This window comes from Borostomias antarcticus (assembly GCF_949987555.1).
Source record: "Borostomias antarcticus genome assembly, chromosome: 12".
Taxonomy (NCBI): Eukaryota; Metazoa; Chordata; class Actinopteri; order Stomiiformes; family Stomiidae; genus Borostomias; species Borostomias antarcticus.
The window spans coordinates 12037951-12109881 of record NC_140245.1 but is presented as its reverse complement, the minus strand read 5'-3'; the positions used below and the strand labels follow the sequence as shown (position 1 = coordinate 12109881).

Here is a 71931-nt window from a genome sequence, read left to right as displayed (position 1 = left end):
TTCTTTGGTAAACGCTATCACACGCTTCCTCTTCATATCTGCCATGTCGCTCAATATGTGCAGTTACCCTTGTTTTTTTATAGGCCACATGTGCCAACACTGGTGCCTGATAGATTCAATTAGTCATCGTATCCGCGCGAATTCTAAAGTGGGAATGCTACTGCCACAGGGGCAATTTATATGGGCATTATACCTTTGTTTGTATGATAACTAAATCAGTGGTCATTTTGCTATCATCATTGCTTATCATCATTAAAGTATTTTTTCCTGGCCTTTCAAGACATCCTCGACGGGGCTTATATATCCCAATCCGATCCATGCTCTTTCTTGGATATTTTATTTGATGTAATGTAATTTGATGTATGAATTGGGACTATCACGAGGTCTCGCTTTGACTCTTAAATACATTAGCAGATGAGCTTTCGGAGGATTAGCTTCCTTTTTGGTAATATTTAGACTGAAATAAAAGAATTAAGACAGCACGTATTATATTGGCACGTCATTTCTGTGACTTTACGAATGGCCATCGATGTGTGCGGCATCGATTCATTCTTTTTTCAGCACCGCGCCCAGGGACAGCTCCTCTAACGATGTATCTTGGGATGGACCTAACGATGTATCTTCAGGCGCCCACTAAGGGATAGTCTGGGAAACACTCGTGGCGAAAACTGTCCCTTCGTCAAGGTATACCTTGAGAAGCGTCGTAGCGCGGAGAAGTTCGGCAAATCTGGGAAACGCGGCCAAGGTCTAATGCTGAAGTCTTCATTCATACCTCTTGGAGCAAGGGCGTTCAGTGTATAAATCCAAAATAGTTCTCGTCTTAGTAGTGTCTCTATATCTCCTCCTCTAAGAGGGCATTTAACCGCTTCTATACCGATGTATCTAAGAGTGCACACATTGTGTCTAGCCTTTGTAAAATGAGCAGCTACAGGACTAGATGGATCTTGGTTGCGAATGGCACTTCTATGTTCTGTGATTCTGGTTTTAAGTGCTCTTGTTGTCTTTCCTATGTAGACAAGACCACATGGGCATCTCAGCATATATATTACGTTTTGTGTTTTACAGGAAATGAGGCCTTTGATGTTGTACACCTTTCCTGACTGCGGGTGGCTGAATGTGTGTGTTTTGTGTGTGAAGTTGCACAGGATACAGTTGCCGCATCTATAATTCCCATTAGGGATCTGACTTAAAAAGTGTGTCTGGGCAATAGGAGGCATATCAGCTCTCACAAGCATGTTGCGTAGATTAGGTGGTCTTTTGTAGACTAGAGTGGGAGGCTTATCAAACCCACATCCCTTTAAAGAGGGGTCTGTGTTTTTTTATTATCTTCTCAATCTCGCTCCCTATAAGAGAGTATTGAACACAGCAAGTGATTCTGGGGTCTGACTGTTTTGGTTCCTTTCTCTGCAGACATTCAGTCCGGGACATATTATTAAAACGTGTAGCTGCCCCCATGATCCAGTCCTCCTTGTAGCCTCTGTCCCTAAAACGAACTTTGAGATCTGCCGATTGTTTGTGAAAGTCATCATTGGAACTACAAATCCGTCGGATACGGTTAAACTGAGAAATAGGAAGATTCTTCTTCAGAAATGTTGGGTGGTACGATTCCCCATGTAGTTTCTGTCTGTGCTTTTACGGTATAGATCAGTTTTTACAAAATGTCCCTATCTCTTAATCAGAATGTCCAAAAAGTTCATTTTTTCAGTGTCCACAGTGATAGAAAATTTAAGATGTTCGTTACTGTGGTTCATGAGTTCATGGAATTCTTTCAGTTGTTTCTCTGTCCCCGTCCAAACAAAGAAAATATCGTCCATATACCGTCTCCAGTGGGATATGTATTTAATGTAGGGATTGGTCTGCTGGTTACTTTCTTTGATACATATGCTTTTTTAGTCCGGCACTTGCCTTATTAATTATTTTGGGATGTGCGCGACCCACTTCTGATTTGACCATACACCATACTGTCATGTCCACCACTAGCGTTTTGCCCATTTTGGGGCCAGAATTAAATAACTATTTGACAAGGTTAGTCAACACACTATCCCAAAGCTCATTACAATGTTTGTTTGTACTGTATGTGTGTGTGTATGTGTGTGTGTGTGTGTGTGTCTGTGTGTGTGTGTGTGTGTCAGGTGCTGGACTACATGTGTGTGAGGACTCTGCTGTCCAACACTAAGACCTTGAGGCAGATCCTGGAGGAGGCCGTGTCTCTGCTGAAGATGTTCTGGAGGGCGGCCCTGCCCAGCGCCCAACACAGCTCCCAACGCTCCACACAGCACCTCAAAAAGGTAGGATACACCTGAACCTCTACCTGTACTGATGAGGATTTTAGCCTAATTATAAACGGGGATTTCTGGTGAGGTCTGGACCTTCAAATTGTGTTAAAAAAAACAAGGCTATAACTTCTTTCCAAAAATCTTTTATATAGTCTTCAAACAGCCTACAGATCACCAGTGATCATCCAAAGATCATCCAAAGTCAAAGTCTAGCCAGGTGCACCAGGAAAGGCAGAAAGCGTTCGACAATCCTTTGTCCGATTCTCGAATTTATACTTTATAACTAGAAAGTACATTTCCTGGAGAAAATGTGAGGTGGGCTAGCTGCTGTAGCTTTATGTAACAGCTACTGCTAGAACTACTATGGACCGGGCAATCTCCATGCACCCACTGGCGAAGACCGTGCGTCTCTAACCCACTCAGGGGCTGAATTGTGAGGTCCGTGGCGTGGACAGTGGCGTGGTGATGAGACTCCGCCCCCTCAGGTCAGAGCTGGTCGGGGACAGTGTACCCCTCTCCGGGCCACCTACCCGCCCGCACCAGTGAAGACCATGTGTCTCTAGCCCACTCAGGGGTTGAGTTGTGGGGCCCGTGGTGTGGATAGTGGCGTGGTAGTGAAACTCTGCCCCTTTTGGTCATAGCCAGTCAGGGACGTAGTACTCCTCTCCTGGCTACCCACCGGCCCCCAACAGTGAAGATCATGTGTCTCTATTCCACTTTGGCTCAGTTCTGTGCTACCACATTAGTTATAAAAGGATGCCTGTACCTTTAAGAGAGGCTGCACATGCACACAAATTCAAAAAAAGCAACAGCTGCCACCACTCTAATCCCAACTGACACTATGAACCTAGACATGATCTGCTTCAGGGAGCTCTATCGCGAAAACTATAAATGTTATAGCTTATATATTGACACCCTAGGAATCCTGAGAACGTGCAGAACATTTGTATGTATAATATGTCCGTATAGCTTAAGCACTGTAGGCATGGCGACAAGTTAAAAAAAGGGTAAAAATGCAAAATTAGCAGCTCAAAAGTTAGAGTGCGGTGCCATACGTTTCAATGGGGAGCACAGTTGCCGAACACATCGTCACACAGCGAAAACTATAAGTCGAACAGCTTAGATACTTCCATTGTACGAATCAGCACAGTTGTGTGAACATGTTGATATATAATATGTGTGTGAGCTGTCAAAACTGTAGGAGTGCCAGCAGTTTACAAAATGTGTGAATATTTTCAAAGCAACTACTGCCACCACTCTAAAAACATAAAGTTTCTCAACATTCCAAAAGCAGTTTCAAGCAGTTTCAATGGGACAAAAAATAGTTTTAAAAGTTAGATTTCTAAAAAACTATAAAAAAAATATCAAAATCTTTTGATTTTCTTTTGCAAGCTAGCCCACCTAATTACCATGTTGCACCATTTACTAGCCTATCATCTATTCTATACAAAATACTGCAGTTAAATCTATCCAATCATAATTTGTCCCGTAGCCAAATTATCATATGTTTAAGAAGAGGAGGAGACAGAAAGTTATTCTACACTGTGAAAAACACATTCCTTAAGGGGCCCCCTAAACATCTGTTCCCAATTAAGTACTGGTCATTTCTCTGTGTGGCCTTGTGCTGTAATTCAGTACTCCAGCACAAGTCTCCTTATACTTTGTATGTCTCATTTTTTATTGCATAAAACATATATCCCATTCATAACTTTTATCAATCTTCTTCAGTACCTCTACCTGTGCTTGTAGCTCTACCTGTACCTCTTCCTCTATCTCTACCTGTACCTCTACCTGTACCTCTACATCTACCTGTACCTGTACCTGTACCTGTACCTGTACCTCTACCTCTACCTCTACCTCTACTTGTACCTGTACCTCTACCTGTACCTCTACCTGTACATCTACATGTACCTCTACCTCTATCTGTACATCTACCTGTACCTCTACCTGTATCTGTACCTGTACCCATACCTCTGTCTGTATCTGTACATCTACCTCTACCTGTATCTGTACCTCTACCTGTACCTCTACCTGTACCTCTACCTGTATCTGTACCTGTACCCATACCTCTATCTGTATCTGTACATCTACCTCTACCTGTATCTGTACCTCTACCTGTACCTGTACCTCTACCTGTATCTGTACCTGTACCTGTACCTGTACCTGTACCTGTACCTATACCTGTACCTCTACCTGTACCTCTACCTGTACCTCCACCTGTACCTGTAGCTGTACCTGTACCTCTACCTCTACCTGTACTTGTACCCATACCTGTATCTGTCCCTGTACCTCTACCTCTACCTGTACCTGTACATGTACCTGTACCTGTACCTGTATCTATATTTGTACCCGTACCTTTATCTGTACCTCTACCTCTACCCATACCTGTATCTGTAACTGTACCTCTACCTGTACATGTATCTGTACATGTATCTGTACATGTATCTGTACTGTAGATGTAGCTGTACCTGTAGTTAGTATGTGAATTTGAACTGGTCGGAGTGATTTCACATTTAATCTTTGCGTATATGTGCGTGCGTCTTTGTCTGTGTGTGTGTGTGTGTGTGTGTGTGTGTGTGTGTGTGTGTGTGTGTGTGTGTGTGTGTGTGTGTGCAGGAGCGGTGCATGCAGGAGGAGATCGTGTCTCTGAGGCAGCGGGTGACAGAGCAGGAGGAGGTTCTCCAGGGAACCATCCAGAGGCTGAGGAGCACCAGCCGCACCAAGGAGAATATGGAGCACTTCATCATCAACCAGCGTGAGTGTGTGTGTGTGTGTGTGTGTGTGTGTGTGTGTGTGTGTGTGTGTGTGTGTGTGTGTGTGTGTGTGCGTGCGTGTGTGTGAGAGAGAGACAGCCTACTTGTTTTTGCGCTACGCTAGCACTGGTTAAACTCTTGCTTGCATGCTTGTTTAGAAATGATTGCACTTCTGATTCCTGGTGACTAATGTCTCGGTGTGTGTGGTAATGTATGCGCATGTGTATGTGCTTACTGCAGGGGTCATCAACTACATTTGTCCAAGGGCCAGAATTTTTCTCAGCAGCCACTGTGAGGGCCAAACTTTCAAATCATATACTTAAAAAAATATATTGTTTCATATTTTCAATTTCTTGTCTAACTAATTACTTATTTTCAATAACTTGCCCAGCACTGGTGTGAACAGACTCCTCAGACCTATACTGCACACCAGTGCTTAATGTGTAAATCAGGTGGTACTGGAACACTGCCTGTATGTGTGTATGTGCACGCGAACTCCGCAAAGCACCAATCATGCCCACAACAATGGGACTTATTTCGCCCACTTGCTTAGCTGTGATCATTATGCCAGAATGACAGCAAAAAGCATTTAACTACTGGCCATACTACCTATTAATTACCTACTACCTAAATTCCCCCATCTCACCAACTCCGTAGCCTCCTCTCGTCCTCATCTCCACCTCTCTCTCCGATTCCAAGTTCTCCTCGTAATTACTCTTCTCGTTATATAGCAATCTTTTTCTTTTAATCATGCTGGCAATTGCTTTTGCTACCTGCTGTCACCACCCTGTTCCGCCGAAATGACTTTGGCCCACTTTAGTGCTTAGGGTTCCAGCTGGTTTGTCATTGACATGGTCTGATTAGAAGCTGCTGTGAACCCGTTCCGTTCTATGCATTCTTGAAACTCTTGAAAGCAACATTTAGCCTGCCATCATTGGGCCTCATTCACCAACGAAGTAAAGAAGTTCTTAAGAAGCATTACTTCTTAAACTGTACTTACGCTGTTTCTAAGCAAATTCTGGCATTCACCAATGGTTTCTCATCTGGGATTTGTTCTCAGCTAAGAACAGAATATACGAACACTGAATAGCAGTCGCAAGTAGGCCATTTGAGTGCGGAAATGTAGACTATGCAAAATTGGTGATTGTGGTCAGCTCAATTCTACAGTTGGATGATATATGATTGAAATACACAATTATATTTGCATAATTCCCAATAACGTGTCCTAGTCATAATCACAATTTTGTAATAAACGTGTGCGTCAGAATATCTGATATGTCATCGTTTAAATCATTTTGCTACGAATTGCTTGTTATTTGTGTTGATCAGTCTTAGAGATGTCGAGAAAATATTTTGATTGTGTTACTAATTAGTGATTTTGGTGTAAATTAATGAGTGTTGTGTTTTGTTTTAATTCTTTGACCGTTCTGCAAAAGCACCATGAGATTTCGTGGTATCATAGGCCTACATATAATACCAACAAATCCATGACCATTTCATCAATTGGTGATTGCGGTCACCTCAATTCTACAGTTGGATGCGAAGTGCGCTAGACGGAGAGTCTGCTGCGGAGAGGGGGTGGTAGTCCGTGTCCCTGGTGTCTGTATACATATCGCCAGCGGCGGGCACACCCAACAGTGCTGTTGTCCTTATTATGGCACCAATGCGCTGGTCGAACTCAGACAACGGTGGGCACGCCGGTCCCCCAATATGAAAACACAGCAGAAATGAAAAGAATGATGTCATAAATGATCACAGCCTATCCTAAATCCACTAAGCTTAAACAACACTTGGCATCACACCACATCAAAAGAGAATGCTGGATGGCAACCTTACGGTATAGTGTGTTGGAAAGCGAGGTGTCCGGAGGTGTTGTCGGCTCGAAGAAGGGAAGAGGCACGTGGCTGATGGTCAGTCGGTTTGATGCAGGGTATAGCGCATCTGCACTCCCGTTGAAACAGTGATGGTAGACTGTTGTGCGAACGTTGAAGTTCATGGAGGTTAGAATTCAATTTCAGCACTGCTCGGTGTACAGCAACTAAAATGGTTCAGAGTTTCAAAGTTGCAAATGTCTCATTCAAAACCTCTGCTCTCGCCAGAGGTGGATCATTTGAGGAGTTTGTGGAAATTCCTAAGACCCTGGCATCGACCACACAGAGGTCTTAGCTAGCAGTTCATGAATTCCATGGATACAGATTGATTTTCATCAATCAGGCACAAGCTTGGATCCTCGGGTTACGTGTTACTTGGAGAAAACAGACCCTGAGAGAGTTGAGAGAACTTGAGAGTCTGTCTGGTCCCTACCTAAAAAGGGCCAGAAATTGCACCAATTGGTCACAGAGTGACCCCCACTCCCGTCATAAAAGTGGAGCCAAGATTCTCTTAGGAGTCTGGAATCATCAAATATCCCTGTTATGGTTTCAACATATTACATTTCTCCAACATGCATAATCAACTGATTCATGATTTTAGCTTCAGATTGATACTAAACATTGTTAGGTTGACTTAGCAGCATATAACCAGTTATTTACAACACACAGTAACACTTGGTTACAAATACAATGCATCAATGTCCATATTTTATTTCCAGGGCTTATTCTCGTGGTGGTTGCATCACATAGTTGGGAGAAAGTAATTTCACTTCATTAAAGACACAAGAAAGTGAATGTCATTCCTTTGTCTCACTGTGTGAGTCTGCTGTTGAGAGATCTTCCTTGGAATGTGTGGCCTGGGTTTATTATCGCAGGGGGGGAAGGTAGGAGGACCATGGCCAGGAGGGAAAGAGTTAATGTTTTGCCAAATCCCATTTCACAGAACTAGTCCTAAAAGGGTTTTGTCAGATTTACTGTGAGTTTGACGGGAAACAGTCTAAACACAATGTGTTCCTCCCTACATGACCTCCTGTTGATTAGTCACTGGGTAGGGGAGGGCAGGATGTCTCTGGTTTGCCAGATCTTTATCAGGCATCTCCAACATTCCAGTCAGTGAGATGGTCTCACAATATGGTCTGTCATGTCCATAATCTGCTACATGGTGTTGCTTCAATATTGGAAGATTATTTTATTAGATATTCAAAATACTTCTGAGGGCTGGATGGGAAGTTTTGGGGGGCCGGATTTGATGATCCAGTTGATGATCTCTGGCTTACTGCATCTTGTGCTTAGCTAGCACTTTGCTTTTTTGTTGCAGTATCAAGGACCCGTGATGTGCTGAAGAGAGCCAGGACTAACCTGGAGGTAAGCAGCGAACATCCACACTGAACATTATAATGCAGAGGCTATTGCAGGTTATCTTACCGTCTACATGCCCGCTGTGTGTATTTCCCCTGGAACACCTCTGTATATCTCTGGGTTGTTGTTGTAAGATCACTATTGTGCAAGTCATAGTGTTGGTATCGCTGGTGTTGTCACTGTACTGACCCCCCCGTCCTGTCTGTCCTACCTGTTATTCATCCTCCTTTCCTCCTCTTCCTCCTCCCTCTCCAGAAGAACGAGCTGAGGCTCTCCTCGCTAAGCTCCTCCTCTTCCTCCCCCTATGCTGGTAAAAGTTTGACCTGACGTGCCTTGGTTATGATTTAGAAGTTGCCCCTGTTCACATGCTTCATATTGAGATGATGTATTTGTTTATTTTTGCTGACATACAGATAGAGTTAAGACTCGTGGGCAAGGGCAGCTTTTAACTCGGGTGTGACTCTGTCAGCTTGTGGCACACTGTGGTATCACAGCCTAACCATCCATCACACCGTGGTATCACAGTCTAACCATCCATCACACCGCAGTCACAACACTACCATCCATTTGGCTCTGGGGGTCCAGAGATAGCTGTGTTAAATATAGCTGTTTAATATAGCTGTGTTTAGTGTGCCCCGCCGGCTCCCAACCCAGAATTCTGCAGCTGAACGCCGAAGGGCTCACCCCCTGTAAAATCAATATCATCGAGCACCTGGCCTGCACCACCAAGGCCCTCGTCATCCTCCTTCAAGAGACCCACTGCGTAACAGCAGATAAGCTAGTTCTTCCAAATTGTGTTCTAGCTTGGTCTACCCTAAGCAGGAAGCATGGCCTCGCTACGTTCGTCCATCAAAGGTTGAACTGGACTCTCGTCGACCAATCCCTGACTGGCTCGGAGATTGAGTGGTTGTGCATGGACGTTGGCGGCTTTAAAATTGTCAATGTCTACAAGCCTCCGCCCTCGCGAATCACACCAGTGCATCTCCCAGTCTTCTCCCACCCCTGCCTCTATGCTGGCGACTTCAACTACCAGCACGAGGATTGGGGGTACAGCACCAATACATCCGACGGAGAAAACCTGGCTGCTTGGGCAGCTAACAACAGCCTGGCCCTGTTGTACGATCCCAAGGGTGCAGCCAGCTTTGGCTCAGGTCGCTGGAAAACTGGGACGAATCCTGACTTGGCATTCGCGAGCGTTGGCGTTGACAACCGGCTCCCTGATAGACGTGTGTTAGGAAAGTTCCCGCGGTCCCAACATCGACCATCGCTGATTACCATGCCTAAACTCATGGACCCCATCCCGAGCGAGCCAGTGAAGCCATGGAACTTCCGAAAGGCCAACTGAAAATGCTACCGCCTCCATAGCCATAGCCATAGATTCACGAGGTGGCTTCCACCACCTAACACCAACAACGTGTACGAGGCATGGTGAATTCACACTGGAGGAGTTCGCTGTTGCCCTCCAGCATGTAAAGCCAGGGAAGGCTCCGGGGGCTGATTCTATCTGCCCGGAGTTTATAATCCATGCCGCGCCTGCCTTGAAGTCCTGGTTAAGAGCGTTCCTCTCTTCCTGCTTGTGCCAACTCAAGATCCCCAAAATCTGGAGAAGAGCCCTAGTTGTTGTGATCCTTAAGCCGAACAAGCCTGAGGGGGACCCCAAGAGTTACCGCCCCATCTCTCTGTTATGTATCCCCTTCAAGATCCTCCCACAGGAGCAGGCCGGGTTCCAACGCGGGAGATCGACCGTAGATCAAGTCACTTTGATGACTCAAGACATCGAGGACATTTTTTCGGCTAATAAGAAGGCCAGAGCGTCTTTATAGACCTGACGGCTGCCTACGACAGCTGTTCCGCCTGCTGCCGGACAGGCACATGGCCAGCATGATCATGGAGCTTGTCCGAAACCGCAGCTTCACCCTCACCACCGGTAGTGGACAGTGAAGAAGGTTGCGACGCCTTATGAATGGCATCCCCCAGGGATCTGTCCTGCCCCCCTCCTCTATAATATCTACACCTACGACCTGCCAACCATAGTCTCCAGGAAGTATGCCTATGCAGATGACCTTGCGCTGATATACTCAGCTAGAGACTGGCAGGCCATGGAGACGACACTGAGCCAAGACATGCAGATACTAGCGGCATACCTCCGGAAATGGAGATTGAAGCTCAGCGAGGCAAAGACGGTGTCGGCAGCCTTCCACCTTAACAACAAGGAAGCCAAACGTGAGTTCCAAGTGCACACCAACGGTACACTCCTGCCATAATGTGCCAAACCAACCTATCTCGGCGTGACATTGAACAGGTCGCTCACGTTCCGCTGACACCTCGAGTCACTGCGCAAGAAGTTAACAGCTCGTGTGGCATTGATGAGGCGACTGGTCCGATCAGGCTGGGGTGCCGGTGCAAAAACACTGCGTACAGCAGCCCTAGCCCTGGTCTACTCGACCAGTGAATATTGTGCACCGGTCTGGTGTCGCAGTGCTCACACCCGGCTCATCAACCCGCCTATCAACAAAGCCTTGCGCATTGTGACAGCCTGCTGGCCTCTGCCACACAGGAACCACAGCACGTCTCGCCTGCCGGGCCGTGGAGCCTAACCACCTGCTCCACGACAGGCTCACTGCAACAGCGAGTCTCCCCGGCATCTCAAGTCGAGACACCCTTTTGTGCCTACTGCATGGGATCTCCTGCAGCAATGCAGAGATCATAACATCAGTGAGGCAGGATGGGCGGACCACATCTGGCGTGCAGAGTGGGAGGCAAACACCTCCAGACTCTGATTTAATCCCGGCCGCCGGTCCTTCCCCTACCGGCGTGGGTGAGCCTTAATCGCCTCCGGACCGGCGTTGGACACTTCCGCTCATCGATGCACAGATGGGGCTTGGTATCCTGTGCAGCGTGCGATTGTGGCGCTAAGGAACAAACCGCAGACCATGTCATCCAGGTCTGTCCGGCATACCGGACACCCAATGGAATGCATGGCCTGATGGTTTTGGATGACGAAACGGTGACATGGCTCCTGGAGGTGTGCCCGGATATATAGCCCAGGTGACCCCTCACCCAGGCTAGCAGTGGTAAAAGGATAGCCACTCGGCCCCGAGCCTGGGGGGAGAGGACAATAACAACTAACCCAAACGAAGAAGAAGCAGTCCCAAACACTCTTCACTATAGATATGAGCCTATTCACAGTACACCAGGTGACCCAACGTGGGAACACCCACCATGAAGATCTGTTTCATTGAGGCCTAAAATAGCATTTAGCCTCCATACTGAATAGTTCCCATTGACTGTGTCATTCAAGTGTGGCAGCGCTGACAGGACTATACCCTGAGGGTCTTCACCAGGGCTCAGCCCTGTCCTGTCAAATGACTCACTGCATGGAGAGCTGTGTCATAAACACATAGACGCGCAGTCATGCACACACAGCCTCCACTCTGCAGGTAGACAGCAGGTGTGTGTGTGCGCGTATGAGTGGGTTTGTGTGAGTGGGTGTGTGAGTTGCTTACTTCACCCATCATTGCAGTGTGATGTATCTAATTATTTAATCTCAGTTTCACCCACTTCTCGGCTGTGCTTCCTTCTACTACCATCAAGGAGAACTCTGTTAACAGACATCTAGTTAACAGTGACCGTCTTTTCTCCCCCTCAGCTGAAGACCCAGGAAGTGTTGCCAGGAAGCAACCTACTGATTGGGGTTTCCTGAAGCTCAGCGATGCCCCCGAAGTTGCAACAGCCAATCAGCGGCCAGGGGCGAGGAAGCGCGGCAGCCAATGCCTGCTGGAGGCTCTGACCTTTTAGAACCAACCCGAACAACACTAAATGACCTCTGAACTCTGCACCGAACCAGCCAAGAACCCCCCTCCACCCCACCACACCTCCAGGCTCACTTACTGCCCCCGCCCGCCCCCCACCAGCCTGCCTTACCTACCCCCCCCCCCTCCCCTTAACCTGTTGCTGCTCTTACTGCCCGTCCTCAGACTATCCTCCATCTGTCTTTTCGGCGCCTCACCCCTCTCCCACACACCTTTAGCCTTATCTCCGTCCTCCACCTCTCCGTCCTCCTCTCTTCATCCCCTCCTCCCATCTCTGCCTCCTCTCCTACATAACCCCCCCCCCCTCCAAACTCACCCAAACTCCTCCAACCGCCCCCCTTTTACCATTCACCCCATCCTCCATCCACCTCCCCCTCTCTCCCACCCCGAGTCCCCAACACCAGCGCTGGAGTCTGAGAGCGGGTCAGTGGGGTAACAGCCCCGTGTTGAGTGGTTCAGTGGGGTATCAGCCCTGTGTTGAGTGGTTCAGTGGGGTAGCAGCCCTGTGTTGAGTGGTACAGTGTTGAGCGTAAAGCAACCGGAAGAAGTTGGTGTTAGAAATGTGCCCTGGTGGTCTCAGAAACGTGTGTCCTCCAGGCCGGTGCAGATGGAGATGGTAGAGGTTTCCCTTATGCACTGGTCTGGGACCAGTTGTAATCCCCTCTCCCTGGTGTCAGTGAGGTTAGGGGAGGGGAGCAGGATCTGGTCTCAGACCAGGCTTAAGGGAAGCTTGTATTGAAAGCCAGACGACCTGGGGACACTAAGTGCTCATGCATGTGAAGTCATGGCTTGTGAAAGGAATTGTATTCAGACACATCCACCCACACACACATATACAGAACCTGTACCCTTACACACACACACAGACACACACACACACACACACACACACACACACACACACACACACACACACACACACACACACACACACACACACACACACACACACACACACACATTTAAACATGATCGATCTCTTATGGAAGAAGACTTGCCACAGAAATGCAAGTTTACTCATTGTGGCGCCTCTTTATCAAAGACTTTTTTTAAGTACAATGCAAATGCCAAGAGATCCACTGTCTCTCACTTGACACCATGGAGGAATGTACCTAGATGCACACTTCTGTGTTGTTGTGTAGTAACTTGATCTATTTCATAGAGGAAGCTTGTGATTGTGAACAGTGAATGGTCTCTCAGTAATTAGCCAAAGGTTCTGGGTAGCAGAACCTGGTTCCATTTCAGCCTCTAGCCTCTTCCTTTGGTTCCTCTGATCCCGTCCGAGCACCCATCTTTCTGAGAGGACTGGATAGGTGGAACCCGAGGACTGGATAGGTGGAACCCAAAATGGTGGAGCTGCCATCATTTTTCTTTCACCTGTCCAGTTCAGCCAGCCTACAAAGGGATGCATGCTAATGGGCTAGAGAAGGGGAAGTTGAGGGGCAGAAATGGAATCGGTCCCAACGCACGTATTCACGCTCCTCTATAGGAGGCCTCAGACGAGCATGTGCAATAATGACATGGTTTAATGAATGATCATGGCGCACCAGCTTCTTGTTTTTTTGCCTGACACTGGAACTGAAGTATTTACTCTTACCAGGCTAGAAGACCGTAGTGCAATATTCTACTATTCTACTCTTGTCCTATTCTAATACTACTGACTGAAACGAAGTCTAATGTTTTTTTTTCTGCAGTGTTGATGCATGAGAAAGGGACGGAAGCAAAATAAATAAATGAAATAGCTTGTGGAACAGGGGATCACCAATACATGCCAAAGTTTGAACTTTGAACTCTCCATATTTCACATATGTTTTGCCCTGTCCATGCGAATGACATGTCCAGGTGTGATGGCACTCCACAGTCACCATCACCCTGGCAATCGAGACCATCTGTGACATCATGATGGAGACATTTCAACGGCTGGTCCCGGACTGCCGACAGAACCAGAGACGGTGACCGATAGACATTTTGGTTCAGTTTAGTTGGAAATGTGTGCTCTTTAAATGAGCTCATTTTGATGATATAAATGGACCAAACATGTATGGTTCAGTATTCCAGATCCTAAATATTTGCTCCTGAGGAAGAATCAATTCTGGAAAAAACATAATTGTCTTGGTTTAGCCCGTTGTGACTCTGGTAACAGGCATCATATGTTCTCTAGCTGTTTCAGACTTTGGCAGGCTACTGGTGGGACCAACGTTCTAGAATTGGCAATTAGTGATTGTGTCACAGTATTCCGACCCCCTGCTGCTGTGTGAGTGTTCTGTGCTGTACATTGGCCATGGTCACACTGTATTGCTGTATATGAAATGCTTTGTACTGTGTTTACCTGTACCTGTTTGTTTTTTGAGTGATAATCAAATTTTGAAACATTTGCTATATGCAAAGTTGAATATCTGGGTAGCTGTGCAATAGCTATTCATAATATATCTGCTTTATTCTGATGTTAAACATCACTGTATTAAGGATATTCTTGCAGATTTGAGTTTGTTTCTGTTTTGTTAACATTTTTTAGATGTTTGTTAAATGATGCATTTTTAAATCCATTAGTCTCATTATATTTGTCATGAAGTAATGAATAACGCCTTTAATTTAGGAGAAAGCAAACCCAGTCATGCCCACTCATATAAAAGCTCTGATAATGTGGCTTCTCTGGAGCGCCTGGGGGCTCCTCCCAGGAATGGCCTTGAAGTGACTCTAGTGTTTGGCCTTCACTTACTGTAGACACAAAATACTCCTTTACATTTGCCAGCAAGGTCTTGTTTGCGCTCCACTCAATTCAAAATCCTTAAAGGAAATTGCTTTTTTGCAACATTTTTTAATATAAAACCTCATGTCTGTGGTTCAGTTCTTTTGGAAAACAAGGATATGAAAAGGAAAATAATTTCTAAGAAAAGTATTTAAGTACCAAAGCAGAAGCAGGATGCTTTGATTTGTAAGATTGTGCTTGAGATTGAGTCAGTGCAGTATCTAAACAGAGCGTAAACAAGCCCTTTTTGTTGTGTTAGTTTTGTAGAACTGCCCAGTGTGGAGCTGTTGTTGGTCTTCTATTGGTATTTGTATATAGTGCTATATGACTGATGCAGCAATGCTATGTGATTGAAGAACAGTTTGTTTTATGAGATTCAGTGTGTTGATGATGATTATAATCATTGTGTTGTATTGAACTAGAATGCTGCCGACGCAGGACTTCCTGTGTCTGAAGACGCCACACCTGTGTTTTGTTTGGGCACAGTATTATCATCCAGGGCTTTTTGGTTTCACAAAATTTAAATAAATCCCCCAAAACATTAAAAAATCGGAGTGTGTAGTCTGATTGTGTCTGAATGTGTGGAAACACCGTGTTGGAAAGGCATGATTATGGTCTGTGTGCTGGGGGAGCACAGAAACGTTCAACCTCCACCCCATGAAAGACAGACTGAACCCCATGAAAGACAGACTGAACCCCATTAAAGACAGACTGAACCCCATGAAAGACAGACTGAACCCCATGAAAGGACAGACTGAACCCCATGAAAGACAGACTGAACTCCATGAAAGACAGACTGAACGCACCTAACCATCTAAAAAAGACTAGACAACCATGGATAAACTCGCCTTCCTTTTTTATTTGCAAACAACCGAAACAACCCCACAGCATGGCAAACTACTCACACAATGGCACAGCAAAGCATTTTATAAAACAAACATGTTACAGTTTGTAAAATTCAAGTTTTGGTTTCTGCTCTAAAGCGCTGTGTTCACCCCCTCACATCAAGGGAAGAACAGAGAGGACCAGGCCTCTAAAGCGCTGTGTTCACTCCCTCACATCAAGGGAAGAACAGAGAGGACCAGGCCTCTAAAGCGCTGTGTTCACCCCCTCACATCAAGGGAAGAACAGAGAGGACCAGGCCTCTAAAGCGCTGTGTTCACCCCCTCACATCAAGGGAAGAACAGAGAGGACCAGGCCTCTAAAGCGCTGTGTTCACTCCCTCACATCAAGGGAAGAACAGAGAGGACCAGGCCTCTAAAGCGCTGTGTTCACCCCTCAGTCCTTTAACTTCTCTCTTTATTGTTCTGTTTCAACTTTCCACACATATTTGCACTGCGTCATACAATATATTCTGAACCCATAGATGTTTAAAAGTACCACAATAATACAAGTGTACTGTAACAGTGGAATATGAAGTAAATCTATGGTCAACCCTGAACACCTGTTCATTATTCATATATAAATCACAAATGTAAGAGCTATGAATACTGTGAATGTTAACTGTAAGCCAATACAAACCTACATTATTTTTTTAGAAACCAATACAATTGAGTCCAACATGTAAATCAGGTGTGAAATGCACCATGTACTCATAGTCTACTGTACTACAATCAGTACATGCAGTCAACTACTGTTGAGGTGTCAAAGCCACTGTATGAATACAGACAGGAGTATCAGATGAATACATTCCTAATTGATACATAGCAAAAAACAACAAACATGTGCCCAGTGAACCTGCCGTCCCCCACCCATGATGCATGTCGTCAGCATGTCCAGTTGTTGAATGTGGAAGTGGAGTGGACTTTTTTAGGTTAGATGCATCTATAGAGCAATCATTTCACTGATTAAAATAGTTTATATAAAAAGAACCTCAAGCAATTTTGACTTTCTTTAGAACAAAAATACATAATGAATATGACAATGTAAGATTTGGACATTTGCCTATAAGTGTTCCTGTTAACGGTTCCTACTACTGTGAAATGTCCGACCGCTAACACCTTCACTGCCAGGTTCAGTGTATTGACACATAATATAACTTATGAATATTGTGTTTAATTCGCCTGTGCTTCGCGCTCATTCTCCAGTCGACTCGCAACCGTTTGCAGCTAAATGAAGGGATTCTATAGTATGATACATGATGTCACTTTTGAGCATTGTGTTATATTTGCCCTGCTTCTCGCTGGAAGAGACGTCTGCTCTATTGTGAGTGGGCTGGGCTACATGCCTGAAGCCATTCAGACAGGCTCCTTATGTCACCAGCATGAGCTTCTCACTGCGCCTCAATGTCAATAGAAGAAACAGACAGCCCTACTTTGCACTGAACCCCCAGACGCCCCCCTAACATCATGACTAACCGTCTGTGATCTACCCAACAGGATCAACTACCTAAATAAGACTGATCTGATCTATGTTGTGAATATAACGACTACAACTAATGATAATTGTAGCCACAATGCACCTAACCCCGGTACTAACCTATGAGAATCCTAACTTTTAGAGGAAGCACCAACACTGAACACCTCAAGCACCAACACTGAACACCTCAAGCTCTGAACTCTGTTGATTTAGAAAGTAGACAGCCTCCTGAGTAGACACCAAGCATAGTTGTTTATGTACAGAGTGTACTGTACATAGTAGTGTACTAGTGTCCGGTGTACTTAGCAATGGGAAAAATGAAATGTGTTGACCGCCCCCAGGTGGAGGGCTCTGGTAGGTGTGATGAACGCAGGGACGCACATGCTAGCGTACAGGGGTCCATCTGAAGCCCCTCCCACATCGGGTGGGGGACAGAAACACACACAAATGATGACTGGGCTTTATTATCCAATGAAAAGCTACAGTAGGAGAGTTGTCTGCTGCATAGTTGAAAGCTTGGGTCATCATCAGTCCTGCTCACTGCTCTTAGAGGGCAGGGGGGTCAGACACATGGATGAAGCATCAGGTCCTTCAGGCAACAGCAGGACTCTGAGAGCGTCGTCACATCCACATCCACACAGGGGCTTTGGTTTGGAACTGTGCTCAGGACAAGTAGCCAGCTGGAAAATAAGTACTCTGTCCCAAAAAGTCTTTAGTCCATTTAATTGCACCTCACATTTATACTATGTACAAAATAGTTTCCACTTCAACTCAGGTAATAGTAACACAATACAGTCTTAAAACAAAACACAACCTTGACTAGAATATCAATCTGATCAATGGAAGCAGATGTCCTTTCATCTGACTTCCTCAAACCTTCAAACGTCCCCATGCTCTCCTAAAGCACAGACCTGCTGCAAACACACACACATTCACACACACCCCTGTCCCTCCTCACCATTTAACTGCAGATGCATCATGGGAGATCGCCACTGTGTGCGGGGATCAGACCTAGGTCCAAAATACTATTTGAAATCATTCCAAATACTCTGATATTGATTAATCTTGCCTGGTACAATGCAACCCCCCCCCACCTGAGCCTCCAGGAAGACTCAAGCAAAGCCCCATAGTCATGAGGTCCTATTTGACCTGGATCTGGTGATTATCGTCCCTCAGAGGGACAGAGGGACAGGGACGTCTGGAGGGACAGAGTCCACTCAGCCTCTCTGCACATGTGCAGCACTAATCTAAGCAGAGCCCCGTTCAGGGAGGAGGTTTGCCCTGGGCGGACCTTGGGCTGGTCTGTAGACTGTCCCCGCCCTGGGCGGACCTTGGGCTGGTCTGTAGACTGTCACTGCCCTGGGCGGACCTTGGGCTGGTCTGTAGACTGTCCCCGCCCTGGGCGGACCCTGGGCTGGTCTGTAGACTGTCCCCGCCCTGGGCGGAGCTGTAGACTGCTAGTTAACACTGTACAGCGCAATCTCAACTAGACATGACGGTACATACCAGAGTACAAAACATGCTGCCCTCTAAAAGCACTGAGTTAGAACACACACACATACACACACTGCCGCAGGAGGGTGTGTGCGCACACACGCGCGCGCACACACACGCACACACAGGCGGTATGTGGTTTATATGGGCTTGTAAAGCAGAGACGTGACGTATTTCTTTTTGTATCTGTGGGTTGCGCTGAGCACCATCACTCCATCCTGGGGAACAGACAGAGAGAGAGAGATGGATAGAGAGGTATAGAGAAATGGATAGAGAGAGAGATGGATAAAGAGAGATGGATAAAGAGAGAGATGAAATGAGAGAGATGAATAGAGAGAAAGACAGATGGATAGAGTTAGATAAAGAGAGAGATGGATAGAGAGAGAGATGATAGAGGAGAGAGGAGCGCTGGTTGGTTATCTCAGTGATGCGCAGACGGAGTGTCTGAGACGGTCAGCTGTGTTTCTGGAGCTCCACCCACCTTTATTGAGAGAGCGTACAGGTGGTTGAGCATCACATGGTTGGGCTCAGGCAGCAGGGCAGGATCACACTAGAGAGAGAGAGAGAGGAGAGCGAGAGAGAGAGAGAGAGAGAGAGATTAGTGATCACTATGTCTATGGTGGAGGCAGAGAGAATGAGGAGGAAAGAAAGAAAGACAGAAGAGGGAGCAGAGTAGCAGAGCAGGTGACCGTAGAGAGACATGACACAGAGAGAGAGAGAGAGAGAGAGATACAGACAGGAACAGAGAGAGCAAGAGAGGGAGAGTAATGGGAGAGAGCGAGAGAGGGAGAGTGATAGGAGGAGGGTCCAGTACTGTCAGTACTGACCGAGATGTTGGTGTCCTTGTTCAGGATGACCTGCAGCAGGTGAGGGGGGAGGATGGGCGGAGCCTTGAAGCGCTCCTCGGGTTTAAACATGTACTGGTCCTGACCGTACGGGCCCGGGGGCGAGCTGGACAGGTCTGCAACAAACACACACACACACACACACACACACACACACACACACACACACACACACACACACACTAGGGTTGTAACAATATATCGTGCCACAATATATCGCGATACAGAAACGTCACAATACGTATCATCAAGGTGAAAACAATATTGTGATATGTTTATTGTATATCAGTGAACGCTGGCTACACAACACTGGTAACAAACACGTCTTTTGTCTCTAGGTCTATCCATGATATTACAACAGTTAAGCTCTAAATTCACAAAGTGTAGTGGAGTAGAAAGGTGGAGAAATGCACTACTGGTGTGAACAGCAGCGCTACTGCAGCGCTTCACACCTGCCCTTAGTGTATCATATCGCGTTATCGTCAACCCAATATCGTGTATCGTATCATGAGATTAGTGTATCGTTACACCCCTAACACACACGCACGCACGCACGCACGCACACACACACTTCTGTTTCCTCTACTAATCTTCTTTACAACACATGACGCAGTCTATGTGCTAGGGATGTGCACAGCAACTATTTTCACTGACGACTAGACGGTGGTTTTGCAGCTGACTGTACGACTAGTCTAAAACTGAGATTCCCAACCACTCACTGGCAGTCAATATGCATTCGCTGTGCAGGATCTCTCACTTTGCTCTCCCCCCAAAACAGAACGTCAGCCTGTCTTTACTCAGCAAAGATCTACATGCAATTTATTTTGTTTAATTGTCAATGTCATTTTATTTATATAGCACCATTCATACAAATCAATGTAGCACATAGTGCTTTACATAAAAGGAGAAGGATAAAAACATAAATCATACAAACACAGTAAGAAATAAGTAAAAATTAAAGATAGTGTAAAATAGAATACAAACTATACCCAGGCCAGGTCGAGCCTGGCTTATGTGTGTTGGCTGGCTTGTTTCTGTGCGGGAATGGTAGGACCGTAATGTTTGATAAATAAAGATAGGTCTTGTCACCTGGACACATCAGTTCCAATGCTTCCAATGCTAATCCAGCACAATAAGAGCGGGATAGCCAGTTAGCTCATGGGCTCACAACAACTAGCAGCAGCTTCCATAACATTAATGGTAGCGGTCAGTGGCTAAACCAGTTACACTGATGATAACATAAAGTCATCCCCACCAGGAACCCCGGTCTCCTGGGTGGAAGTCCAATGCTCTCACCACTACTCTACTTGTGCAGTGGAGATCGGCGGGTGGGTTTTGGTTTCCTTCTTCCAGTCCCTAGTGTGGGTTGGGGTTAGAATATGGGTTGGGGTTGGGACAGGATCTGGTCTATAAGGCAAGGGGTAAAGGTTGGAGTGAAAGGATGAACATGTGGAGGTTTGGGGTATAGTCCCATAAAGTCATCCCCACCGGGTCTTCAACCCCAGTCTCCAGGGTGGGAGTCCAATGCTCTCACCACTACTCTACTTGTGCAGTGTAGATCGGCGGGTTGATTTTGGTGTCCTTCTTGATTTTGGTGTGCTGGGACTACTGCCTCTTGCGGTGCCAACAGAGAAATGTAGGCCAACATTGTCCGCAGTAACGGAGGGGAGGGAGGGAGGGACTGATGACCGGACGAACGCTATACTAGGTGCGCTGGCACTGTAAGTCACGCACAAAAAAGCATCAATACATTAAGCTCATTTCTCCATCACCACCTAAAGCTGTGCCAGTCAACAGTCAGTCTAATCACTGAAAATAAACCACATAGGCGTAGAGCGACTGGTGCATCACATCCTATACAAAAATTAATTACTATAGGATTTGAAGTATTCTCTCCTATTGTAATGAGGACTGTCTGTCTATAATGCAGTAGCGTACCGTGGGGTCTTGCACAGGGTCTTCTCTGACATTGTTATTACTCCCAATGCCCCCCCCCCCCCCTGCACACCCCGTACACACACATAGGGAGAGAAACTACGCATGTAGGGGTCAGTGGAGTCTTTTGGTTTTGATGTTCTGGGACTACTGCCTCTTGTGGTAGCAGCAATGGAATTGCAGGTCAACAACATGCCGCAAGAAAGACGCAAGACGCAAGAAGCATGGACAAAAAGGATTCCCTCTCCTTGGTGTGTCGGCTTACAGCCAACACACAAAAACTATAAAAACAGATTAATAAAATGTAGAAACACTAGGATATTAAGATAAGTAAAGCTACGTGGTAAAAGGTATGTTTTGCTTGTTTATCTTGCTTAAAAGTTTCCACAGTCTCAGAAATTCTCAGGTCCTCTAGCAGGGTGTTCCAAAGGCTGGGGGCATAAGAACTGAAGGCTCCTCCCCATGCCTCTTAGTCCTGGCTCTAGGAACCATTAAAAGCTCAGTGCCAGAGGACCTGAGGGACCTACTAGGTGTATATTTTAAAAGCATATCTGACATGTATTCAGGTGTTTGATAATGTAATGACTTATAGACTAATAAAATAATCTTAAAATATATTATAAACTGACAGGTAACCAGTGCAGTGATTTTAAAACTGGTGTGATGTGAGCCCTCCTTCTGGTCTTTGTAAGAACACATGCTGCAGCATTTTGAATCAGTTGGATTTTACTAATCTCATTTTTTGGTAGGCCAGAGAGGAGAGTGTTACAATAGCACGCAAAAGCATGCGTCTTTCAGTATCAGTGTGGGAGACGAAAGGTTTCACCTTGGCAATGTTTCTTAGGTGATAAAATTAGGTCCTTGTTACATTCTTTATTTGGGCATAAAAGCTAAGGTCAGCACGACACCTACATTTCTTGCCTGGCATTTCGTATTCAGTGACAGTGTTTTTAAGTGTACTGATAGTCTCTCTTTCATCCTTTTCGCCAATGATCAATATTTCAGTTTTGTCCTGGTTCAACTGGAGGAAGTTCTGTGACATCCACACATTTATTTCAGCAATACATTCTGTCAAGCGGTCAACTGAGCTGTAGTCGAGGGGTGTCAGTGATGTAGAGCTGGGTGTCATCAGCATAGCTATGGTAGGGGTAACATGTACAGACTGAAAAGTAGGGGCCCTAGAATTGATCCTTGTGGAACCCCACGTCATGAGTGTTGTTTTGATCTGTGGTCATCAAGAGCGACGAAAAACTCTCGGCCAGTTAAATACGTCCTGAATCAGTCAAGGACAGATCCGGAGAGGACAGAGAGGTTTTTCGAGTCTGCATTTATTCTGAGGTCGTTAACAACCTTCCCCAGCGCTGTCTCTGTGCTATGATGCTGGCGAAAATCTGACTGAAAAGTGTCCAAGATACAATTTGCAGCTAGGAAGTCATTTAGCTGTTTAATTTCTCTGTGTCCACAGGAGCCAGACTGGAGTTTGCCAAAACGTATCTGAGGAAGCAGAAATCCTTCTGGAAGAATGTCCTGTGGACAGATGAGACCAAATCAGAGCTTTTTGGTAAAGCACATCATTGTACTGTGTACATAAAATGGAATGAGGCTTTCAAAGAAAAGAACACGGCTCCTACTATCAAACATGGTGGAGGTTCACAGATGTTTTGGGGTGGCTTTGCTGCGTCTGGCACCGGATGCCTTGACTGTGTGCATGGCATCATGAGATCTGAAGACTACCAAATAATTTTTGAGCGCAATGTAGGGCCCAGTGTCAGAAAGCTGGGTCTCCGTCAGAGATCATGGGTCTTCCAGCAGGACAATGACCCAAAGCATACTTCAAAAAGCACGCAGAAATGCTTTAAGACAAAGCACTGGAGAGTTCTGAAGTGGCCAGCAATGAGTCCAGATCTAAATCCCATAGAGCACCTGTGGAGAGATTTCAAAACAGCAGTTGGGAGAAGGCACCCTTCAAAACTGAGAGACCTGGAGCAGTTGGCAAAAGCAGTGGTCCAAAATTCCAGTAGAGAGGTGTAAGAAGCTCATTGATGGTTACAGGAAGCGATTGATTTCAGTTATTTTTTCCAAAGGATGTGCTACAAAATATTAAGGTGAGGGTGCCAATAATTTTGTCCGGCCCTTTTCTTTCTTGTAATTATGTATAGAATGATATCAGATTTGTCTTTTTTCTCTGCTTTTTTGTGTTGTTCCAGTGCAAACAAAATAAATAAACATGTGAATACCAAAGCATTTGTAATTGCATAAATTTTCTGGGAGAAGTGGTGCATTATTTGACAGAAGTGCAAGGGGTGTCAATATTTTTGTAAAAGAAGATGATGTCCGCACACAGTATAAGGTCTCTGTCCCTCCCCCATCCATTACAGTTGTCAGTTACATTGGGGTAGATTCTTGATAGTTTGGCTTTGCTGTAATGAACTCTATGAGTAACTTTAAATGGATGAGATTAAGCCGAGCACATGAGGAGGAGGAGTTAACATTTTCCAAAGCAGTCTCCCACCACTCATCCGAAAAAATAATACCCAGTTCAGTCTCCCAACCCATCCTAATTATATGCGAGGCAGTGTCATCACAAGGAATAGCCTCATAGAGATATGAGACATGACCCCTATCCATACTTGCTGGAGGGAGGAAACATTCAATACCTGAGGGAGGGGGCAACTGTGGGAACATAGAGGGATGAGTCTTCACAAAGTATCAGACCTGAAAAAAACTTAACCGGTCAGAACGGTGCAAATTATGTGTCACATAAGTGGCACATAGGTCACCAAATTCTGCAAATAGACCATCAATATACCAGTCTCATAGATCGCTCAAACCCTCTCTGCTCCATGCGGTAAACCCAGAGTCAAATTTAGCTAGCAAGAAAAGATGGTTATTACAAATAGGAGCCGCCATGGTGAGCGAGGTCCATCCAAATTTACTTCTAATTTGGGCCCAGATCTTTAGTGTTGAAACAACAACAGGATTAGTACTATGTTCTGATGGAGATAATGGCAGGCCACAGCAGACGAAAGCATGGAGGGAGGATGATAAACAAGAGCTAGCCTCAAGTTTACACCAGCTACTATCCGATTCACTTATCCAAAGAACAACTTTGTGAAGATTGGCAGCCCAATAGTAGCGCCTGAAGTTTGGCAGGCCTAGTCCTCCTAGCCGTCTACTTCTCTGCAATAAAGACAGTCTAATTCTCTGGGGTTGTAAATCATCAGCATAAAGAGATGTCCTGTGCTCAGTACCCCCGCTTCTGACCCCCTGTGCTCAGTACCCCCGCTTCTGACCCCAGAGAACACAGTATCAGCCTTGAGTGCTATGGACAGGGGCTCAATGGCGATAGCGAAGAGCAAAGGGAACAGAGGGCACTCCTGTCGTGTCCCGCGTGAAAGAGGAAAAAACCCAGAGCGAGAGCCGTTGGTCAAGACACATGCCTGGGGGGAGGTGTATAGCAGACCAAATTGTTTGAGTGTAAAGAACAGATAGCCCCACTCTACCCTATCGAAAGCCTTCTCAGCGTCCAATGAAACAACCACCTCAGGAACTGATTGAGAATGTGGTGTATGAATGATGCCTAATAACCTACGGATATTTGTGAAGGAATGACGATTCTTTATAAAGCCTGTCTGGTCTTCAGATATCACTGTGGGGAGAACGGTCTCTACTCTACCAGCCAGTACTTAAGCCAATATTTTTACATCCACATTGAGGAGTGAAATTGGACGATAGGAAGAGCAACTTGTGGGGTCTTTATCCTTCGTAAAGAGTAAAGAGATGGAGGCTTGAGTGAGAGTGGGGGGCAGGACACCTCTATGTAATGAGTCTTCGAACATCTCCAATAGTAAAGGAGTTAATTTGTTAGAGAATTTCTTGTCAAATTCCACCCGATAGCCATCCGGGCCCGGAGACTTCACGCTCTGCATTCGCTGAATAGCTGCCATGACCTCACTAAGGCTCAAGGGCTGATCTAGGTCCTGACAATCATCTGAGGAGATTTTTGGAATGGTTCGACTTGAAAAGAAATCTGACATTACAGAGGTATCTTCAGGAGACTCGGAGGTATAGAGTTTGGAATAGAATTACGTAAATGTATTGTTAATATGTTTTGGGTCTGTTGTAAGTAAACCAGAATCGTCACAAATTTGGGGAATTAATTGTGAGGCTGATCTGCCCTTCAACTGATGAGCCAGGAGTCACCCTGCCTTGTCACCATGCTCATACAAGATACCCCGTGTCTTAAGTATCAGCTGCTCCGAATCTCTGGTAGTCAAAAGATCAAATTGTCTGAAGACTAAGCCTAAATTTCCGGATTGGGGGTTACGGCATAGCGCCGATCAAGATCTGAAATCCATGTCACTAACTCTTGTTATCTCCTAAAGCGAGTTATATTGGCATGAGCAGTATAGGAGATAACTACGCCCCTAATATTTGCTTTAAGAGTCTCCCATAACAACGAGGGTGAGGTTTCGTCATTCCTATTAGTTGCAAGAAAGAAATCAATGGCTTGAGAAATAACACCACAAAATTCAGCAGAAGAGAGCAGAGTGGGGTCAAGCCTCAACGTACGGGCTTCTTTACGCTTAGTTTTAAAAGAAAGTTAAAAAATTACAGGTGCATGACCTGAAATGGTTATAGCAGTGTATTCAGCTCAGGTCAAAGAAGGTAATAGGGCCTTATCTAAGAAAAAAACAATCGTGAGTAGGAGTGGTGAACTTGGGAAAAGAAGGAGAATTGTTTATCAGTAGGATGGAGAAATCTCCACGGGTCAATGCAGCCAGATTGGTCCATGAAAGTGGATAGGGTTTGAGACATCTTCGAAGGGTACGGTAGCCCTAGTACTAGATCGATCAAGATGGGGATCTATGACACAATTGATATCTCCTCCCCATATCAGGTAGTGGGTATTCAAATCAGGAAGCAAGGATAAGAGATTCTTCATGAACGTGTCATCGTCCCAGTTAGGTGTATACACACTCACAAGAGCAACTGGGGTTTGATATAGAGAGCCAGTAACCATTACGTAGCGACCATTGATATCTGAAATAGTGTCGGTAAGAGTGAACTGTATTGTCTTATCGATCAGTATAGCTGCCCCCCGTGCTCTAACTTAAAATTTAGAATGAAAAGCCTGTCCGATCCATGATCTAAAAGCCTAGACTGATCACCAGTACGTAAATGAGTTTCCTGGAGAAATATAATATTGCCCTTCAGCTTTTTAATATGGGAAAATACCCTAGCCCGTTTAATTGGCCCATTTATTCCACCAACGTTCCATGACAGGAATCTAACAGGGCTCCCAGATCCCATTGAGATATCTGTACTAGCCATTATGTGATATCAACAGAGTAAACCAACTGCATAGTAGTAGAGATGGAATTGAGGGAAAGTACCAGTCTGGGTGACATTGCGACAGATTCAGAAAAGTGCATACTAAAGAATAAACCTAAACAGAATGGAAAACAACACAGGATACAGCAAAAAACACACAAACACCCATCCCAATCCCACCCACCCCTCCCAGAATTGTCCCCCCCTGCACATCAAGTGTTCCCATCTCCAAACGATGGAAGCAACTGTGCAGACTCCAACAGGAGTCATCCCCTTACCAAAGGTACTTACGACTGTAACCAGAGCTAACAAAACCAAAAAAAGAGCTCAGCAGTTACACATATTATAGAAGGCACATAGAATACAGTGCAACTTGAGTTGGCTGATAACCTTCAACGCATAGCCTACGCAAAAATAAATAAATATACATTTCTGGTGGTGGCTGGTGATGCATAATATTTAAAGCAGAACGAAGCATAGACTAAATATAAGTGTGTCGGCAGTTACTTAAATAGAGCCGTAGCCTTCTTCAGTGAAAATACCGTAAACAAAACATAATCAACCCAACCGCATTTGTATAGGATAAATATGTTAACTGTCGACAATTCACTGTAATAAATCAAAAATAGAGAGAAAAATAAAAAAGTCAGCATTCTGTATTTAATCAGAGAGAAATTTTAAAAAGCCAGCATTCTGCATTTATTCTGCCGTCCTCGGAGTAGGCTACACAAAAAGAAAACTACACCACTAAGCTATAATGTGTAGGCCTAATGAGCAAGGCCACGAATGACCATGAGGCACATAACAGTGCCTTCTGCCAAGAAAGTGCAAAAGAACATTAAATCTAGGCATCAAAAATGTGACAGCTGAGGCTTACCTTCAAAGTGAAAAACAAACTTACAGTGGGATAACCCATACCCTGTAGAACATGACCAATGCAATCAGGACTATAGCTAGCTAGATCAGGAATCGGATCCATCCCGTTCCATGTTTAATGACCAGCTGGATAATGTCTACATAAATATGCTACGTTCGTTGCATAAACAACTCACCAGAATAGCCTTGCTAGGCAGCAAGAAAACGCAGACAGCCTAAACTATCAGATCAGTCACTGTTTCAAAGTTCTAATAAAGGCTTCAGCTTCTTCAGGCGACTTAAACTCCTTCTCCTCCCCATTGTATGTGACGCGCAGACGGGCTGGATGGAGAATCCCGAACCGGAGACCCTCTATGTCCCGAAGTTTCTGTCGCACATCGTTGAACGCTGCACGTGCTCAGGCTATCTTGGCAGTATGATCCGGGAAAACTGAGATGGTCATCCCACTAACCTTGATCCTCTTCAGCTCTCTTGCCCCTGCCCAGCTACATCAGACTGCATCGATGTTATCTTGCCCGACAGTTCAGTGTTCATCGCCTGCAACTCGTTATCAAGTCATTCCCCAAAGCAGAGTGCAGTTCAGCGTTAAAGATTTCCGCAATCTCATTACGCACAGATAAAATAACCTCGGATTTGAGGGCCGAGATACTCTCCGCGCCGACTGCCGGGGTGGAGAGAACATCCGGAGGGGCTGAAGACCCAGGTGAGACCGAGGCCCCGCCGCACTAAGTTAGCTTCAGTTGAGATTGGTTTTGAGATTTGTTGGGTTTCGGTGGCATTTTCACGATCAACAAACAAGGAAGGCAGTTAAAGAATATACATTAACTATAACTAAGAAACGGTAGTTGAAAAGTGCCTATTGTAATACGCAATTAAACAATACTGCTGGAGCTCCTAAACTTGCGTGCTACTCCATAGTTCGCCAAGCCAGAAGTCCAATCTATTTTTTTTAGATGGCATTTCCTAAGCGACTAGCAGAGGCTGCAGCGTAGAGTTGGATAAAGGACTCTCTGCGCTCATCCCTGCCATGCACCCGGTCAGAGGACGACTATTAACCCATCTAATGAATCTAGACCATGATCCTCCCAGGCCTCCGTACCTGAGGTGTCGGAGCACATCACAGAGTCCACCTGCAGAGCGTCAAACACCTCGAAGTCCGACTGCTTCACCTGGATCAGGTTGTTGATGGTGCCCAGCTGGCTGGTCACCACGGGCTGAGAGAGAGAGAGAGAGAGAGAGAGAGAGAGAGAGAGAGAGAGAGAGAGAGAGAGAGAGAGAGAGAGAGAGAGAGAGAGACCCAAAGTGACAAGCTGTGTAAACCATCTACTTGGTGTCTGGTATCTAATGTCTCTGATCAGAGATGTTTGAAGGCAGAATCCACAGTCCAGGAACGAGCTGGAGAAACCTGCCAGACATCATCAACATTCTGAGCTCCCGTCTGTTTTGTCCATGTTGGGCATCCTTACTTCTGAGGGGTCATGGAGCCACTGTCCGTCCACAAAGAACTTGTACTGGTGCTCTCCCTCTGGGAGGTCCAGGATGGCCACAAAATCATTATGACTGCCAAAAGGACAAAGGAGAGATTATCATTAATCATCAGTAATTAAGATTCATTATCATTAATGTAGAATGGATACATTACTGTTGAATTTTTTTTATCATTAGGGCCCGAGCACTGGTGGTGCGAGGCCCTATTGAAATTGTAAGGATTATTAGGGCCCGAGCACTGGCGGTGCGAGGCCCTATTGAAATTGTAAGGATTATTAGGGCCCGAGCACTGGCGGTGCGAGGCCCTATTGAAATTGTAAGGATTACTAGGGCTGCGAGCAGCATTGAGCGGGCCCTCGCACCCCACGCGTGTCGGGGTGCGGCGCCGTTAAAGGCTGTGCTATTTCAGTGTCCAGTACTGAGAGAAACTTCCTGTCACCAGTAGGTGGCGCTCTAACCGTGACTCAATACCGATGCATAGATGTGTTCAGGGCGGTACCTTGATGAAGCGTGAGAAATGTTGAGTAAATCTGACAATGTATGTAGGAGTTATGATGACTTCCTGCTTGACCTGTAGGCGGCGCTATAAGTATGACTCAATACTGACCTACAGATGTGTCCAGGACGCGACCTTCATCAACCCTGAGCAATTTGGAGTAAATCGGATAACGTATGTAGGAGTTATGAGGACTTCCTGTTTCACCAGTAGGTGGCGCTGTAAGTGTGACTCAATACCGACCTACTGGTGAAACAGGAAGTCCTCATAACTCCTACATACATTATCCGATTTACTCCAAATTGCTCATGCTTGATGAAGGTCGCATCTTGAACGCATCTGTAAGCCAGTATTTCGCCATACCTACAGCGCCACCTACTGGTGAAACAGGAAGTACTCATAAAACTCCTACATACGTTATCCGATTTACTCCAAATTGCTCAGGGTTCATGAAGGTCGCCTCCTGAACACATCTATGCATCGGTATTGAGTCACGCTTAGAGCGCCACCTATTGGTGACAGGAAGTTTCTCTCTGTACTGGACACCGAAATAGCACACCCTGCTACACCGTCTCATTTAACACCAGTAGTTTTTGAGCTGTCTATTCTTGTCTCTGAGGTCTCGTTGGGCGTGGCTGGCATTTGAGACAGCAAACCAGGAAGGAACTACCCAGGGTCATGCATGTGTCCTGTGTCCTGTACCTCTTGTTGAGGGGGATCTTGGTGCTCCAGCTGTTGAAGGAGCCAGCGATGTAGACCTCCTTGCCCCCTCCGGACCAACGGATGACCGTGGGCCGTGCCTGAGGGCTGGTCTTCACCAGGTCATCCAGGTCGGGGGTGAACTCCTTCTCTCCCAGTAGCTGAGAGGACAGGGGAAAGGACAAGCCAGAGGAATCAGACAGGTGAACTGAGAGGACAGGCCAGAGGAATCAGACAAATGAACGGGCATCTCCAGGTCATCGCTGCGTCACTACCATCTACGGTGGCTGTTCTCCTGGTGTGCTCACCTTCATTGGCCCTTGGGGCACTTCGTCCTGTGTGATGTGTTTTATTAGATGTACCCAATTGTTATGTCCTCTTACATTTTTAATTTTATTTAACAGTTATTTAACCAGAAAGGACCCATTGTGGTCAAAACCCCTCTTTTGTGAGGGTGACCAGCAGCCAAGAGGTCAACAGGAGGTTGTCTGAATCTACATACTGTGCAGTAAAATAATCATCCCAGTTGTCAACAACATGTCCTCTGTCAGAGCTCTGAACTCAGCAAGCGAAAGCAAATCCTATTTCCAAGCTTGAAAGTCTGCAGCTTGTTCCTTGACCAAGGAGTGTTAAAGGAAAATGCTCTTTTTCACATTTCTGTCCTAATAGGGACTGTGAAGGATGGTAGGAGCTGAGCACAGACTACAGAACAGAGTTCATGTCTGATAGCAGCAATAACCTTGGACTCCGGTCCGTGTGTGTTGAAGATGTTGGGGTCATCGGTGCTATCGACCATCTTGCTGGGCTCATGGTCCTTGTGGCTGCCCCCACTGTCGGAGCGTTGGGCTTTGGCGCCATGGCGATCTCCGGAAACCCGGTCACTGGTGTTACCCATGATGCACCTCACTGAGCCTGCAACCAGAGCACTGCAAAATGATCACAATGTTGACTTGTAGGCAGGGGTGTATCTACCATGGTGGCACCAATCATTGTGTGCTTCGATTGTGCAAGCCTTTGATTTGGGACAGGAGTGTCGTTGATGAATACAGTTCTGCAGCAATATATATCTGTGAGGTAAGAACACTATCAGGTATTTCTAAGTTCTTGAGAATTGCATATGAGTCACAACAATGTCTTGCAAATTACTGTTTCCCGTTTGCATGGGAAAATGTTCATAACAACATGCTCATATGGCTATTAGCTTGCTGTCCATCTACTGTAGTTAGCTAGCTAACACTTAGCCAGCTAGCTCCATCAACAACATGTTTTCATGGGATAGCTTAGCTGTCCGTCTGTAGCGAGACACTGACAGCTCGCTCCATCAAGCCCAACCTGGCTGTGTGCAACGCTTTGTTCCAAATTAAGGCTCTTTACTTGGTCCTTTTGTTAAGATATTTTTAATAGTAGCCAGCTACTGTACAAGTAGTCGTTTGCTCTTTATTGTGTGTGTAGCAGCTAGCTATCTGCCCTCATTTCACAGGCAACTTTAAGTGTTTGTTGTTCTATGTTAATTCAATGCATTAAAAGTCAAGAAAAGTATAATTTTCAACCAACCACTTAAATTGAAATTGGGCATAATATGATAACTATTGCTTATAGGCTACTTATAGGCCCTGTGTCCTCAGGGTGGACACAATGAACCTGAGAAAAGGATATATTAATATCAGACAGGGACAGCCAGGTCAGGCTGAGAGCACAAAGCAACAGTGAAGGTCAGTCGGCCTGAACGCAGCCAGGGACCATCACCTGTTGAACAACATCTAGGACCAGACCAGCAGCCATGGAACTACAGGACCAGACCAGCAGCCATGGAACTACAGGACCAGAACTACAGGCCAAAATAGGAAGAAAAATGTAACCATATTTATACCACATATATAATATACAATTTGTTGTTCTGCAGGAGTGTACAGTTGTTCAGTGAATGAAGAATGTAATTATTAGTTATACTATATTGTAAAAAGTATAATTTAAATGTAGGCTAAATGAAATGTAAAATATGGTTAATGAAGTGAAGTGTTAACTATGTCAATCAATACTTTTAGAAGCACCCAGGGAGGAGAGCACTGACCCTGCCATGGCCATACTGTACCTCTGAGCATAGCGGCTGGCCAACGCAGCTTTTCTGCAATGAAATTGATCAATTTCAATGCGCAACACCAAGAACAATGAAAGACTGACTGATCTCGGGGTGCTAGGCGTGGAGTCCAATAGAGCCAAGGCCTTGGGTATGGGTGAGTGGATACGGTTGTTTAATAGCTGACATGGCAGTCGCAAACTACAGGTGTTTGGATACCTCTAAATGATCATGAGAACTGAAATTCCACCATGACTGCTGCTTGATTTCTGATCATTCTGTTTATGTCTGATTCTAGATGTTTACTGTTCAGGGTACAGAATGATGAAAACTATCCCACTGTGAGAATGACTGCTGCTTTATTTCTGATTATTCTGCATAAGCCTTCTTTAGGCTACTGGAGCTGAGCACTATTACTGAGAGCCTACAATTTAGAATAGATGTGTCCGTTGACAGTGTTCTATAATGTCTACCTTGTCGTGTGGCCTTGCCATAGACTGTTGCTTCTCAAGTGCATGTCATACCTCTCTCGATCCGCTTCGACTTACCAGCTCACACACCCACACTGACTGTGTCGACGACGCCCCCATAAATGTCAACAAGTCCTAATGCGACACAGCTAACGAGACAGCTGGCAAGTTAACTATCCGAATACTCCCTGTTGACAGGGTAAATAGTTATATATGTATAATAGTCATGTTAAATAGCTAACGCTGATCACTAGTGCTATTTAACTAGGGTTAGTTAACGTTAGCTACTCTTCCACTACAGCTTCGTCTGAACAGTGGGGAATATTTTTAGACGATCTATACTTGGAGTGTTAAATTCCAGCAAGTGACATTTACGATGATCGACATCAAATGTAGATTGCAAACTTTACGTATTGAGATTTCTCTGTTACTCACCACTTGATTGGAATTAAGTGCGCTATTATGGCAGGGTTTTTATCTCCAACTTCTACAACGTCAACATTCTCAACCCGCTTATCACCGACTACGGATACTCAGTTTGGACAATCAGCTAAATATGGCCGTTTCGCAAACACCAAGTTCCCATGGTGAAATATGCATCGTAAAGAATTGTGTCAAATGGGCATCTGTGTACCCTGATGACACATGTTCACTCTTTAATTCAATCCACGACACAGTAATATGAGATCAATTATTTATTTATGAGAAACATAACATGATTAGGATGAGGCCACGTCTCCAGTTCCAGGTCCATATTCAGGGAGGTCATCCTTTGAGTTCTTCAAACATAAACGTACATGTAAGAACCTTTATTTTAGGCTATACATTTAACTTAAACTTTATCTTATACATTTAATCGTGTAGATTCTCTCACCACCAACCATGAACCGGCTATTCAATCGGCTATTCCTGATTAGGATTCAGTTTGAGAGCATAAAACCATAGTAAACAGTGTGAAAACAATCAACACATCAATACATGAAATGTGCTTTATCATACTAACTAACTAACTAACTAATTAACTAACTAACTAACTAACTAACTAACTAACTAACTAACTAACAGTGCACAAAAACCTCAAACTAATAGGCCTACCAAACAACTGAAAACTGACCAAGGATCCAATGAAGACCCTGGTGAGGTCCAGGACCGCCTCTGGCAGTCGGACCCTGCTCCTGGGCTTGTCGCTGCCCTGGATGAGCTCACAGGTGACAGATGAAGAAGAAGATGGCAGTGGGGATGAAGAGGTCTGGAACTTTGCGGTGGAGGGGCAGGGATGATGTCACTGCTGTCTCGGGCTGCACCTCGGAGCTTCGGCTGGGCTGACGGGCGAGGCGGAGGGGCAGCTGTCCTCAGAGATGGTGGGCCTGTCACAGCATGTTTCTTTAAAATTATTATTATTAGCCTATTATTAGGTGGGCTAACTTGCAGAAGCTATCCCAACTTGTGATATTCCCACTATTTCTTTCTTTCTTTCTTTATTATTAGGTGGGCTAGCTTGCAGAAGCTAGCCCAACTTGTGATATTCCCACTATTTCTTTCTTTCTTTCTTTCTTTATTATTCTTCTAGTTCTCCCCAGTTTTTGTCTCCTTAACTACTTCTTCATACTTTGTGCTAGAAACTTGATTCAAACTTTAAAATGTTCATAATGTTTAGCTCTTTAAGATCCATTCAGATTTTTGATATTTTTTTTACAGTTTTTTTTATTTATTTAACTTTTAAAACTATTTTCTACAACGGAGAGTTTGGATACTTGATTCTGATTGGCTAGCAGCCGTGGTAAAATACTCTGTAACCCACGGCTGCGACCGCATAACAATTAGTATTAATGAGTATTAATAAGTCAATCTCATTGACGAGGCCATTGATAAAAGCAAGCGGTAGGCTATGTTTTGCGTAGCAACCACTCGCAGCAACCTCGCCTTTTTCGTATCCTATTACAATAACGCACTCATCAGTTCGACTCCAACACTTCCACACCCCTACCAGCAAAAACGAGTGCTCTGGAGAACTGTTTAAATAACTGCACCATGGCTGGAAATATTCAAATGAACCACCCGAATTATGCCTTATGGCTTATGTGAACAAGGCCAACCCAAATAGGCGAGATAGCCTATGTTGCCTGGTAACCATTTAATTCAGTACTATAGCCTATCGCGGAAGATTTTGTTAATACTAAAATGATAAGAATGATCAGTAAATAAATTATTGAATGTTACTACTCAGTGTTTTTTGTGAATATACTGTATATATGTAGTAACCGTTGTAGAAAAGCAATTGACCACTCGAGTACGGTGGCCGACGCGTGCAAATCACAACGGCAAATCCGGAACACAACGGCAAGTCCAAAAAACACAACCGCAATGTTCAAACACAACAACAAAGTTAAAAAACACAACAGCAAGTCAGAAAACACAACTGCAAGTCGGAAACACAAATGCAATACAGAATACACAACAGCAAGAGAGAAAACACAATCGCAAATTGGAAACCACGATTGCAACTCCCAAAAACACAACGACAATAACCAGAAATCCCATTAGAAATGTGTCAACCGGAAAGGGATTTACTACTTGTTGAATCTGATTGGGCAGCTATAGTGTCAATAACAGTGGGACATATGCGGGAAGCGAATACTCAAATTAATTTGAAATGATACATTTAATGACTGGGTTTAAGAATGGAACTATTTTTCTCCCAATGTAAAAATGCAAAATTAAGCAATTGACCACGAGAGGCAGTGGGTTACAGGGGATTTTACCACAGCTCCGCTATCGCGTCGGGCCTAACAACGCCCCGTAGCTGTGGTAAAATCCCCTGTAACCCACTGCCTCTCGTGGTCAATTGCTTAATTTTGTCCCATTGAAACTGCTTTTGGAATGTTCAGAAACTTTATGTTTTTAGAGTGGTAGCAGCAGTTGCTTTGAAAATATTCACAAATTTTGTAAACTGCTGGCACTCCTACAGTTTTGAGAGCTTATTAGCATATTATATATCAAAATGTTCACACAACTGTGCTGATTCATAAAATGTAAGTATCTAAGCTGTGTGACTTATAGTTTTCGCTGTGTGACGATTTGTTTGGCAACTGCGCTCCCCATTGAAACATATGGGAATGCACTCTAACTTTTGAGCTGCTAATTTTGCATTTTTACCCTTTGTCTAACTTGTCCCCATGCCTACAGTGTTTAAGCTACACGGACATATTATACATAGAAATGTTCTGCAAGTTCTCAGGATTCTTATCCCAGCAAACACACAACGTCAGGGAGACGTTCAGATCATGTCTTAATAACGTCCGTCGGTCCAGAACCCCATTTGTACGTCTGCTGGACGCCTTAATATTCAAACGTCTGGCTTGGACCCCTCTAAGACGTCTCTGGACATGCAGAACAGGTTAAATATCTGAACGTCTAAAAAAAACTTTCATTCTGGCTCGTAATTGGATCTTTGGACGTCCGAAAAAGACATCTAAAAGACGTCTTTTAGACGTGTCTTTGCTCAGTGGGATGGTGTCAATATATAAGCTTTAACATTTATAATTTTCGCGATAGAGCTGTCTGAATGCGACCATGTCTAGGATCAGAGAATCAGTTGGGATTAGAGTGGTGGCAGCTGTTGCTTTTTTTTAATTTGTGTGCATGTGCAGCCTCTCTTAAAGGTACAGGCACCCTTTTATAACTAATGTGGTAGCACAGAACTCAGCCAAAGTGGAATAGAGACACATGATCTTTACTGGTGGGGGCCGGTGGGTAGCCAGGAGAGGAGTACACCATCCCTGACTGGCTATGACCAAAAGGGGCGGAGCCTTGCCATAACGCCACTATTCACGCCACAGAACCCACTTTTCAATCAATCAATCAATCAATCAATCAATCAATCAATCAATCAATCAATCAATCAATCAATCAAAGCTTTATTTGTATGGCGCATTTCATACCCAGAGGCAACAAACACAATGCGCTTTACAGAGAACAAGGGAGGTGGGCATACGACCAACTCTCTACATATTCCAGAGGGACTATCTATCAGACTCCGGGAGGTCTGCTGGTGACAGTGGGGCATCCACTGGACCTGGACCTGGTTAGAAGATAGGAGGGAGAGAGAGGCACTAGGGAGAGGGAAGGCAGAACAGGGTTAGTAGCACATAGAGCCATACAAACCACACAGATATTGAAACAAGCAACCTGGAGCAAGCTCCTGGAATATATTTGTCTAATGGCTAAGAACATTTAAAGAGCAATAAATTACATTAAATTAAATTTTCAGAGCAAGAAAGGCTAAGAGCATCAGCTCCAGGCCTAAGCCGGATGTGGACTGATGTGTGTACGTGTGTGTGTGTGTGTGTGTGTGTGTGTGTGTGTGTGTGTGTGTGTGTGTACTAAATACTACAACATCGGACTCAGGGTGGTCTGCCGGCGACAGTAGGGCATCCACTGGACCTGGTTAGAAGATAGGAGGGAGAGAGATAGGCATTAGGGGAGGCAGAAAACGGTTACTAGCACACTGAGCCATTAAAGCAACACAGATGTCAGCACAGAACAAGCCTGTTTCAGGGTAACCAGCTTCTGTACACTACTTGATATACATACAGTGCATAGCAGGATAAATACCAATGTATACAGAGGATTCACAGGTAGGTTTGAGGCTGCCTGAGTAGGCTAGAGACACACAGTCTTCAATGGTGGATGCATGGAAATTGCCCGGAGATCACTGTACTGTCCCCGACAAGCTGTGACACAAGGGGGCGGAGCCTAACCAGCACGCCACTATCCATGCCACGGGCCCCACAACTCAGCCCCTGAGTGGGCTAGAGACGCACGCCGTCTTCGCCGGTGGGTGCATGGAGATTGCCCGGTCCATAGTAATACTAGCAGCAGCTGTTATATACAGCCGCAGCAGCTAGCCCACCTCACATTTTCTCCAGGAAATAAATCTACTTTTTTAGTTATTATTATTATTATTATTTCCCAGCAGGACTGCGCTCAGGCCGGCTAAGCAAGTTAAACAAATTGATGGAGAGAGGCAGAACTGGAGGGAGGTTTTAAGAAGAGTTGTGGCCGTGATACAATTTTTACGGGAGAGAGGCAGAGACGGATTACGGACCGGGCCAATGGTGCCGGCGCCCAGGGGCCCTTGACTACTAGTTTGCGAAGCACATCAACAATCTTCTTTTTTTTTTCTTGATGCCCATTCTATAGGGCCCTCTGACTACCAGGGCCCCTGGCCCTCTATAAAGCCCTCTGACTACTGGGACCCCCATGCCACACAGGTAGTTGGGGGCCTATTCTAGTCAGAGGGCCTGAGGCGGTGGCCATGGTAGTAAGAGGGTCCAGTAGAGGCACTTGCAGTGCCAGGTGCCCTGGTAGTCAGAGGGCTTTATAGGAGGGCTGGGGGCCCTGGTAGTCAGAGGGCCCTATAGGAGGGCTGGGGGCCCTGGTAGTCAGAGGGCCCTATAGGAGGGCTGGGGGCCCTGGTAGTCAGAGGGCCCTATAGGAGGGCCGGGGGCCCTGGTAGTCAGAGGGATCAGTGTTTTTTTGTTTGTTTAAGATGTGCTTGGACCCCATTGTACTTTCCAGACATGTTACTCGTGTAGTCTATTTCGTTTCTGGTTGTAAGGAAGAAGAATCAGATCCGTCGATGCAAGTTTCAATACTTTTATTCAATCTCTGGCATCAAAATCACTGCAGTTGTGATGAGTTCACTCTCCAAATGTCTAGCATGAACTGAACTAACACAGAGCATCTCTCCTGGTTATACGAAAAGAGGTGTCACCCAACATTGTCCTGTTCTTCGTTACCTTGTCTAAAGTTAGACAGTTTAATGGCTCAGTTAAACAGATCTTGTGTGCCCTGTTTGTGTGACGGTGTGTGTGTTTTTGGGTTGACTATGAAAACCAGCACTCTTCTGTGAGGCACCTAATCCTATAGACAGAAACTTGACGCCTAGTGAATATATAGGTTTCTCTAATAGGTACTTAATGTCGTATAGGTGGCAATAGTGAATATATGGATTTTTCTAAAAGGCACTTACTGTCATATAGTTTAGATAAGAAGCACTTAGTAAAATATAGGTGGCGCCAGTCTGCCACAGTAACACACTGGAAAATCCCCAGTGTTCTTCAACTTAGGCCTGTCTGTATTTTTCCATCCTTCCAATATGCCTATGTGTGTGCATTTGAAATTCACTATAATATAACTTATGATTATACTGGTCAAAATATACTACACTCGCATTATCATATGACTGACCCTACAGTTGGACAGGTCCATCCCCAGACTGTCCACCATAGCAATAAGGTGTTCAGCTAAGAATGGATCAAACTTTGCCAATAGCTCTAGGAGGCCCAGGAAATTTCCATTGTGAGGCTGCCCCAGTAGCTCATCATCCCCCCTGAAAGCAAGTCCTCTCTCCATGGACGGATTATGGGGTGTGTGGGCCCCCGGGCCGGGAACCGTGGAGGCCCCCCCCCACCCCCTTGTTTTGAGACCAGTGAAAATTTCAAACAGTTGTGGTGTTGTGCGTTCTGATTCTAATTTCGGGCAGATCCGGATATCCATTCGGCAGTAAAAAATTTACAAGATTCCCTGCAAAATCCATAATCCACATTAAAGTTTAATTTAAAGAATGTGAGGCCACTTTTTTTTTTATAATAGCCAATTTATTGACTGCATCTGCTAGTAAACTTTCCTCCTTTGGGATAACGACTGTGCAAAATGCATGTGACATTCAACATAGGCTACAAAGGCATTGCCTTTTACGGCCTCTAGATGGAGCTTAGGCCTACATTAGCCTACATTACATTCACAGTAAAGTCGTAGTAGTAGACACTTTTATCCAAAGGTATTTACAATTATTGCATTCAATGGTAGCAAAACAGCATATAGGCCTAAATACAATATGTGCTTAAGAGGAAGGATCCTGGTAGTATTTCAGGCAGACAACCTACAACTTGCAGTCAACTGTTACAGTAATATGACTTACATCTTGTAAAACCTTGAACATAATGGTTAGTGCTTAGGCCTGTTTGGGCTCTTCAAGCATATTAAAACTTCTGCTAAAATCTTTGGCAGAATTGTTAGACTACATTTAATAATAAAAAAACATAAAAAACATCGTCCTACACAATGAATGGAGCAGTGTTGGTCTAGTCTGAATAGGATGCTGGCCACTGAGAGATCATGCTAATACAGTCTAGTATTTCAGACTAACAGGCCAGTAACGTAAGGCCCAGACTAGCATTAGCCTATTTCAGGACAGAATGAAGTCTTAAACGACCAAGAGCGATATAGTTAACCTAACAGATACAACTATACCATTTATAAATTATCTCTCAAATGTATAAAATGCATAACATATATTTGTATTATATAATATTGAAGCAGCAGTTAATGACATGATATGCCTCACGGTAAACGGAAGATAATAATTATTTAAAATCAAATAAGACATTAACAAAAATGACATCAACGGTGCTGGCAGGATGTCCAAATAATATCTTGAATGTGCAACAGAACAGTCTTTTATATTGCTGCTACAGCTTTGGTCACAGTTTTTACCTATCACTCTAGAAGACCCATTATGCAGTTCTCTTCCCAGTTCCCTCCAGTGTTCCAACATCAAGGATGAGGTCGCTCGTAAACAGTCTTCTGCCGTCTCTTCACAAATCCTTCTGCTTCAGCGTCAGTGGAAGTGTTTGGGAGGCACAGATGTAAACACAATATTTACAGACGTAAACACAGTATTTACAGGATAACGTATAGTGTCCATCTCTTGGTGGGACTGTCAGATCCAAGATCAAAGCTGTCTCTGTGTGAAGAGTGCGTTTGAGGAGTCAGTAAGCCAGTCAGCTGCTGATATGACCTCATTTGGACCACTCTGTATAATATCTGGACTGTATGTATGAAGCCAGTCAGTCAGTCAGTCAGTCAGTCAGTCAGTCAGTCAGTCAGTCAGTCAGTCAGTCAATCAACAAACCAACCAGTCAGTGAGTCAGTCAGTCAGTCAGTCAGTCAGTCAGTCAGTCAGTCAGTCAGTCAGTCAGTCAGTCAGTCAATCAACAAACCAACCAGTCAGATGGCCAGTCAGTCAGTCAGTCAGTCAGTCAGTCAGTCAGTCAGTCAGTCAGTCAGTCAGTCAGTCAGTCAGTCAGTCAGTCAGTCAGTCAGTCAATCAATCAACCAACCAATCAGTCAGTCAGTCAGTCAGTCAGTCAGTCAGTCAGTCAGTCAGTCAGTCAGTCAGTCATTCAGCCAGTCAGTCAGTCAGTCAGTCAGTGCATCATTAGGAGATCCCCAGGCCAGTCTTCATGTATTCATAGACCACATAGCTGATGCTCACAGCAGGGATGACCTTCATGAAGTTGGGCAGAATGCCTCGGTAGAGTCCAAAGAAGCCGTCTTTAGCCACAATCCTCTTCACCAGTCGAGTCATGGACGGCTGGTCGGACGCATCTAGAGAGGCTGGGGAAGGAGCAGTGAGTGTGAGAGAAAAGACGCAGCGGAAGCACTTCTGTTTATAGAGACCTCAGGGGGTTTCTAGTTCTTCTCTCATCAACATAACATGGTAGCGTAGCTACCGCACCTTGTTCCTGTGCCTGTACTACGCACCTTGTGCCTGCATGCGTGTGCGGACCAGCGCCAGGGGGTAGCTAGCCAGCTGGCCACAGGTGCTGGAGATGGTGCCACAGCCCAGCAGAACCAGGATTCCAGGGTTGGCCGTGTCCCTGGCGTAGCGGGACAACCAGGCATTCTTCAGGCTCTGGAGAACAGAGAGGGTGGGGGGATGGAGGGATGAGAGAAAAGGCTAAAAGGTACTACTGCTATCATGGGCCCTGTTTGAGTGATGGGAATCGTTGATCAGCTGCACACATGATAGGACTTGTGAAAGCATTTAAGGAAGTGCCCCTGAATCCTTCTCTCACCTACAGTACCCTCTGATACTGCCACTGATCTTCTCCTCTCTACTCTTTCCTCTTCTCTGGACAATCTCTGTCCCCTCACCTCCAGGCCTGCACGCCCAACTCCACCTGCCCCATGGCTGTTGGACTCAGTGCGTACTGATAGACGGAGCCTGAGAATAGCTGAGCGTTAATGGAAAAAAGGCAGACTCCCAGAGGACCTTCTTAACTTGCAATCTTTTCTTTCCACATTCTCCTCTTCCCTATCTGCTGCTAAAGCTGCTTTCTTCCGCTCTAAGATTCTAACCTCTGCTTCCAATCCTAAAAATCTCTTTGAAACTTTCTCTTCACTACTCCAGCCACACCTCCCTCCCAACTCCTCCCTTCTCCCTGACAATTTCACCAACTTCTTTGACAAGAAAATTAAAAATATCAAATCCTCTTTCCCCCCTCCCCCTGTCAACGCTTCATGCACCAACCTCACCTCCCCAGCCCCACCCTCTCTTCCCTCTCCGCGTCCCCCTCCCTCTCCACGCCCCACCTTATCCCACTTTTCTCCCCTCTCCGCCAACGAGGTCCTCAACCTTGTAACATCTAACCGCCCCACCACGTGCTCCCTAGAACCTGTTCCCTCAACTCTCCTTCAGTCCCGAACTCCTTCCTTTCCTAACCCACCTCATCAACACATCTCTTGTATCAGGATGCTTTCCCTCCACTTTCAAGACTGCCAGAGTCATCCCACTCCTGAAGAAGCCATCTCTCGACCCCTCTGACGTCAAAAACTACAGACCGGTTTCCCTTCTATCCTTTCTATCTAAAACACTTGAACGTGCTATCTTTAACCAACTATCTTCGTACCTCCACCAGGACGACCCCCTAGACCTTCACCAGTCCGGGTTCAAGGCTGGCCATTCGACAGAGACCGCCTGAACTCTCTCCTCTGTCCTGATACTCCTAGACCTGTCAGCAGCATTTGATACGGTAGACCACCAGATCCTCCTCTCCACCCTCGAGGAGAAAGGCATCGCTGGCTCTGCACGCTCCCTGTTTGCATCCTACCTGACGGGCCGCTCCTACCAGTTGACATGGAGAGGGTCGATATCGGAACCGTGTAGTCTGACTACGGGGGTTCCACAAGGGTCTGTCCTGGGTCCTCTCCTTTTTTCCCTCTACACTACATCTCTGGGCTCTGTAATTCGCTCGCATGGCTTCTCCTACCACTGCTACGCCAATGACACCCAACTGGTCCTGTCATTTCCTCCTTCTGATACACAAGTGGAAACACGCAATGCTGGGTGCTTGGCTGACATCTCGGAGTGGATGACAACACCACCTCAAGCTAAACCTGGACAAGACTGCGCTGCTGTTCCTCCCGGGGAAGGGCTGCCCGCACCAGGACCTGGCCATCACCATTGAAGACACAGTGGTGACGCCGACTCGGACTGTGAGGAATCTGGGTGTCACCCAGGATAACCAATTGTCGTTCTCCGCACATATCACATCCATCACACACTCCTGCAGATTCATGATCTACAACATCAGGAGGATTCACCCTTTCCTCACTGATGAAACGGCGCAGGTGCTGATCCAGGCCCTGGTCATCTCCCGCCTGGATTACTGCAACTACCTCTTTGCTGGGGCCCCGGCATCAGCCATTAAACACCTGGAACTGGTCCAGAAAGCTGCTGCTTGCCTGGTGTTCAACCACCCCAAGTTCTCCCACACAACTTCCCTTCTCCGTTCCCTACACTGGCTCCTTGTAGCGGCTCGCATCCAGTTTAAAACTCTGGCACTAGCCTACAGGGCAATGAAATGAACAGCCCCCTCCTACTGTACCGCCAGGCCATGGTCAAACCCTATACCCCCTCCTGACCGCTATGCTCTGCCACCTCGGGGCGAATGGTTGCCCCGTCACTCCGAGGCCCCTGCGGTCGATCCACACGGTCACTTCTCTGTCCTGGCCCCGTATTGGTGGGATGAACTGCCCACTGACGTCAGGACAGCAGAGTTGCTGCCCATCTTCCGTTGAAGGCTCAAAACCCATTTCTTCAAGAAGTACTACAACGATCCTCCCTCTTAAGCACCTATTGTATTTTAGATTGCTATTCTTGCACTTTGCCTTCAGCACTAGATTATGCTCTTAGTCACTTGTTTTAGAAAGGAGAGTAGTACAGTAGTAGTAGTAGTACAGTAGTAGTAGTGTAGTAGTAGTAGTACAGTAGTAGTAGTAGTAGTAGTAGTAGTAGATGTAGTACTGTAGTAGTAGTAGTAGTAGTAGTAGTAGTAGTAGTAGTAGTACAGTAGTAGTAGTAGTACAGTAGTAGTAGTAGTAGTAGTACAGTTGTACTGTAGTAGTAGTATCAGTAGTAGTAGTACAGTAGTAGTAGTAGTAGTAGTAGTAGTAGTAGTAGTACAGTTGTACTGTAGTAGTAGTATCAGTAGTAGTAGTACAGTAGTAGTAGTAGTAGTAGTAGTAGTAGTAGTACAGTAGTAGTAGTAGTAGTAGTGGTAGTAGTAGTACAGTAGTAGTAGTATTAGTACAGTAGTAGTAGTAGTAGTAGTGGTAGTAGTAGTATTAGTAGTAGTAGTGGTAGTAGTAGTAGTACAGTAGTAGTAGTAGTAGTAGTAGTAGTAGTAGTAGTACAGTAGTAGTAGTTGTAGTAGTAGTAGTACAGTAGTAGTAGTAGTAGTAGTACACTCGTACTGTAGTAGTAGTAGTAGTAGTACAGTAGTAGTAGTAGTAGTAGTAGTAGTAGTAGTACAGTAGTAGTAGTATTACAGTAGTAGTAGTAGTAGTAGTAGTAGTAGTAGTAGTAGTAGTAGAGTAGTAGTAGTAGTAGTAGTACAGTAGTAGTAGTAGTAGTAGTAGTAGTAGTACTGTAGTAGTAGTAGTAGTAGTAGTAGCAGTAGTAGTAGTAGTAGTAGTAGTAGTAGTAGTAGTAGTACAGTAGTAGTAATAGTAGATGTAGTACTGTAGTAGTAGTAGTAGTAGTAGTAGTAGTAGTACAGTAGTAGTAGTAGTAGTAGTAGTAGTAGTACAGTAGTAGTAGTAGTAGTAGTAGTACAGTAGTAGTAGTTGTAGTAGTAGTAGTAGAAGGCTGTGGGACTCCATGAAAAGGATGACCAATATGGCCCCAGCAAAACACGTCCTAAATGAGGCTGAGAAGGCCAATGAACTAAGTGAATTCTATGGTAGATTTGAGACTGTTGACTTTTCAGAGGAGCGACAATCAGCTCTGGAGTCAATATCAACACCAGACCTCCCCAATATCATCATCGACCAGCAGGGGGTAAGGAGACTGTTTTCACGTGCCTGCCCCGGGAAAGCTGCTGGGCCGGACGGCATCTCTGGGGCTCTGCTTAAAGCCTGTAGTGAGGAGCTAGCGGAAGCCTGGTGTCCTGTCCTTCAGAAATCACTGGACCTGCATGCTGTTCCTTCTAGCTGGAAAAGCTCCATCATTATTCCAGTTCCTAAAAAAGCATGCTGCAAGGAGAACGACTATCGTCCAGTGGCCTTGACCTCAATAGTGATGAAATGTTTCGAAAAAATCATTGTCAACCTGTTGAGAAGAGATGTTAGCTGTTTTGTGGATCCTTTTCAGTTTGCGTACAGATGCAATAGGGGTACGGATGATGCAGTCACTGCCATGATACACTTTATAGTTAAGCACTTAGACCACCCTGCTGCATTTACACGTCTTTTATTTGTTGACTTTAGCTCAGCATTTAATACGATCCAGCCACATCTCCTGATTAGGAAGCTAATTGATTTAAATGTCCACCCTCAAATCATTAGATGGTACCACTCGTTCTTAAACAATGGGAAACAGTGGGTCAGTGTGAATGATACTCTTTCTCGGGCCAGAACCCTGAGCACTGGTGCCCCCCAGGGGTGTGTTAGCTCACCTGTTCTTTTTACCTTGTACACTAATGAGTGTAGGAGTTGCCATCCCAATAATTATAATATTATCATTAAATTCTCTGATGACACAGCCATCTTAGCTTTAATGAAAGAGGGGGACGATTTGTCTGATTATCTTTCTGAGATAGAAACCTTTGTAAAATGTGTGACTCAAACCATCTTGTCGTCAATACCAAGAAAACAGAGGAGATGGTATTTGACCCAAAGAAGATAGGAGGTACTGTATAGGCCCTGTAGTTATCCATGGCGTAAACATCACACAGGTCTCCTCCTACAAATACCTTGGGGTTCATATCGATGACCAACTCTCCTGGAGGACCCATGTAGACAACCTCTGTCCTAGATTACAGCAACGGCTGCACTTCTTGCGCCGGCTCAGATTACATGGTGTTGACAGGAAATTCATGTTAATTTTTTACAAAGCGGTGTTCAAAAGTATTATTTGGTACGGCATTACAGCCTGGTTTGGGAACCTAACTGTCCAACTTAAGTCTAAACTACTCAGACTGAGGGAGGTTGCCTTTAAGATCATGGCAGCGGAAGGACAGCCCACCCTGCAGGCCATTTTTGACCAGGCTGTTATCAAACTAGCAGATAGCATTGTTACTGACCCGACCCATGTCCTTTACCATGACCTCCAGCTGCTTCCCCTGGGAAGGAGGCACAGAGTTCCTATGGGCCATCGTAATTTGAACAGATTCAAAAAATTCTCTGTTCCCCTGTCCATAAAACTTCTGAACGAAGTGAAATAACTACACTGTTCATATGATTGTGCTTATTCACTTTTTATTTATTGCATGTCTCTGTCTGTTTTGATGTTAAATGTTTGGCTGGCAGCGCAGGCAGGTAGCCCAAGCTAAATCTCTGTAAAGACAATAAAGTGTTACTTGATTTGACTTGACTTGAGTAGTAGTAGTAGTACAGTCGTACTGTAGTAGTACTATTAGTAGTAGTAGTACAGTAATAGTAGTTGTAGTAGTACAGTAGTAGTAGTAGTAGTAGTAGTAGTAGTAGTAGTAGTACAGTAGTAGTAGTAGTAGTAGTAGTAGTAGTGATAGTAGTAGTAGTACAGTAGTAGTAGTAGTAGTAGTAGTAGTAGTAGTAGTACAGTAGTAGTAGTAGTAGTAGTAGTAGTAGTAGTAGTAGTACAGCAGTAGTAGTAGTACAGTAGTAGTAGTAGTAGTAGTAGTAGTAGTAGTAGTAGTAGTAGTAGTGGTGGTAGTAGTAGTAGTAGTAGTAGTAGTAGTAGTGGTAGTAGTAGTAGTAGTGGTAGTAGTAGTAGTAGTAGTAGTAGTAGTGGTAGTAGTAGTAGTAGTAGTAGTAGTAGTAGTAGTGGTAGTAGTAGTAGTAGTAGTAGTAGTAGTAGTAGTGGTAGTAGTAGTAGTAGTGGTAGTAGTAGTAGTAGTAGTAGTAGTAGTAGTAGTGGTAGTAGTAGTAGTAGTGGTAGTAGTAGTAGTAGTAGTGGGCATTAAGTGGAGTCCACTGTGCTGTGAAACCCCTCTGTAGTGTGTATCCCTCTGCCCAGCCCAGCCCACCTCGTAGACGGCCAGGTCGATGCCGGCATAGGGAATGATGCCCAGGATGTTAGGAATGTAGCCTTTGTAAAAGGCTTTGACTCCTTCTTTCCTCAGGATCTTTTTGGCACAGTCGAACATGCCGGAATACTGGCCCGTTCTCCCCAGCGTCAGTCTGGTCTTCATAACCTAAACAGAGGGAGGGAAGGAAAGAGAGAGCGAAGAAGAAAGAGAAAGGGAAGGAGAGAGGGAGGGAGAGAGAGCGAGAGTAGGAGGGGAGGAACGTTAGCTATGTGATTCTTAATCCGTTTTCTCAGTGTAGTTCAATGCCTGGCCCCAGTGCATTCCTGGGAATTCTGTAGTCTAAAATATGCAAACAATGGGCCTCATTCACCAATATCTTCTTAAGTTCTGTTCTTAAATTTCTTCCTAAGAACGTTTCTAAGGAAAGCTCCCGTCTGATTCACGACGTGTTCATAGCAGTTGACAAAAGAGGTACCCTACTTATCTGATCTTATCTACATACTTTATAGAAATAGTCCTTATTGTGTCATTTGTAAATTGAGTATTAGAGTTTCATCTGTAATGACCATAACCTTGGAGCCGGCAGCAACATTTCACTGTGACTGGACATTAGGCTGCATGTGACAAATAAAGGAATCGTGAATGTTTAATCTTGAGGAGAGATATGCAGGCTACTGGAGGGGGCCGGCGTGCCCACCGTTGTCCGAGTTCGACCAGCGCGTTGGTGCCATAATAGGGACAACAGCACTGTTGGGTGTGCGCGCCGCTGGTGATATGGATACAGACACCAGGGACACGGACTACCACCCCATCTCCGCAGCAGACTCTCTGTCTAGCGCACTAACACTCATCCAACTGTAGAATTGAGGTGACCGCAATCACCAAATGATGAAATGGTTATGGATTTGTTGGTAGGCTATTATATGTAGGCTTATATAGCGAAATCTCACGGTGCTTTTGCAGAACGGTCAAAGAATTAAAACAAAACACAACACTCATTGATTTACACCAAAATCACAAATTATTAACACCCAATCTAAATATTTTATCTACATCTTCAAGATCAACACGAATAACAAGCAATTCGGAGCGAAATGATTTAAACTATGACATATTAGATATTTTGACGCAAACGTTTACAATGGAAATTATGGTTATGATTAGGACACGTTATTGGGAATTATGCAAATATAACTGCATTTCAATCATATATCATCCAACTGTATAATTGAAGTAACCCAGTCACCAATTTTGCATAGTCTACATTTCCGCACTCAAATGGCCTACTTGCGACTGCTATTCAGTGTTCGTATATTCTGTTCTTAGCTGAGAACAAATCCCAAATGAGAAACGGTTTAAGAAGAAATGCTTCTTGAGAACTTCTTTACTTTGTTGGTGAATGAGGCCCAATGTGCTCTCACAACAACTGCAGATAATGATTTCCTGGACGTCTCTCTCACATTAAACATATTTGTTTTTGCTAAACAATCCTTCAAATCAGATTTTCTTCAGAATGAGCGCAGTACTAACGTTGCGTCTGCCACTGTCATGAGGTTCGAGGGGCTTGGGCATTTCCCTGTTGTTATCGTATGATCCCAACCCCTTCCATATGAGTCATGTTCAATTGTTACTTTGCAATAAATGAGATTTAGCAGAATCTAATGTGGAAAAGTCTGCAGAACTATCCCCCAGCCTGATGATTGGAGATGCGTAGGACCCACCTCTGGAGCAGACGGCACAGAGGCAGTTTGGTGTGTGTGTATGTGTGTGTGTGTGTGTGTGGTTGTGTGTGTGTGCGTGTGTGTGTGGGCGCGCATGTGTGTGAGTGTGTGTGTGGGTGCGCGTGTGTGTGCGCGTGTACCTCCATGGGATAGATGGCGCTCTGAGCCGTGGCCCCAGCCAGAGAACCCGCCATGAACCTCTGGTGAACCTGGACCTTCCCTTCAGAGGACAGCAGCTTCTTATACTGGAGCAGAACACACACACACACACACACACACACACAACCACACACAACCACACACACACACACACACACACAACCACACACACACACACGCACACACACACGCACACACACGCACACACAACCACACAAACACACAACCATACACACACACCCACACAACCACATACACACACATACTCACACCATGAGTACCAGACCTTGAGACACATCATACTGTACCATGACAGCAGCACACATACAAATATAGTCTCTCTTCTTCTCTTCTCTTCTCCCTCACACACACTCACTCACTCACTCACTCACTCACTCACTCACTCACTCACTCACTCACTCACTCACTCACTCACTCACTCACTCACTCTCACACACACACACACACACACACACACACACACACACACACACACACACACACGTAAACATGCAAACTCTTTCTTTTGCTTCCCCATCATTTGCTTACTGTCTGTTTTGCATCTCATGTTCCAAGCCTACAGTACTTCTGTATTCCTTCCTGCAGAGATGGAAAGGCTCCCAACCTGTTCGTAGGCCATGAACTTGATGGATGTTTCCGGGGCGATCTTCAACACGTTGACTCCGTTCCCTCGCCATAGTGACGCCACGCCCCCCTCCCTGATCATCTGAGTGAAGCCGCCCACCAGGCTGATCTTGTTGGACTTGGAGGAGTGGACCTGAAGCACACACACACGCACGCATGCACACACACACACACACACGTACACACATGCACACACACATGCACACACGCATGCACGCATGCACACACACACGCACGCACACACACACGCACAAACACACACTGTTTCACTTTTCTGCCGGCTATCTAAATGTTACTTCTTTATTCTTTTTTTCTTTTTACATCGTCTTAAAGTTTCACAATTCATCATCACACCATCATATCTTGGTGGTAAAACCTAACTATTCTGCTACCCAGAATGCAGTTCTTTACCTGCATGAACACCTTCATCCTGTCCAGCGGGGCCGTGCCGGTGCGAGAGACCGCCCCCGCCATCGCCCCCGCGGCCAGCTGCCTCCACCAGCCGCCAGAGATCCTCTCCTCCTCCGTGAACTCGTCCGGGACGCCCAGGCTGTCCCCTAGGTCCAGCACCTGAGAGCACACGCATGGTCAGGGCCCAGACTCCCCTAGGTCCAGCACCTGAGAGCACACGCATGGTCAGGGCCCAGACTTCCCTAGGTCCAGCACCTGAGAGCACACGCATGGTCAGGGCCCAGACTCGGCTCTGTCCCAGACTTCCTCCTTATCAGCAAGGTTAAGACCAGGCGCGCTACTAAGAAGATATTTTAGGATGTCAGCAAGTCAGACATTTGGGGGGTTGTTTTAAAACACATTTAGTACAATTTTATATGACTTAAGGACTGCTTAATTTATGGAAGGGGGTCACTGGAGGACTTTAGAGTGCTTGGAAATAAAAATGCATGACCTTCCCTCTGACAGAAATATATTTTTCTTTGACCCTCCCTGAGTGATTGGAAAAAAATTATTGCCCCTCCACCACCAAATAGGCAAGATTCATTTGAATATGGTGTTACTCAACAACCTGATGCAAAGGTAGAATCGAGTCATTCACACAGTTCTGCGTGTCGGTGTCTGTTCACAAATTGCTAAATCTACCCAGAGCTCCACTAACTCACCAGATGCTGTACACGCCCACTGACTGGATAGGCCAATCACAAAGATTGACAGTTCAGGCAGCCAAAGAGAAGACAGCCTAGACCGGGTCACACTAAACAGCTGGCTGAATTCCAAAAAGCTCAAGAATCTTGATCTTAAGACCTATTCAGTCTCGCCTACAATCACTAGCCAGGACCTAGAGACACAGAGAGGCAGCCTCCAGCCTGCTAGTGAATCCTTCATGTACATCGGTGTGTATTTTTATGCACTATGTGCATGTATAGATGTAGCCTACAGGTATACAATATCTATCAACCCCGATCTCACCCATCTGCGTATAAATAACAGGCTTTTACACCGTGTATATCATACGCCAAATCACAATTCAGCGTGTGATACCTACGCCGAGAGCGCGTGGAGGCGCTGAGGCAGAGAGCACTGGGGGTATTGCCCTGGGAGGGGGTATTGCCCTGGGAGGGGGTATTACCCTGGGAGGGGGTATTGCCCTGGGAGGGGGTATTACCCTGGGAGGGGGTATTGCCCTGTGAGGGGGTATTGCCCTGGGAGGGGGTATTACCCTGGGAGGGGGTATTGCCCTGGGTAATTTAGCCCCTCGGACTAAAATCTAAAAAGCATGACCCTCCCCTGTTTTTCAGTGAGCCCTCCCGTACATTTCGAACTGTCCCCTGACATAACACAGTTGGATGGGCTGCAGACAAAGTGGAGTTTAGGATGGGTAGTTTCACATTTGTAGCATTAAACAGTTTCTCCACCTCCTCCATTCACATTTTTCTTCCGAACTGTAGCCCAGTGGGCATGATAAGTCACAGCAAACACCTACAGTATGTTGTGTTTTCAGTTACCTAAGAACATAGGAATATACCCATCGTCGTGGGGTCGGACCACTGACAACGTCTGCAGACAGAGATGAACAGAAGGAGATTGTCTGTGATCCTCTGTGGTTTATGCGTGGTTGTTCCTATTTGGAAAGGATAATCCCAACTTTCTAAAGCTCACAGAACCTTCTAGAATCACTGGATTGCATCCAAGATGCTCTGACTGAACTAGAAGCATATTATCTCAAAATCTAACCTAATCCAAAGTGTCTTTCACAGACAGGCATACAGACACACACACTAACTCACAGTCTCAAACACACATACACACGGTTTTACACACGTACCCACACACACGCACACACACACACACACACTCTCACCGAGGAGTGTTTCCAGTAGCGTATGATCTCCTCCAGGTTGTGTGCAGGGTTGAATAAAAAGTGTTCCCTCCACTCATTCCAGTCCACCATCATGGTGCCATCGATGTCCATGCTGCACACACACACACAAACACAAACACGCAAACACACACATGCACGCAAACACACACACACACACACACACACGTGCAAACACACACAAACACACACACACACAGGAGAGAGGAGGAAAGAGCAGGGCATGGTAGTGAGTGACTCTGATACTGTAGCTCTTCTCGTCTCATGTCAGAGGAGCCGTTCTCTACAGAGGGCAGGGGGTGAGAGGTCAAACCTCTGCAGGATCTTCAGGGCGTCCTCCTTGCTGACGTCCATCCCCAGCTCGGACAGAGACTGCTTGATCTCAGAGGCATCGATACGACCTGGAGGACAGGAGAGAGCTCATTTTAAAGTTAAGATAGTAATATATATACTATAAGGTACTACAGGTAATGTATATGTCCACATAAAAAGAAATACAAAGGACATAAACAATGCCATCAGACATTATAGGACTCAGTCAGTTATATAAAATAAAGGACTCAGTCAGTTATATAAAATAAAGGCCCTTTTAAAAGTAGCTCACAAGAAAGTGTGGGCACCCCTGGTCTACACCATTTTGCTGGAAGAAACAGCACAATCTTACTGACAAACTGTGCCACACCACACTTCCTGTGACCATCACCAGCACTTCCTGTGACCATCACACACTAAGAGAAGAGAATCAGAAGGCAGCTGACCATCGTTGTTCCTGTCCAGGCTTTTAAACGTCAGACGGAGTTTCTTCTCATGCTCTTTCAGATATTTGGTGAACTCTTTGAAGTCAAGCGTCCCATCTTTGTTTTGGTCGCCAGATGACACAATTTTCTAGAGATAACACAAGAAGGTTATATGTATTTAAATAACACATGGTATAGACATAGCTAGAGATTAGTTGAGGAATGAGTTATATTGAATGAATGATAAAGTACACTTGGGACTCAATGAGAGAAGTTCCAGACTCCTATAAGCAGTACAGTATGACGGCCTCAACAGCTACAGCTGCTTGCATCATTATCTGTGGTGCATGATTACATTGCAGGAAGCAGCAGAAAGGCCTGTTTGTAAATATCAGGACGCTGTTAAAACTTTTGTGACACCCTAAAACTTATCCTGGCCTGATTCAAAGATAGTATGGTATTAATCATACTCCAACCCCTAGCCTGCAGGCGAGAGATAGTACAAAGTAGCCTATATCCATAGTGAGTGAGTGTGTGTGCACGCGGTGTGTGTGTTTGTGTGTGTGTGTAAGAGTAGAGAGAGAGAGTAGTCAACAAAGTCCATCCATGTTTATCCAGAAAGCCTCGTGTGACAGAGGCAGATAGCCTGGTAAACATGAGTCCGGGTCCAAGCAGGCCTAGGCTACACATGTAGGTTGTAGATACAGTATAGGCTGGTGGAGCAGGTTATGCTTAAATAGTAGCCTACATGACCATGACATATCCACCTGGATACGGCTCTCAACGTTTCAAGTGAGACACTACGCGTATATAGGACGTCCTAAAGCAAACTCTGTGTGGGTAGGCGTAGGCTATCTCCATATTTACCTGAGCTGCACCTTGACGGAATATGCCCATCGCTTTCAGGCCCGCTCTCAGCTCTGCCACATCCACTTTCCCATCATTATTGGTGTCTAGTTTCTCAAATAAGTCCTTGTACGATCTCTCGCTATCGGCGTCCCAGCAGCGGGAGTCGGTTAGGAAAAGCGTCCTTATTGTCTGATACATCGTAGCGGTGGATCAGAACGCAATACTGTCAGTCGAGGCAGTGGCCGTGGAAAGTTGTAAAGTATAGGCAGTATATGCTGCAGGAGCCCCTATCCTCGTCCAGTAGCCCAGTCATTCGCAGGAAAAAATAAACACAATCGGCCTCGAGGATCTGGAGAGTGCGCTTGCTTTAAACAGCTAGATCATCTTCTCCGTTATAGTCTACCTACCGCAATGAGGATCAAAGTCGGCAAATTGACACGGTTCCATTTCTATAGCCTATAGCAGTTGAGCGCTGCTGTGTAAAGAACCTGAAATGCGAGCTCATATTCCTAGAGGAACTGCAGTCAAACGAAGGCGGGGCGAGTCTTCTTATCGCAGCGCATAGAGGGGGTGGAAAATACCAGCGCAACATTTGCTATCCTGGATAGCATGGTAATAACAGGTCTAGGACCATGACCGTGCTAGCCTATAACCGCAGAGAAGCAAGACCGTGTAGATGTGCAGAATAGACAGTAGGCTGGACGTTGTCTTGTTGAGCCTATTGATCCCATATGGGGGATTTCTTTTGAAGCGTCAAATGTCTGGGTCCAGTAAACCCTTGTAGGCTATAGTAAATGGTAACTGCATAGTTGTATAGAGCCCTAAACTAAATCTGTAAATCATTCACTTGGCACTGAAGGCAGTCGAATGCTCCCCGTATCAGGCTACCAAGTAGCTAAACTAGTATAGGTGATCTAGATCCCTCTCGTATGTAGGGGAAGCATGTAGGCCTGTCATAAAGCAGTCGACAGAGAGCAGTGTTCTGTTACAGTTTCCACTTCATGAACTGATGGGCCTAGTCTTTTTGTGCGTGGCTGTAAACCTATGGGATTAGAATCATGCCATAATTCGAAACTGAAAAAAAACGATGTGAAAGGTTGTAAATCAGTGTTTGAATGCTTGAACACGGTTTTGTAAGACTGAAAATAAGTTTTGAAGGCTTGCACAATGTTTTGAAAGGTTGAAAATAAAATTTGAATCTCTGAAAATGTTGTTTTGTATTTCAGTTTTCCTTTTTCACAGCTGCAACACTCCTTTTTCAACCATTCAAAGTCACCTTTTCAGAGATTTGGCCACACACTTGCGAGGTTGCAAGTAATGTCATTTAGGCAGTGTTCTTCCGCAGACGGTTTTGAAAAGGTGGACTTGAAACTCCGCAGCAGCGGTCTGAAATGAAAAGTGTTTGAATGCTTGAAAAAGGTTTTGCAAGCCCGAAAATAAGTTTTGAAGGCTTGCACAATGTTTTGAAAGGTTGAAAATAAAATTTGAATCTCTGAAAATGTTGTTTTGTATTTGAGTTTTCCTTTTTCACAGCTGCAACATTCCTTTTTCAACCATTCAAAGTCACTTTTTCAGAGATTTGGCCACACACTTGCAAGGTTGCGAGTCATGTCATTTTTGGCAGCGTTCTTCCGCAGACGGTTTTGAAAAAACGGTGGACTTGAAACTCCACAGCAGCGGTCGGAAAATTGTGTGACAGTAGAGGGCGTTGTTGCACATGTTCTGCATGGATGGCTTAGCTGCCCTACCTCGCGGTTCCATGCGCATTATGCGCAATCTTGGACTTTTTTTCACCTTAAGACACCCATAAATCTATGCTACCTTCATGTTGAGACAAATTAACAAAATTTTTTCATCCAAGACAACCATAAATCTATGATGTGGTGACCCACAATATTACTATAGGCTATTACTAACTTAATGTGGTTGCCTACTGATTAGCGTTGTCAACCTAACTCCGCCCAGGTATAGGTTCACCACAATAGTTTGACTTAGACATCTCAAGTATTCTGGGTTTTAAGGGTAAATTGTCTTCAAAGTAGCCTACTCCTCTCCCTTTCTCCAGCATATAGGCCTACGAAAACAGATGCATAGTCTTCAATAGACCTACTATTGTGCCTATGATAATAATGGTGAAAAGAATGAGGATATTTTTAAGCATATCTGTGGTGGTGATAGGATTACAGATAGGATTAGGATAGTGGTGATGAAGGGCTTTGGCAAAGCCTTTGGCTGGCAAAGGACCACATCTAGCCTACTCCTCACTGCCCAGCACATTTGACCCCTTCAGTTCCCATACAGACCCAGCAGATCCACAGAGAATGCTATTCCCAACATCCTCCCCACTGTCCTATCCCACCTGGACAAGAGTAAGGGGAAAGTATTGAATTGCGTGCATCTTCAAGTAGGCTATCTGGGTATGGAGATCTCCAACAACTTGACATGGTTCGCTCAGGCGTCTGAAGAGATTCAGAGCATCCCCCTAGATCCTAAGTGAAGTCAAAGGATGACCGTTGAATGGAAACATGCTATAATGATTGATTGATATCTTATTATCTATTGTATTGATATATTTTCTTGTTTTGATTTTGTATAAGTAGGATACTTTGGTGTATTGTTATTACAAACGTGATAGCGTGCACTCAATCGGTAGCCTATATTCTGTCTTCTGGTGCGCGGTAAAACTGAAAAAATAACAAAAAGCCAGCACGCAGGAAAAAGATCTAGGCCTATAGGCTATTCAAAAGATCTTCATTTTATTAATAGACAGGACAGGCGGCACAAACGTACGTTTCGGCTGGCCTTTATAGCCGAAACGCGTACGTTTGTGCCGCCTGTCCTGTCTTTTAATAAAATGAAGATCTTTTGAATTTAGATATTTTTCCTGCGTGCTGGCTTTTTGTTATTTTTACTAAGATAAAATGAACCATATCCATTCCCGTCGGAATGACACACATGTAAGAATGCAAGAATCTAAAAAAAAAGCAGAATCATAAGAATAAAAGGTTAAAAGAGAAAGAAAAGTAGCAGGCAGGAGTGTCAGAGTGAGTGACTAACCTAAGTGAATAGGCTATATAGCCTATTTCTAGTGTAGTCTACAAATATAAATAGTTTTAGTTTTCTGTTGTAGGCTATAAATACCTAACCTATGCATTAAAAACAAATCAATTTAATTCAACAAGCTTTATTGGCAGGAAATAAATATAGCCTAGAACGAGTAAACATTGCCAAAGCACATTTATCTAACCAAATAACAATAGTAATATTAATAATAAAATAAACAGATATAACAACATACTTATTGTAAAACAACTAGGCTACAAATAAGAGACTAGGCTACAAATAAGAAATGTGTGTTATAAATACTAACCATAAATGGGAGATACATAATGAGTAGGATATGTGTATATGATAAAACTGTACAACATTAATAAAAAAAAAGAAAAAGAAAAGAAAGATGAAAGGGTCTTTATGCTACTGGCTGTCCCTGCAAGTTGTCACATTAGCAGCTAAAGTCGAGCAATTCTTTTTTTCTCCTAAAAGGTATTGGGCTCTTTTTTGTTCTGATAGGGATTCAAATTCGGGGCATTTCTGTATAATTTAGGGGAAGAACGTCTCTCTTATTTCAATGTATTTCTCACAGTATAGGAGGAAGTGCAGCTCTGTCTCCAACTGTCCTCTGGAGCAGGCACAACCTTTCCTCTTTAGCCAGGTCTGCCTGTGACGACCTATCTCAATATAGGTTGCGCTGAGTCTGCACACTTTTTCTCGGTTTTTGATCTGACACAGTGGTCAGATAGTCTGCCAATGTATACTGTCTGTTTAGGGCCAAATAGCATTCAAGTTTACTTTGACTTATTGTAATATATTTCCAATAGTCAATGTAATTTTCTTTTTGTTTGGTTATAATTTGGTTGGGCCAGATTGTCTGAGGGCTGTCCTGAGGGATTGAGGGGTCTGAACTGAGCAGCTGGCTGAGGGGACCCATCTCACCTTGGCACTTGAAGGCTTTGTGGTGGTAGGAGTTGGGGTCACTGCTTCTAGTGGTTGTACAATTTGATGTCTCTTTTTTTGGATGTCAATCAGTAGAGGGAATTGGCCAACTTCCACTCTACATGCATTGTTTTGAGTTTTTCTTTGGACTTTAAGGATACATTTACAAAACTATGTGTGCATTGTTTCTATTTGGTGTTTGTCCCACTTGGTGAATTCCTGATTCGCAAGAGAACCCCACATCTCACTACCATATAGGGCTAGTGGTTCAATGATTGATTTGAATATTTTGAGCCAGATCCTGATTGGAATATTTATTATTAATTTAATTGATATTTTAATCGCATAAAAAGCCCTTCATGCTTTCTCTTTCAACTCATTCACGGCCAGGTTGAAGTTTCCAGTAGGCTAACTTCATTTCTTGTCCCATATGTATACTGGCATTCATTTATGTTTTATATTTGTGGAGCCCATTTAAAAGCTCTTACATCAATATCACATCAATATTGTATTAAGCTATCAGAACAGTCTTATGTTTGCAGGAAGTTCAGACCAGGTTCGGGTTCGGTTCGGACGGCCCTTCGGATCGCAAGGCATACTGGGTATGAGCGCCCCACTTTTAGTTTCTTCCGACCGCGTGAGTCCTTGCATGTGCTGCTGTAAGCCGACACGTTCTCGTTCGAAGTTAGCTATCCCCAGAGCAAGTCTGTCAAGTTCTATTAATACATCCATGGTCACGACCCATGGATGGGAAACAGGTGAGCAACTTGTATCAGAAATAGTTAATACCCCATTACTTTATTGGGTAACGTTACTGGCCTACAACTCATAGCCTAAGTTACTGTCCTTTAAAGCAAGATTGAAGCTAGCTAGCTAGCTTCATGCTCCGCTAGCTAGCAAGTCTAGCAAATCTTTTTTTTGCTTCACTTATCTTAGTTACATCAAGATTGACCTATTTATTGGCAGCTTTGTGTTATGTGTGTGGTATTTATGTAGTTTGACAAAATTACAAAGCTTATAGCTAGCTAACTACAGATCTCCCACTGGGCCTTGAAATCCTTTAAAGTTTGTGAATTTGAGGGGAAAAAAACAAGGCCTTGAAAGTGCTTGAAAATAGACATGGGTCACTGCTTGAATTTATATATTTTGGGCAAGAAGGTTAGATTTGTAAAAAAACAAAAAAAAACAACGGAATATTAGTAAATATGGTAGGTATAATATGTCTGCATGTTTCCCGCCATCTGAGATTGAGAGTCGTGCGCTAGTCGCGCCACCTGCCCCCCAAAAGTGTGGTCAAGTGCGGTGAATTGGGTCCTTAAAATGGAGGGAATTGGGCCTTAAGTCATTGAACTGTCCTTGAATTTGATATTGCAGAAGGTGTGGGAACCCTGTAACTAGCGTTAGCCGAACCAAGCTCAGTTGCTGGTTAGCGGTGAGATTCTGAATCCCACCCAGGCTGACGAACCCTGTCGGGGGATGGCGAGTGTGCGCCAGTCGCCTGGGATCATGGGTAACCAGCGATGAGAGTACCACCCTACGAAGTCTACACATAGAATCTATCCCATTAAAGTCGCACTGCAATGAAAAAAGCATTATGTCCCATTTTGGTTCACATAATTGGTCATAGTGTTCACCTATTCAAAGATGTATGCCAAAAAAATTACAAAATTCTACTTTTGTTGTAATCTTATATCAAAGTATATAATTTCTTTCTTCCTGGAAAACGATAGGTCAGGTGCAATGACGACAACAGGTACCTTAGATTTTAGGCCAATAATCTCACAACATCCACCCATCAATCAACGCTATCCTTCTATCGATAAACATATGTCCCACCCTCATAGCTTGTTTGCGTCAGAAATACGTCAAACTACGGAAGTTAGATGATCTCAAACGTCCGTTTCTGTGCGACTTCAAAGGAGTAGTAAAGGGAAAAATCATGTTTAGCCCTGTTTTAAGGTTACTTATGATCATATACAATGGTTCAGATCAAAAAGTTGACAAAACTAGCACTTTTGAGAAAGTTGATAATTGCTCTACCACCGTTTAGGTCATACAATGGATGTGGGTGGGCACCTTGAAATATCATTCAAAAACATGTTAAACTCTCGATGGTCTTTTCAGAACCGTACCAGAGTAGTTTTTCTGCAATAATGGCCAACGCCAGAAGATAAAATCATCTAGAGGCAGTGTTTTAAAATGTTTAAAATGTCTTTTCTTGCAGGACCAATATACTGCGATAGCAGATGCTGCGGAGTCACTAATGTCCTTGACTTCAACAACCTGGTGAAGGAGGGAGCGTGCAATCGATCCACAATGAAATGCAAAGGTAGTGACTACCAAATAATTGCAATTCGTCATAATATAGCTATATTACTCTTATTGTGACTGATTACTATGCTGGCTTGGTCTTGGAGTGTATACTGTACACCTCATCGTGATTGTGTTGCCTCATGAACTAGCGAATTGTGTTAAACCCTGTCGTTGAAAGTAGTGTTGCATAGCCCTTTCTCCGCTAATACATTGTGTTTTCCCCTTTGTTGCAGGTCATTTCCAGGTTATTTTAGACGCGAAACGATTCGATCCAAGAAACGCCCTGCTGCCCTGACCAAACTATCGCCAGCCATAGTAATGAAATATGTCAGGCTTCAGTTTGTACTTATGTCTGGTCCAGCTGATCGCACCCCCAAGCCATGCGAAGAAATACAACTCCTTGAGGCGGGCTTGGGCAAAAGAACAATCACAGTGGCTGATAACTCTTGCCATAAAGAGGTAATCTAGATTAAAAGTGTTCTTTGATTGAAGCATTACATTAAATAAATTAAAGGAACCTGGGGCAGGATTTCGCAAAAAAATAAACATTTATTTGAAGTGTTGTAATGCTAATGGGTGATGAAGCGTTCCAAAAAGAAAAAGAATGAGCCCATCCACGGATCTCTCCGTTGCCTTGAACATGCTGTGTGTTGTGCAAAATGTATTGCAATTCAGGGGTGAATTTCCCCCGACTCATAGACTTGGCTGGTGCCTGCAGTTATCCTAATGGCCACACGATGGCACTGAGTCTTATTTCTCTATCGTTCCCCATGGTCCTTTAAAGAAAGCATTAAATGTTCACATTTTGGGGGATATTGGGATGTTTTATAAGTGCAGTTGCATGTTTGATAGAATTTACCCTAACACTAAGTATCAAACTGCTTTCCCTGTGAAACATTTGTTTAGATTGTCAGTGAACTCGAAGAAAAGTACCCCAAGCTGAAGCACTTGTCTGGAGGCTGGCTTTGTTACAAAGCGGCAGTTATAGTGAGTGTAGGCTAAGGAAACCACTAGAAGTTTTAATGCACTACATGAATTGGAATTAATGCTTTAGAACACCCCATTTGGATGTACATTCAGTCTGTCCCTATATGGTCTCATTGTTTTTCCTGTCATTTCATGCAGATATGGTGGTACAGTATGGGCCGGTTTCACAGACAAGACTTAGATTAAGCCAGGACTAGGCCTTATTTGGACTAGTTAAACTAGGGCATTTAAGTGGCTTGCTTGAACGTGGCTTAAATCTGGCTTAGTTATTTGGAGACTATGGAGTCCTGGAGTAAGGCTGGTAAGCCTAAACACCTGGAATGGAATAGAAAACCACCATTACCAGCCTGAATCTTGAGACAAAACACTGACAGAGCTTTTACCTTGAAGGCAAATGGTCAAACTGTTATTTGAGCTGGTAGAGAGAGCTGTGATCCAAAAAAAGATACAGTAATGAGACAATTGTGCTTACTAGCCAGGGTGAACAATATGATACAAGTGTCTTGACATTTGGCTTGAGTTTGAGTATTTTAATCACCACAAACTACATTTTGAACCAGTATTGGTTTAGTAACTCATTTACTTTTTCTGCACATCATTTTCATTTTTTACAGAACCACCATAATAGCATAGTCAGAATTTAACATGTGTATTAACAGTTGGATTTTAAAACCATTTATTTAAACATGCAACTATTTGTACTCAGATGTCATTTATGGACTGAAAAATCTACCAAAAAGTCTGGAAATTTGAGTCTGGAAAAGAATGGAATTTTGAAAAGGGAAATGTGTAGGAACCCTGTGGGTATCTGCCCCCAAATGCGTGATCGGTGCATACCTAATACCAATGTTTTTTTGGCATGTGAGTTATCAAAATACTAAAGTAAGTTATGCTGTTTGTATTTAGGAGGTCAAGGACAAAGAAAACGGCAAGTTGTTGCAACCGAGTCAGAGGGCTATACAGCACAGCTCCTCAAAACTACCACACAGAATGGAAAACACATCCTGTACATTGTACCACTGCAAGAGGAGTTGGATGTGACCCCACTCAGCCCTGAAGCACCAGAATTTTCGAAGATGCCCAAGTCCACATGCAAGAACTGTGGCGTTCTGATGCCTTTACAGTTCCAGGCTCTGCACATCAAGAGTTGTAATGTGTAAATATGTGCCGGTAAGTAACACTTATTATTCAGTATGTTACAGAATGAAGGTTATGCCATTCCAATTCAGGTAATATGCACATTTGACCCTTTACAGTACAATACATGTAGAGCAGCTATAAAAGTGAGATCAGGTGCTCTGAATTGGCTTCCCTCAAAATGTACTTAATTGAAATTATAATGACTAGTGTATTAACTACTACTAATAATCAATTAAATATCTAGGCGTAGGAAGGTTGTCTTTTTTTTTAATTTTTTTTTAAAAAAAAGCTCCGGATCCAGCACACCGCGACAGGACGAGCACGCCGACCGTGCCCGCGGTGGATGCGCACGGAGCCAGGAAGCCTCTTAGAGGAAAAACGCAATCTTGTGCAGCCTTATTTGAACCCCCCGACCTAGGGCCACGGTCATCAAAAACAATTTTGTTTCTCAATTCATAGAGCTCTGATGAGGGTGAAGTTGCCATTACTCAAGTAGAGAAAGAAGATGATACTACAGTTGAGTTTTTCCAGCATCTGTTTATCACTTTTATAAATTAACCTTTTGGACCCATGCCACTCTTCTTTCGAGATGTACTGTAAATAGAATGTGTTTTTTTTTTTTTTAAATCTTCTGTTTCTGTATTCAGGTAATATGTCCAATATGTGAGAAACCATGGCCCAAAGACGACATTACGTACCATGCCAGCTTTTGTGGAGATGCCAGGTATTACTAAATTCCTTACATTGCACTAATGTAATGCTTTTTATATTTGTAATTACAGTTTAAGTTCTGATGATATATCCAAACAGGTTAAGATTTTCAGCAGACTTGATGCCACTTGAGGAAGAAGCCAGAGAAGGGACTTCTGGCACAATGGATGTCTTCCGTCATGGTTCCAGCAGTGCCACTGTTGCACTTGACAGGCCTGGACCATCATCTGCTATAGCTGCTCCTGCTGACCCAGGTGCCAGTCAATAGCCTTTTCTTTAAGCAGACATCACATACACAAGAATATACAGTATTAAACATACTAGGGATGTCCTGACCCAATCTTTGGGATCGGGGCCGATCATGGCATTTTTAAGTGATCGGTATCGGCTTTATCCTGCTCGTAGCCAAGTTCGATCCTTTGTTATTGTTTTTGTCAGCCGTGACGTAAACGGCCAGCGTGATATTTTTGTGAAACGTGACTCCAGTATTGTGTATATTGTGTATTTTTCACTACCCTCTGTACCATTGCTGCTGTGACAAACAAAATCCCACTAATTGCACTAATTAATACACAGTGAAACTACCTCTCTACATCTAAATTTACATCTGAAATGTTTTTTCCTATGTATTTTTCATAGAATGGAAGGGGATTGTAAAGCCCTCACATGCAGCAAGACTTTTCAGAACACGTATGTTTAGGGAGCACCAGCAGGAGATTCCGCTTCATTTCACAATGAACTTGCAGTCTGATGTCCAAGAGAGAGAACAGGCAGTCATAACATTCTACAAGACCAACAGAACTACATGGGCCGCCCCACTGTACTGTGTACTGCAAGGTAGCAATACATGTCCCTCACACAAATCACAGTAAATCACAACCATAGTGAATGGTGTGTTTAAAGGACAATGCTCGTTTTTGACAACCTGGACCTTATTTACGACATATTATAAGACCAAGACGTTTGACTCACCAAGATCGTGTCTAAAGACGTTTCTAAAGATCATATTACAGAGGCATGTGAAAACCACAACAGTTATGCTCTATGTAAGCACAACTAGCGATTCATCAAGACAGATTGATGAAAACAACCGTTTCGCGGCAGAAAATAGATTTTTAGAAGCTGCATTCTCGTTGCCCCCACCACCGCCATTACATGGATATACTGGCTCGCGCTGGATTTTAAATTTCTTCTACAGGCCTCCGAACTACACCAAAGTGATCTCGGTGAGTCAAACGTCTTATAATATGTCGTAAATAAGGTCCAGGTTGTCAAAAACGAGCATTGTCCTTTAACAATGATTCTTTTTGGTTTAGGGGATACTGCCGTCGGTGATGGTGAGTCGGCACTTCATCAGCTTTTCTATGCATATCTTGCAAGCTGGAATCCACGTCAACTTTGGTATGTTGGTATTGTGGTTTTGCGGGTCTTTTTCAAGACAACATGGCAAATGTTGCTCTGTGTTTTCATACTGTACTTTGCACAGCTAGTTAGATCACAAGGAAGCACTTTCACAACAACAACAGGTCAAAAGAAGTGATTCTTACAGGGGCTCTTACGGGCTTGTATAAATTGAGGTTATTTGGATTGAATGCTTAAACAAGAAAGCAGCACTTGTAGAGTGCAGACCTGTGCCCTCCCTCCTCTCCTCCTTCCCCCACCCCTCCTCTGCTTCTCTCCGACCACCTCTCCTTTCCTAACAGCTTCTTCAATTGGTTACTGACCTTTATAACCAAAGTTTATAGTTGACTACTGACAATTCTTATTATTTATCATGCAGGGAATGCTGATGTAACGCTCTTCGAAGGGGAGATGGATCACCGCATCCCTTGTACCTCACAGCCACTCCTCGATTCCGACATGTTCCTGATGGCCGGCACAAGTGGGACACTCATTTATACATGAGGGCCCAGGACTGCCGGGAATCAGCCCTGCTGTTGTGCATGTTCTCTTAGGGGGCACAATGGAGACTGCTCAACTAGTGATCGAGGACTGCCCTGATATAGAACAACGAAACACCATCCAGTTGGTAAGTGATATAAGACGATTTAATTTGATTCTATGATGCATATCACGATGCTTCACATCTTAAATTTTCTATATTACCACACATGGCTTTTCATCAATTAACAGATAAATATGAACACTTTATTTAGAAAACTGCTTGAACAGAAAATTTAGGGCACAAAGGCCTGATGTCAGGGCACAAAGAGTGAGAATACTACCGTGAATATCCACATCAAATGACTCGCTATTTTCCAGGAATTTTTCTGGATCTTTTTTAAGAAATATTGTTCTAATGGAGCCAGTGGGATCAAAGAAATCACAATCAACTATAACTGAGTAAGGAGAAAGATTTTCAGCCCAATGCTGTTTTCTCGCGTGGATTGTCCTTTTAAAAGGTGATTTTGGAAGACCAAGATAGACCTTGACACTGAACTAGCATGGTAGATCCACTATTACTTGTGCTGACACACAGTTATGCAGGGTGTGATATTGATAGTCATACTAGGAATTTGTTAGCCTGGTGAGACCATCCCCATCTCGCGAGTTCACATTCTGACTCGGCAGATGGGTCTGGGCAAGATCCATAGACAAGTGATTTCTCGGATCAGAAAATTATTGGGCCAATCAGCGTCCCTGGCATCTATGGGCAGGGTTTAAGTGTGACGACAGCCTGACAATAGCCTGTGATTGACTGCTAGTTTATCCAATCGCCTGCCAGGTTGTTTTTTTTTTATAAAAAAAATAAATATATATATATATAAAGTGCCAGCCCTTCGAAAACAGTTTTAAATGGGGCTTTCCCAGATGGTTCTGCCGGAGCAAACCATCTGGTGGAGTCAGGTTAGGAGTGTGTGTGTGTGTGTGTGTGTGTGTTAAAATAAGGGACTGATATGGAGGACTTTTCTCTCCTAAAGCTGGATGGCAGCAGCGAGCTGACGGAGGACCAGAAGGCTGACGTGAACAGGTTGGTGAGCATGTAGGATCTGCCACGACTGACCAACGTGAACCGAAAATATCTACATGAGAAGATGATCCAACATGCGGTAATAGGACAAATGATTGATATTGACAGACATTTTGGCCATGGTGGGGGCTGTAGAGGGAAGTCAGGTGAGGGGATTGTAATTTGGTCCTCATTTCGGTAAAACAGATTATTCTGTTTTTACAGATTATGAATGTGCAGATTATAAGATTTCAAATGATCTCATACATTGAAATCTTAAAATAGTGGAAGAAGATATGCTTATTTGAATGTTAATTGAGCTGAATGCCACAAGGGGAGAAGTCGCCCTTTAAAGATTTTCAGTGTTTTCATGCCTCAGACTGCTAGGTAATAGGTGGAGATTGTATGTTTGTGTGTGTTGATTATTGCAGGTTCTGGGGAGAACAAGTCCTCAAATAAAACATGAGGAAGGGCTTAAAACAGACAGCTGTGTGACCAATACTCTCACAGCGAAGGGATGTGGCTGAAGCTGTCTTCCCACGTGAGAGCGAAATGATCTGCAGCCCCGAGGTAATACTCATATGTGGACCTATGTGCCTACTCAAAGGTGCAGATTTTCATATAAGAGCTGTAACGTCGTCTTTGGTTTATTATTGTTATACAGACATTAACACCTGCTAGTTGTTTAAAAGAGTTAAAGTATAGCAGACAAAGTATCATCTTAAAAAATAATAAAAATCTAGCATACCCCATAATGTTCTGAAATGGAACTACTGTACCATTAATTGAAGAGAATGAATGTCAAATTTCTGTGACAACTAGGTCATGATTGACCACATCATCTGGCCGACTGAGGCAGTTGAGGACGAAGACGACGAGGAATATCCGCTCGAGACGAGGGTGAACATAGGATTCTTCCTTCAGCGTTTCATCGAAACAGGTATGTAAAATCAATACTACTCAATCGGGAATAACCATAACACTATTTCATATCCAGCATGCAAATTATACAGAGGCTTTTGGGGGAGCCCTGTCTAGTGAACAAAGTTGGGGGGCAGCCTTTTATTTTTGCCATTAACACAAAAACAGAATGGAAAATAATATCTGTAACCTATGTGGAAAACTCCCTGCTGTGGGACTGGCTGAGTGCACGTCACTCCTTATTGACTTACTGCGCATGTATCTAACTTAGTTCGTTACCTGCAGTAGAGGTTTTAACCCCCCTACGTGGTTAATCTAGTACTTCTAATTCTATTGTTTATTGTGCATCGCTGAAGTAAGCTCTGCTTTATAATAATGTCACCAGTATAATTTCCCTTGTCAACCTGATGTTCTCTAGCTAAGTGCTTTGATATTGCTAGTTAACTACTATGCTAGGCTAGACTAACGTTAAGAACCATCTCAGGTAATTACACCACTACTCCTATTCTACACAATATTAGAGACTTGTGTGCAAATCTTGGGTTGTTGTTGTGAGCCACTCGGTTTTCTTTGCTGCTATCGATATGGTCACTCTCACTGATTGACAAGGCAAGTGTCCATGAATGTAATCTAAACGGACCGAAGCCCCTCTCAGACTGGAAGGTTAACTAAATTTGACTATAGTTAGTTACACACGTATACCCACAAGTGCAAATTCACCCAAGAGGCACAAATGTATCTCATCAACTGTTTTTTTTAGGGAAACCTCAGTGCTTTTAATAAGTATAAAGGTTTGAATGAGTATGGTGGTGTAGCCTAATAAACCATGTCTTTCATGGATAACTGTCTCCTAGATGCTTCCATTACAGATCTGGTTTGCATTTCTGTCTGTCTTTCACATCAGTAAAATCAGTTTCCTTGGTGAGATAACAGGTTATTTAAAGTTTCAATATGTACACATGCATTTTAATCGATGTACTATTCTGTTCTAGCTCCTGCCCAGTCTCGCACAACCCTTCTCAAGTTTTGGACAGGATGGGAGGCTCTGTCTGGAAAACTGAAGGTGGAGGATGTGCGTGGGTAGTTCCCGAGATCCTCAACTTGTTTCCAGACCCTACGCATCCCTGGCCACTTCTCATCTCATGAAGAGTTTAGACAAGCTCTTGAAGCATCTATCGAGACAATCAATACTGGATTTGGACTGGTGTAATGGTGCTTATTATTTTGTCATTGTTTTCGTTATTTGCAATTATTTTAGCAAGCAAGAGTACACTACAAGTGTAAAGACAGTTTTGGTAACGGCGGTTTTCATGTTGCATACTGTTGTTCAAGTACTTTGTCTGTACAATACTTTTATTTTTTCTTTTATTTACAACTAGTAAAAGCAAGAGAATAAATACACTAGTGACTAGTGTAAAGACAGTTTTGCATTTTTTATGCTGCATACTGTGGTTCAAGTACAGAGGCGCATTTAGCATTAAAGACATTACACCATTTTCACAGATGTTCCAGATGTTTATTTTTGATCCCATAAAAAATATTAATAATTACAATTACCTACTCAGTGGGCATTGAGGTGTTTTGTCTTACAAAGTTTAGCACCTTGATATAAAGGTCACAGCCATTTGAATCTGAATCAGTTAGAGGGTCAAATGCAGACTGAAGTGCAGCGAGATCTTCAACTGACAGAGGCACTGGGAATTCTGGGACCTGAACTCCACTGACAGAGGTCTCGGGGGCCATCTGGAAACTCCCAGTCCATGTCTGGATTTTGCAGGTCCTAAACATGGAGATATGTTAGTGTAGCACACATACTTTACGATTGGATGCTGGTGTAGATCTGGTGCTTTAAAATGTTCAGCACAGCGATAAGAGTTAAAGATATACTACCTCCAGATTTTCCTATGGAGTGTTGTGTTGTCCCATATGCCAAAGCTGTTCAGGAGTGTAGTTTCCCGCCGTCCTAAGGGGGTGGTTATTCCAGCCAGCTGTAAATGTGTGTAGTGCTGCTCGAAGGCGAGGTAGGAAGATGTAATGCACACACAAAAGGTGCACAGCGTTGGAAATATCCAGGACACCATCTTCCTCCAGTGTATGAAGCACATCATAAAAGATGCAGGTGACACCCATCCACACGTCTCGCCACAGGCGTTCAATCCTGCGAAGGTACACATGATCAGATATGGGTATTGGCTATCATTTAGAACAGTAGGCTATAGTGTTTAGTGGACCTGACCCATGTTGAGACTACAATATATCCCAAACCTGCTGGGTGTACAATCAAATAGTAAGGCTATTAGCTATCAGCATTTGTCTTCTATTAATCTTTTATATAACTATTTTTTACCATTGCCTGTAAAGCACATTGACAGTTCTTATACAAATAAAATCCATTATTATTGTAATATATATTTCACATTAGCCATACCTTTCATTGTGGACACTTTTTCCAGATATAAAGCTAGCTCTGCCTGTTCCACGTCTCGCAAATATGAAGTAAGCAATGTCCACATTTTCAACTCCTTGATCTCTGCGAACCCTGTAAAAATACAAAACAAACTAAGAATATATGCAGCACATAACCCTAAGCATTGATTCCAAAGTAGTTACTGTTAAAAAGGTTAGATTAAACAATTGTGATAATACTCAACTAAATTTTCTGATTTAAAGGACAATGCTCGTTTTTGACAACATGGACCTTATTTACGACATATTATAAGATGTTTGACTCACCGAGATCACTTTGGTGTAGTTCGGAGGCATGTAGAAAAAAAATAATAATCCAGCGCTAGCCATTATATCCATGTAATGGCGGTGGTCAGGGCACTTAGAATGCAGTTTCTAAAAATCTATTTTCTGCCGCGAAACGGTTGTTTTCATCAATCTGTCTTGATGAATCGCTAGTTGTGCTTACATAGAGCATAGGCCTGTTGTGGTTTTCACATGCCATGATCTTTAGAAACGTCTTTCGAAACGAAATAGCTTCCTCACTTGCTCCAGCACGCATTCGCACAGCGCACAATCGTTGCTCCAGCACGCTGTGCGCATGCGTGCTGGAGCAAGTGAGGAAGCTATTTCGTGTCTAAAGACGTTTCTAAAGATCATATTACAGAGGCATGTGAAAAACCACACAACAGGCCTACTGTATGCTCTATGTAAGCACAACTAGCGATTCATCAAGACAGATTGATGAAAACAACCGTTTCGCGGCAGAAAATCGATTTTTAGAAACTGCATTCTAAGTGCCCCGACCACCGCCATTACATGGATATACTGGCTCGCGCTGGATTTTAAATTTCTTCTACATGCCTCCGAACTACACCAAAGTGATCTCGGTGAGTCAAACGTCTTATAATATGTCGTAAATAAGGTCCAGGTTGTCAAAAACGAGCATTGTCCTTTAAGTATTCTAGGCCTAGTCTAAGGATAACTACAATAAATAACAAATGCATAAGACAGGCAGATAACATTTCATATTTATATAAAAATAATAACCTTGATGGCACACCATGAAGCCGGGTGGCTTCAAGGAAAAAGGAGAATGCTGTACTTGCTTGGTTGTTGGTTGCAGCATCCAAATACAGGACCTGTGTAAATTAACATTTAGGTTTAGATACACAGCAATTACAATCAACAACACTTAGGCTAACATTGTGTTTAAAAAGGAAACATTAGGATGTCGTGAGATCATTAGCCTAAAGCCTAAGGTTACTTGAGACGTAATGGCACGTCACCTACCGTTTTCCAGGAAGTAAGAAATCATACACTGTGATATAAGATTACAACGAATTTTGTACATTTTTTGGCATAGAACGAATAGGTGAACACTGACCGATGCTGTGACCCAAAATGGGACAGAAGGCATTTTTAATTTCTGTTCGATTTTAAGGTTACGGTTAAGCTCAGGGTTTGGAATTAGGGTTAGGGTTAAAGTCAGCGACCGTTGGCTGCGTTTATGGGATCTACCCTCTAGCATTCTGGCCATGTGCTAATAACTGAATAACTTATTGAGCTAGCAAATTGTATATGCGTGAAATGTCCTACCTTTCTGTAAAACCCATCCACTCCACCAAATATTACTAGGTTGTACCTATGAAGGTAATACAGACAAACAAAACAAACAATAAGTGGTACATCATTAGAAAGGGAAATGAACAAGCTTTCCAATGATACCAGATCCGATGCTAATGATAAAGTGACAACAGAGATATGATCGACCAAACACAATGTTACAAACTTTTTTTGACAAGTTTTATATATATATATACACACACACACACACACAGGCAGGATATTTCATTGAGTCCTGTCACGCTCTGGGAACTAGACAACCCAACAGCTTACCTAGGCTTAATTTAGGTTAAGGCACACCTAAAACATACCTAATAAGTTTGTGGTTGGTGTCAATCTACCAGTGCCAGAGGACCTCGCACTGAGTACGTTCTGCGGACAATGCAGCCAAGTTGTCCGAGTCGGGACAGGACTCCAGCTGCATCTACACGATGCATCAAGTCCCTGATCCTGTCCCACTGCACACGGCTGCCCATTGCCTTGAGGTGGCCCTTCACACTTCTGTACCCTGCATTGGGCATTTGGCTTTTTATAGCTCACACCTACTGTAAAGATGGGGATCGAGAATCGGAAGAGTTTGGTCATTGCAAAACAATTATGTGATGTATCTACATTCCTGAAAAAGAAAAGTAGCATTAAAAGTTATTTTAACATGTACATGTTATTAGGCAGACATGCATGCCTTTATTCAGACAGAGATAATAAAACATAAGCCTACTGTTGTTCCGTACTGAAAATTTATCACGAATCAATAAGAGAATCAGTAAAGAATCGGACCAATAATCAGTATCGCTAATGGCACTGGTATCAATAAAATCTTAGCAATTCCCATCTCTACTCTCACCATATTGTCGAGTTTAAAGTCAGACATGGTGCTGTAGAATCCTGTTACACTCAGACCATATTCCGCCATCCTCCGGTAAACGGTGCGTGTTGACACCCCCAACAACCCAGCAATACTGGGTACAGAGAATTGGGCTTCTAAAAAATGATGGAGCTGATCGCTCTGAAAAAGCAGTCTGGGTCTTCCCCTCAACCCCACAGCTGTCTCCAGAGGTGATACAGTTGGATTGTTTGCAAGTGCAGTTTGAACCAGCTTCAACAGATTGTTCAGGTGCTGCAAAATGGCATCAATCTGGATTTGATTGGC

The 71931-nt window shown here is 44.2% G+C and overlaps 3 protein-coding genes across 10 annotated transcripts in view; 1 reads left to right on the top strand and 2 right to left on the bottom strand.

Annotated features, from left to right (window-relative positions):
• LOC311315712 (myomegalin-like) overlaps nt 1-12057 on the top strand; it is a gene marked incomplete at both ends in the record, with an annotated part of 59560 nt that extends 47503 nt beyond the window's left edge. Inside the window, 5 exons of the mRNA XM_084446417.1 lie at nt 2133-2288; nt 4893-5031; nt 8219-8265; nt 8515-8569; nt 11909-12057. Coding sequence (XP_084302543.1) covers nt 2133-2288; nt 4893-5031; nt 8219-8265; nt 8515-8569; nt 11909-12057 — 546 coding nt within the window. The remainder of the gene's footprint in view (nt 1-2132; nt 2289-4892; nt 5032-8218; nt 8266-8514; nt 8570-11908) is intronic.
• A 3677-nt stretch (nt 12058-15734) lies between these two features.
• prkab2 (protein kinase, AMP-activated, beta 2 non-catalytic subunit) lies at nt 15735-33408 on the bottom strand. 8 transcript variants are annotated; one of them, XM_084447418.1, is made up of 10 exons: nt 33328-33387; nt 32438-32470; nt 32092-32173; nt 31085-31257; nt 30349-30506; nt 29129-29222; nt 28762-28876; nt 19500-19633; nt 19154-19222; nt 15735-18890 (listed from the first exon to the last, which is right to left on the bottom strand). In XM_084447418.1, the coding sequence occupies exons 4-10, from the start codon at nt 31238-31240 to the stop codon at nt 18813-18815; spliced, it is 804 nt and encodes a 267-aa protein (XP_084303544.1). In that variant the 5' UTR covers nt 31241-31257; nt 32092-32173; nt 32438-32470; nt 33328-33387; the 3' UTR covers nt 15735-18812. The 8 variants fall into 8 exon arrangements, 7 of the variants coding, with proteins under 7 accessions (XP_084303544.1, XP_084303542.1, XP_084303540.1 ...); XM_084447416.1 differs by lacking the exon at nt 33328-33387 and adding an exon at nt 32971-33311 and having other exon boundaries at nt 31085-31271; XR_014630716.1 differs by lacking the exon at nt 33328-33387 and having other exon boundaries at nt 15735-18508; nt 18587-18890; nt 31085-31271; nt 32092-33311.
• Nucleotides 33409-39589: 6181 nt separating this feature from the next.
• LOC311316544 (mitochondrial adenyl nucleotide antiporter SLC25A24-like) lies at nt 39590-54141 on the bottom strand. Its single transcript, XM_084447413.1, has 10 exons — nt 53714-54141; nt 52868-52994; nt 52423-52510; nt 52092-52203; nt 50189-50347; nt 49758-49910; nt 49114-49218; nt 47250-47417; nt 41503-41653; nt 39590-41355 (listed from the first exon to the last, which is right to left on the bottom strand). The coding sequence occupies exons 1-10, from the start codon at nt 53891-53893 to the stop codon at nt 41177-41179; spliced, it is 1422 nt and encodes a 473-aa protein (XP_084303539.1). The 5' UTR covers nt 53894-54141; the 3' UTR covers nt 39590-41176.
• Between the last annotated feature and the right edge of the window lie 17790 nt (nt 54142-71931).

What these genes read in the sequence shown, in the direction of transcription:
- prkab2 (XM_084447414.1), bottom strand. An exon ending in GATGTGCTCCGACACCTCAG is followed by an intron (nt 19,634 to 28,761) that starts GTACGGAGGCCT and finishes TGTTTGTTGCAG; the next exon opens with ACCTGTCCAGCTCGCCCCCG. An exon ending in ACAAGGACACCAACATCTCG is followed by an intron (nt 19,223 to 19,499) that starts GTCAGTACTGAC and finishes CTCTCTCTCTAG; the next exon opens with TGTGATCCTGCCCTGCTGCC.
- LOC311316544 (XM_084447413.1), bottom strand. Translation starts at nt 53,893, where the DNA reads ATGTATCAGACAATAAGGACGCTTTTCCTAACCGACTCCCGCTGCTGG. An exon ending in CCTGGACAGGAACAACGATG is followed by an intron (nt 52,511 to 52,867) that starts GTCAGCTGCCTT and finishes CCTGTCCTCCAG; the next exon opens with GTCGTATCGATGCCTCTGAG. An exon ending in GGATGAAGGTGTTCATGCAG is followed by an intron (nt 49,911 to 50,188) that starts GTAAAGAACTGC and finishes TGTGTGCTTCAG; the next exon opens with GTCCACTCCTCCAAGTCCAA.